General features: G+C 42.3%; 1 protein-coding gene and 1 long non-coding RNA gene across 2 annotated transcripts; both read right to left on the bottom strand.

Annotated features, from left to right (window-relative positions):
* Positions 1-18,348: 18,348 nt before the first annotated feature.
* Positions 18,349-20,859, bottom strand: LOC141147474 (uncharacterized). The gene is made up of 3 exons (XR_012245055.1): positions 20,768-20,859; positions 20,423-20,446; positions 18,349-18,648 (listed from the first exon to the last, which is right to left on the bottom strand). It is a non-coding gene; the product is annotated as an uncharacterized lncRNA (long non-coding RNA).
* A 19,708-nt stretch (positions 20,860-40,567) lies between these two features.
* On the bottom strand, positions 40,568-66,991 carry LOC141147432 (pancreatic secretory granule membrane major glycoprotein GP2-like). Its single transcript, XM_073634668.1, has 4 exons — positions 66,454-66,991; positions 56,443-56,535; positions 41,605-41,807; positions 40,568-40,711 (listed from the first exon to the last, which is right to left on the bottom strand). Exons 1-4 carry the CDS (start codon positions 66,857-66,859, stop codon positions 40,568-40,570), a joined length of 846 nt encoding a protein of 281 aa, XP_073490769.1. The 5' UTR covers positions 66,860-66,991.
* Between the last annotated feature and the right edge of the window lie 5,098 nt (positions 66,992-72,089).

Here is a 72,089-nt window from a genome sequence, read left to right as displayed (position 1 = left end):
ATGAGGGGCTCCCACCATCCCTGTGCTGTGCTCATTATGAGGGGCTCCCACCATCCCTGTGCTGTGCTCATTATGAGGGGCTCCCACCATCCCTGTGCTGTGCTCATTATGAGGGGCTCCCCCCATCCCTGTGCTGTGCTCATTATGAGGGGCTCCCACCATCCCTGTGCAGTGCTCATTATGAGGGGCTCCCACCATCCCTGTGCTGTGCTCATTATGAGGGGCTCCCACCATCCCTGTGCTGTGCTCATTATGAGGGGCTCCCCTCATCCCTGTGCTGTGCTCATTATGAGGGGCTCCCACCATCCCTGTGCTCATTATGAGGGGCTCCCACCATCCCTGTGCTGTGCTCATTATGAGGGGCTCCCACCATCCCTGTGCTGTGCTCATTATGAGGGGCTCCCACCATCCCTGTGCTGTGCTCATTATGAGGGGCTCCCACCATCCCTGTGCTCATTATGAGGGGCTCCCACCATCCCTGTGCTCATTATGAGGGGCTCCCACCATCCCTGTGCTGTGCTCATTATGAGGGGCTCCCACCATCCCTGTGCTCATTATGAGGGGCTCCCACCATCCCTGTGCTCATTATGAGGGGCTCCCACCATCCCTGTGCTGTGCTCATTATGAGGGGCTCCCACCATCCCTGTGCTCATTATGAGGGGCTCCCACCATCCCTGTGCTGTGCTGACTTCCTGGGTTAGGTTGGTTAACTTTTCGTAACAGTTACAAATGTTCGATCCTGGATCTGAAATTCGTAAACGAAATTTCAATTTTCGTACAATATTCGGAAGCATAGTTATTCGTATTTCGGATCCTCCCGAATGTACTATTTTACAGGAAATTCGTACGAATTTTCGATTCGTACGAAAACTAATCGCACATGTCTACTGCCTGCTAAAGCGCCTTAACCGCATGCCGACCAGCCGCCGCAGTTATACTGCGGCAACATGGCTCGGCTGCGCGAATCGCCGTCATGGTACGTCGGTACCATAGATGGCCACTAGGGGGGCACATGTGCACGTGCTCACCCACGGAGCCAATGCGAGTACCCGGCAGTCGCGATCACTGCCAGGGTCCCGCGATCGCTCGGGGCACACCGAGAACCGGGATCTGTGTGTGTAAACATACAGTTTCCGATTCTCTGAGGGGAATTATATTAATATAATATTGTTAATATTGTTATTAAAACTATTTTATTATTATTATTATTATTATTATTATTATTATTATTATTATTATTAATAAAATAAAATTCATTTTTACCAAACAATATCCCCCAAAATAAATCCATGTTTGTCTTAAAAATATTTTTCTATAGGTATGCAGTAGTTTAATATCTATTTTTATATTGTAATATATAATTGTATTATATAGTAAAAATATATTTCCTTGTTGTCCTCCCTCCTCTTTAGGGAAATTGTGCTGACGTGAGGATGGGCCAGGAACGGAAAATTACGGTGAGCATTGATAACAATTTTCCGTTATATTTAGATAATGTATAACGTTACGAAAACGTTACAATATTAAAAAAAAAAAAAAAAAAAAAAAAGAATTTAGGACAAACATGGATGTCTTTGGGGAATATTTTTTGGCAAAAATGAATTTCTTTTTATGCAACCCATATAAAATTAACAAAATGATTAAAAAAAATAATATTTTTTTTTTCTCCTTTGTTATAATACTGCTGCTGTATGATGAAGGAGCAAACAACCGTGAGTCCTGAATTGGTTAAACCCGTCAGTATAATGGAAATGAGTCAGAGATTGTATTACACGGGTTGCTCCGTGCTTTAGATGTCGGCATGGAAATGAAATCCATCACATTTATGCAAAGTCAATCATGAGACGGATCTCTGAAGGCTTTTTCCATAAACTTTAAACACATCGGTCTGTTTGCCCTCGCCGGGCTCATTCCACCGACGCTGTATGTGGTGTTATGGGACGGTGAATGGGGTGCTTTGAATCACTTGGCACTATGCAGAGCTCTCCAGGACACACAAAGCTGCTGCTGCTGTAAAAAAATAAAAATAAAAAAATAAAAGAATTTAAATAATAATAATAATTATTGAAAAAATAAATATTTACCAAATAAACTCTAAATTAGTTTAGTCATAAATGTCAATTAAAAAAAAAAAAAAGTTGCTATTATTTAATGTGTATCAGCTAAATCATGATACGGATACCTGTGCAGGGTTATTGGAGCGATATAATACCATTGAGATTGAAAAAGGTTCCTCCCTATGTAAAGGCATCCATCCTTTTTTTTTTTTTTTTTTATTATTATGATTATTATTATTATACAGGATTTATATGGTGCCAACAGGACACGGGAGCACGCCGGCATGGGTGTCCCGTAGGAGAGCACTTTCCCATCGGGCACTTGAGAAGAGGAGGAGCCAGGAGTGCCATGGGGGGACCCCAAATGAGGAGGATCGGGCCACTCTGTGCAAATCCAACTGCACAGCAGAGGTAAGCATAACATGTTTGTTTAAAAAAAAAAAGGAACCTTTACAACCCCTTTTAAGGTTTGTCTGAACTATAACCATAAACATTATACGCCTCCACAAGTCAATGACAGTCACAAATGTATATTGTTGTGATAACCTTTTTTTATACTTTCATTTCCTATGTACTTTCCCCTGAAATATTCAATAAAAACTATGTTGAAATAAAAACATTTGCTCAGGGATTGTTTCCAGGATTATTGGATATTTGTTTTTGGTAAGATTTTGGAATTCTTAAAAATATATAATATAAAAATATGAAAATATATATAATATAATATAAATAAAAATATAACAGTATAAAAACTGTCAATGTAGCCACCTTTTGTACAGGTTACAAATTATGCCGCGTACACACGAGCAGACTTTTCGGCCGGACTGGTCCGACGGTCTATCCGACAGACTTTCGGCAGAATTCCGATGAACTTTCCCAACAAACGGACTTGCCTACACACGATCACACTAAAGTCCAATGGATTCGTATGTGATGACGTACGACCGGACTAAAATAAGGAAGTTGATAGCCAGTAGCCAATAGCTGCCTTAGCGTCGGTTTTCGTCTGTCAGACTAGCATACAGACGAGCGGATTTTTCGACTGGACTCGAGTCCGTCGGAAAGATTTGAAACATGTTCCAAATCTAAAGTCCGTCAGATTTTCGACCGAAAAATTCCGCTGCAGGTCCAGTGAAGCCCACACGCGGTCGAATTGTCCGCCGGACTCGGTCTGTCGGACCAGTCCGGTCGAAAAGTCCGTTCGTGTGTACCCGGCATTAGATTTTTATCTTCTCAAGAGTGGGTGGGAATACTTTGAATTAGGAATTCCTCTGTTTCTGGATTTTCATTTATATCCAAAAATATTATAAGGTCTTTTTAAGTGTAATTACGTCGTTAGTGATTATGTTTAGGGATTTGAAGAAGGTTTTTTTTTTTTTTTTTTTTTTTTTTAAATTTATGGAGAAATATCTTTTAGTGTAGGTTTTCCTATACATTGATTTAAACCTGCAAATGTCCCAAACCTATATAGTTTAGCAGTAGAACAAAAGGGGATGGTCTTTCAAGAAGTTTGGTTTCCTCGAGATTTAAGTTGATGATTTTTCCTGTTCCTTCCTCTCTTTCCATGTTTTCTAGGGGTTTGTTTGAGAACTGCAGGCTTGGGAAGAGTCTGACTGTGTTCACGGTGTGGCTGGGAATCAATTGGTAAGTTTTTTTATGGGGGGCATGGTAAATGTTTTGGTACTTCTAAAAAAGAAATCACAGAAAGAGAAGATGTGGATGTTCTGTTGTTAGTATTGGTAGGTTTGAAGCATGTTGATTTTTTTTTTTTTTTGTTACCAGGTGGTCTTTTCTGGGTGCTTTTGGTTTTATACGGTATTGGAAGTGGGTATGTCTGACTGGGTCAAAGCATCTTGAATGATTTGGTTGCCTTTTACATCTGGAGCTGTTATTGTTACTGTTTGCATTGGTGATGATAATTGAGTTGTTGCAGTTGTAGGGGAGGTGTTGGTTGGATACATAGTTATGCCAATCCATCCATTTCATCCTGAAAATGTGTGAGTGCGTCTATTTTCCATATCCCTGTACATTGTGTTTGCCAGAAAACACATCTAAAAGTTTTTTTAATTTATCTACACTCTCTACTGACACCACCAACCGTTGAACAAAGTCCCACATCCTTACCACTCCGACAGTGGAGAACCCCTTACTTAGTTTAAGATTGAAGCTTCTAATCCAACTTTATTGTGTGGCCATGTATCTTCTTTAGAGACCTGAGATGTAAATGTTTCCTTCTAATGCTAGAGTGCCTATTTACAGATTTATTATATGTTGTAATCATATCTCCTCTTCAGCGTCTCTTATCCAGGTAGAATAAGTTTAATGTTTGTAGTCGTTCCTCAAAACTGAGGTCCTTCAGCCACCTTGTTAGTTTTGTTGCCCTTCTCTGGACTCTCTCCAGTTCCGGCACATCCTTCCTGAGGATTGGTGACCAAAACTGGACACCCTCTTGTTCTCACTGGCTCAGCCCTTCCTTCTCTGAGCTGGCCGCTCAGCTGCCGGCTAATTGCCAGCTCCCATCTCTCTACACAGTTACTCACCTGCTGATATCCTGCTCATCAGTCCTGCCTACTTAAGCCGTCCAGTCCAGAGTATCTCTGCCTTCGCCTTGTTCACATTACAAGAAACTATCTCCTGCATTCCTGTTTAAAGACTGGCTTTGCTGACATCCCTTCAGGCTACAGACCCTGCTTGCTGTTCCACTACATTGATCCCTGACTCCTGGCTTGGCTGACGATCCGTTCCGGTTACTGAACTTTGGCTATGTTTTGACTAAGTTTGTTCTTTTTACTTTTATTATCAAACAAGTGTGATTTAACTGTACTTCTGTCTTGGTTTGATTTCATGATTTCTGACACTTGTTGAGATGGTTCCCACCATGTGTCATATCCTGATCTCCTTGCAGTTTAAATATGTGGGGGTTAATGTCCAACTCCTTTTATTCAACTTTATACCTAGTGATCTGAATCCAATTATTGATGCCATCAATAGGAAGCCTATTGAAGGAGCAGTTGTTCCGAGCGCGTAGCCAATCTTTTGCCAGCCTCTCTCTTCAGTGGAAGCCCTCCCCCAGAAGTGATCAGGACCGACCCATGACGTCATGCACGCTCCACGCCGGCCCCAGCCCCTTCCTGACGGCCACAGGAGGAGCCCCTGACCGATTACCTTCTATCTGCAGCCCTGCATCTCTGCAGCACTATCTGGATCGGGACCTGAGGAACCCACCACGGACCACCATTAAACAGATGAGCCCTTTTTATCTATTTTTTCCTGTAAGTGTAATCATACGTTGTGTCATTAAAGGTACCCTTTAATACTGCACTCAGGTGGCACTTCCTTCTTCTACCCTTCTTTTGCTTACTACAGAGCCAGCACTCGGAGGACAGCAACCGCTTCTTTGACCAAGCCACTATACTTGCTTTAACCCCGAACTGCCAGATACTGGCTTAACCTTTGGACTGCCAGTTCTATTGCTATGGACTTAAATGCCTAGCCATTTTAAACATCCCAAGTATTGTATGCATTTTGCATTTGCGCTTACAGTTACGACTACCTCATTGATGCCTTTAGGGACCGGGCTCAGATGTGGCGGAACCTTCCTCCATTCATTATGGCCTAAATGAATTTGCTTAAAATGATTTTTCCACCTATATTTTTTTTTTCTTATTTTTGCTTCCAATGTCAGACATACAGTACATTACCAAGAGGGCTTTAAAAAATGTTGAATCTTTAATGCTCTTTTAGCTATAGGGGTGAGAATGCTGAGAATGCATTAAGGTAAAAAAAAAAAAATCTGCCTTTAAAACCACTTTAACCTTTAAACTTTAACAACTTTTTATGTTTAAAAATGTTTTTTTTTTTTTTTTAATATGAAATGTTAATAGGGAAAATAAGGATAGAGGTGAGTATTTGTGGTTATTCTTGACCTCCTAGACTGAAGAATGACTGGAGTTCAGCTCTCGTTACAACCTATAAAGGTTTATTGGTTTTCTTGACAAGCACATAAAAAAAGCTGCATGTATGGATTTATGGGAAGACTCTCCTATCCTCTCTGTTGGCGTCTCCTTGAAAGAGTTATGTTATTGGTAACTGTCAGTTGGATGTGTTATAACTGTCACTAAACACCCATTTTGCTGAGGCTTTCTTATATATTTAACAACAAGGAAATGTATCATATTGTAAACAGTTCACTAATCATTTGGAACAGCAAATCTCTCTCTCCTCCCCTGTCAGAACGGGGGGGGGGGGGGGGGGATCTGTTCGTTTACATTGACAGATCCCCATTCTCTCTCTCTATCTCTCTCTCTCTCTCTGGAGTGATCGCGGTTCCCCCTTCTATTCTATTTAACCACTTCAGCCCCGTAAGGATTTACCCCCCATTCCTAACCAGAGCACTTTTTGCGATTCGGCACTGCGTCGCTTTAACTGACAATTGCGCGGTCGTGTGTTGTTGCACCCAATCAAAATTGGCGTCCTTTTTTTCCTACAAATAGAGCTTCCTTTTGGTGGTATTTGATCACCTTTGCGGTTTTTATTTTTTGCGCTATAAACGGAAAAAGAGCGTCAATTTTGAAAAAAAAAACGTATTATTTTTTACTTTTTGCTATAATAAATATCCCCCATAAAAAAAATATAAAACATTTTTTTTCCTCAGTTTAGGCCGATACGTATTCTTCTACATATTTTTAGTAAAAAAAATTGCAATAAGCGTTTATTGATTGGTTTGCGCAAAAGTTGTAGCGTCTACAAAATAGGAGATAGTTTTATGGCATTTTTATTAATTTTTTTTTACTAGTAATGGCGGCGATCTGTGATTTTTATCATGACTGCGACATTATGTGACACATCGGACACTTTTAGTGTGATTTTGGGACCATTCACAATAATACAGCGATTGGTGCAATTAAAAAATGCATTGATTACTGTGTAAATGTTTTTAAATTCATTCATTTTTTGTTTTTCATTTTTGGTTTCCATTCACAGGAACTGATTGCGTTTAAAAAATTTTTTTCCCAAGGGAAAAAAATTTTTTTAGTTTTCACAGTTATATATTGTTGGGAGTTGTAGTATAACCCCACAACATTTATTCCTTTTTATTATGTTCTATTATGGGATGTTATGACCCATATGTGAAAGTTAAGATCTAATCTGGTCACATTCCATACTTAGATATGTGGCACATTTTACACTTTATAAATTTTTATTCACTTTTTCATTCACTCCATTATCTAACTTTTTATTTATCCTTTTATTATTTTATCAATTTAATCTTTGTTTATCATCCTATGTTAATAAATTTTCATATTCTTGAATTGTTATTATTTTTGGGCACGTTGGTGACCTTTCACGTACCCTTAGTTAGGGTGCGTTTTTTTGCTTGTTTCCTAAATGGTTAGGACATTTGCCCATACCCTTTATGAGGGTTTAACATGTTTTTGTTGATATTGTGAACATCTCAGCTAAGCACACGCTTTTAGGGATATTTTAGTTCTTTTTCCCATATTTAAGATGGCGTCCTCGCGCTCGCAACTCAGAACGAGGCTTGGATGTCTATTTAATGGTGGTGGCTCACTGCGCTGCTCGTCCCCATTGAGAACGTCCTTTTGATGACGAAACGCGTCTGGGTACGCACGCAGCGACGCTACCACGAGACCAGGAAGTAGGACGAGCTTCGCTTCCATGCTTGTATGCCGGCCGGCGATATTTACTGATGCGATATTAAGTGCTTTTAATATGTAAGTGCAATACTTTGTTTATTAAATTTTCTTTTAAAACGTACTTCACCATGGAGAGTTTATTATTCTATTCTGGGTGGTATACTGACGTTGTGGACTTCGTGTAATGAGGACTTATCAAGGTGCTTCTTGCCAGCTATATGTCAGCTCCCATCCTATTAAAAGCCTGTGTATCACCGTGAGTCGGTAAGCACAATCTACAGCCACGGTGGTGGGGTTTTTCACTTCCCTCCCCCCCTGTTTTTTTTGGTTGTTTATATGTGCACACCTGGGTGATTGGTATGTTCGTATGTCCATGTCCAGTATTTAATATACTACACTATGGCCAGTCTTCTTTTTTTCTTGTGTTTGCTTTTATCCTGTATCCATTGAGGGGATTTTGATCTAACCACGGACGGTGCTGATTGGTCTAACACCCCAGAGGCCCCGGCAAGGGTTTTTTTGTCATCCGTACATTTCTTTGGAGATCTGGTAAGAGCAATCATAGCTCATTTGGATCAGCATTTCACATTTATACTGAATACCTACCACGTGGGAAATTTGGACTTTATTCATTTTTGATTTGTGTATTTTGACAAATTTTTACTTTTTTGTTTTGTGTGATAGATCACAATATTTATCCACCTCAATACACATAACCTTTGTTTAGCGCAGTTTATATATATATTTTTTACTGTGTAAATGTGACTGGCAGTGAAGGGGTTAACCACTAGGTGGCGCTGTAGGGGTTAAGTGTGTCCTAAAGAGTGATTCTAACTGTGGGGGAGGGGCTGTGTGTGACACGACACTGATCATCGCTCCCGATTACAGGGAGCGGTGATCAGTGACAGTGTCATTAGGCAGAACGGGGAAATGCTTGTTTACATTAACATCTCCCTGTTCTTCCTCACCGTGAGAAACTTTTTATCATTTTGTTCCCACAAATAGAGCTTTCTTTTGGTGTTATTTGATCACGTCTGCGATTTTTATTTATTGCACAACAAATAAAAAAAGACAGAAAATTTGAAAAAAAAAAAAGTTTTTCTTTGTTTCTGTTAAAATTTTTTGTAAATAATCACATTTTATTCTTCAATGACGGGCACTGATATGGCTACACTGACGGGCACTGATAAGGCGGCACTGATGGGCACTGATGAGGTGGCACCAATGAGGTGGCACTGATGAGGTGGCACTGACAGGCACTGATGATGGGCACTGATAGGTGGCACTGATGGACACTGATAGGTGGCACTGATGGGCACTGATAGGTGGCACTGATGGGCACTGATAGGTGGCACTGATAGGTGGCACTGGTATGCGACATTGATGGGAACTCATACGCAGCACTGATGGGCACTCATACGCGGCACTGATGGGCACTTATAGGCGGCGCTGATGGGTACTTATGGGTGGCACTGATGGATACTTATGGGTGGCACTGATAGGTGACACAGATGGGCACTGATGGGCACTGATAGGTGGGCATGGATGGGAACTGATAGGTGGCACAGATGGACACTGATGGGTGGCACTGTTGACACTGATTGGTGGCACTGATCACATTGATGGGTGGCATTGCTGGGCATCACTGATTTAAAATGGTGAAAGTCAGTGCCCATTTGTGGGCACTGATTGGCACAGATTGGGCACATGTGGATGGCCATGGGGTACATACCTGGCCACCCATATGTTGCCCAGCTCCCTGGTGGTCCTGGCGGCTTCCCTGCTGGTGTAGTGTGGTCATCCGAGAGGGGGGCTGCGCTGATAAACAATCAGTGCAGACCCCCCCTGTCAGGAGAGCAGCCGATCGTCTCTCCTCTACTCAACGGCTCTTCATATTGACATTGTGATCAGCCGTGATTGGACACGGCTGATCACATGGTAAAGAGCCTCTGCCGGAAGCTCTTCATCAAGATCGGTGGAGCGGTGTGTCAGCCTGCACACCGCTCCACCGATTGCCGCGATGCATGCCCACGCGGGCACGTGGCGGCATGTTATCCTGCTGGACGTCATATGATGCCCAGTCAGTATAAATGAACCACCGCCCGGCCATCAATCTGCTATAGGCCGGGTGGGAAGTGGTTAAAGGGCAACATACAGGTACGTTAATCTGCCTGTATGTGCCCTTCTGTCGCAGTATATCTGCGTGAGCCGGTTGGGAAACGGTTAAAGCGGCCGATGTACAATGATGGCTATTCACGCCGGGGAGTACAACTGCGCCGGCTGGTACTTAAGTGGTTAAAGTGGTCATAAAGGGGTTTTTTTGCCTAAATGTATTCTCTGCATCAAGGTAAAAAATCTTTTTAATAGCTCAAGCCAGGGATCCCCAACATCCTAGCAAACACAGATGCATTCTAATTCATCTGCTGAGATTCCAGGCGGACAGCTGTCGCCAGCGTCCTAGCAACCAGTGATGCGTCCCCAGCAATCTACCAACTGGGAGAGTCCCGGGCAGCAACTGAATGTAAACAGAGAGCTGGCTGACATCATTTACCAAATATGGGTGTGGCCATCGTCGGTCAATGACATCGGCCAGCATCCCACCCCTTTGTTTTTCAAACAAGCTGCCTGGCCAGGGGATCTGTCACTTGCAGCTGGAAGTACATTGGGGGGGGGGGGGGGGGGCGGATGTGTCAGCTGGTCTGTTCTGGCAATTTTTTTTTAGGCGGTTCTACAACAAATTTTAAGACAAATTGCTATTTTCACCGATCATAACCATCCCTAGTCTTAAGTCTTTTTACCTTTCAGTAGATTTTTAATGTACAGTAGACATGTTCAATTAGTTTAATTCAAGAATTCGTGTTTTAGCGAATTTTGACAAATTCGTTAATTCGGAAATATCCGAATTAACGAAAACCCGTTTAACAAATTTTTACGAAGATTCGTAAATTAGAATATTCCAAAATTCGTTAATTTGTAAATTCGGCAATTCGTGAATTTGAAAATTCGGAAATTCGAAAATCTGAAATAATAACTAACTAATAATAATTATTAAATTATAGGTATTGGAATTTCCTTTCAAGTTTGGCTGTTAGTGAACGTAATGAATACGAATTTATATTTAACATTTAGTTACAAATGATCTGAAATGAAGAATGGCATATCTAAACGAATGTAACATAACTAATTAATAATAAAAAACACTAATAATAATAAAGCTTTTTATTATTATTATCATTATTATTATTATTTATTTGTTCCGTTCCATTTGTTTAGATGCGGCATTCGTTATTTCGGGCAATTCGTAACTTTGGATAAATTCATATTCGTTACGTTCTCTAACAGCCAAATTTGAAAGGAAATTCCAATACCTATCATTTAATAGTTAGTTATTAATAGTTAGTTAGTTATTCTTTGGAATTTTTGGATTTCCTTTCTTAATTTTGAATTTTCGAATTTACACATTTTTTAATTCACGAATTTTCGATTTTACGAATTGCGATCATAACGAATGACCCTAAAAATATAAAAATAAAAACAAATGAAACGTAAACAAAAATGAACACATTTTGCGGCAGCGCACATGCCTATTACACAGTTACAATAAAGGTTGTAAATGACAAAAAATTTGCCACTATTGGAATCATTTTATATTAGAATGGTAAAATTAAATTTCAACCCCCAAGCCCCCCCCCCCCCCCCCCCACCAGTGTGTTATTATTGTTAAGTGTTTTATTATGTGTAGCAGAACAATGTGACAACAAAGAGAAAATTAGAAGAAAAAAATGTAGAAGGAATTGTGGACACCTCAGTGAAAAGGGTTTTGATGGCGAGGGTCGAAATAAAGCCAAAATTCCATTGGGTTGGGTTAAAGGGGAACACAATTTAGAACTGACCTGTGAAATAACAAGGAAAATTCAAGGATTCTATATCTTGCCATTTTTTTTTTTTCTTCTGTATCATTTACATTGCTGGCTAATTTCTCATGATCCATGCAATGTTAATCTTGGTAGTAGATATGGAAATGGACGATGTCTTCCAGGATCATGCTATAGATTTTTTTGCAGCTTTATAAAGAACACAAAGGTTGGAATACGTTTGGGGAGGTTGGATTTAGGTTTATTTTGAAGAGATTATTATTTTTTCCAAGACCCTGTAGATGAAATTATGTATGTTAAATAAACTCTTTGGTTGCTTTTGTGGTATGCTTCGGGTCATTGTCCATCTGCACTGTGAAGCGCCGTCCAATGAGTTCTGAAGCATTTTGCTGAATATGAGCAGATAATATTGCCCGAAACACTTCAGAATTCATCCTGCTGCTTTTGTCAGCAGTCACATAATCAATAAATACAAGAGAACCAGTTCCATTGTCAGCCATACATGCCCATGCCATGACACTACCACCACCATGCTTCACTGATGAGGTGGTATGCTTTGGATCATGAGCAGTTCCTTTCCTTCTCCATACTCTTCTCTTCCCATCACTCTGGTACAAGTTGATCTTGGTCTCATCTGTCCAAAGGATGTTGTTCCAGAACTGTGAAGGCTTTTTTAGATGTTGTTTGGCAAACTCTAATCCGGCCTTCCTGTTTTTGAGGCTCACCAATGGTTTACATCTTGTGGTGAACCCTCTGTATTCACTCTGGTGAAGTCTTCTCTTGATTGTTGACTTTGACACACATACACCTACCTCCTAGAGAGCGTTCTTGATCTGACCAACTGTTGTGAAGGGTGTTTTCTTCACCAGGGATGGAATTCTTTGTTCATCCACCACAGTTGTTTTCCGTGGTCTTCCGGGTCTTTTGGATTGCTGAGCTCACCGGTACATTCTTTCTTTTTAAGGACGTTCCAAACAGTTGATTTAGCCACACCTAATGTTTTTGCTATCTCTCTGATGGGTTTGTTTTGTTTTTTCAGCCTAATGATGGCTTGCTTCACTGATAGTGACAGCTCTTTGGATCTCATATTGAGTTGATAGCAACAGATTCCAAATGCAAATATCACACTTGAAATGAACTCTGGACCTTTTATCTGCTCCTTGTAAATGGGATAATGAGGGAATAACACACACCTGACCATGAAACAGCTGAGCAGCCAATTGTCCCATTACTTTTGGTCCCTTAAAAAGTTGTAATTCCTACACCATTCACCTGATTTGGATGTAAATACCCTCAAATTAAAGCTGAAAGTCTGCAGTTAAAGCACATCTTGTTCGTTTCATTTCAAATCCATTGTGGTGGTGTATAGAGCCAAAAAGATTAGAATTGTGTCGATGTCCCAATATTTATGGACCTGACTGTATCTGATACCTTACTATTTCCCCATGTGCCAATAAAAGGAATGACTTAATGCGTGTGTAAATATTTACACATGATTTCATGGAGATTCATCTAGCATGGTGGCCAATGTAGAGTAGGTTTTTCCAGAAGTTGCTCTCAGAAAAGGAAATAACATTATATTTCTCTTTCAGGCGCTCACATATTCTGGACTCTCCTTATCCTGGCTCTGATCATCCTCATACAATCTTTGTAGCCACCACCCAGAACTGGATGTCACTGGATGGATTACTGGATGTCACCGGATGAAGTATTGGATGTCACCGGATGGACTACCCTAATCACTATGTGCGGTATTGATTCCCCCTACTGCCCAGCCCCCCCACCCCTGTTGGCCTTGCAGTGCTGCTGGCTTCCCTCCCCCCCCAGCTGCTGTGGGGGATGTTTATAGGATGGAGAGCAGGGGAAGGGACTAGTAATTTTTTTTTTCGAGCTTTGGGGTGCACACCCTAATGCAATAGGCTGCGCACACCTACGCAGGGCCAGTGCTTGACTATTTTGCGCCCTAGGCAAGACTAACACCTCCCCTGGCATTAGTCTTGCCTAGGGCGCTGGTTACTACAACAGGTCAAGAGCGGACTTACCAGGGCAGCAGAATTTCTCCTACATCTAGAGTCCTGATCATGCCCGCCTCTTCAGCTGTCCTTGTGCCTGCCTCCTTCACTTCCCCAGTGTCCCCTCCCCACTGTCCTCCTCCCCTCCCTAGCTGTACCCGCCTCCTCTACCTTCCCAGCTGTGCCTGTCTCCTCCACCTCTACAGCTGTGCCCACCTCCTCCACCTCTCCAGCTGTGCCCACCTCCTCCACCTCTCCAGCTGTGCCCACCTCCTCCAGCTCCCCAGCTGTGCCCACCTCTTCCACCTCCCCAGCATTGCCTGCCTCCTCCACCACCCCAGCTGTGCCCGCCTCATCCATCTCCCCAGCAATGCCTGCCTCATCTGCCTCCCCAGCTGTGCCGCCTCCTCCACCTCCCCAGCTGTGCCAACCTCCTCCACCTCCCCAGCTGTGCCTGCCTCATCCGCCACTACAGCCTGCCTCATCTTTCCCCAGCTGTGGCACCTCCTCTACCCCCCCCAGCTGTCACCCTCCTCACAGGCTGAGCTTCTGCTGACCTCCTCTTCAGCAGCTGTGAAGGACATCCTCCATGCCTGCTGCTTTCTCTTGAGAGTCAGTCAGCGCCTCAGCCCTGTGTAGGGTGGCATTCTTCAGCCCCTCGTGTTCCGCGGCCCAGGCTAGTGGGGAAGTCAGCGGCCGTGGCTACTCCCCCTAGGCAGCAGTGTGCTGGTTACCTACGAGTAGTGTCATGATCTACCCAGGGAGTGGAAGGAATAAAGGCCGGTGTTAGACACAGTGTGTAAAAGGAAAATGTGGTCAGCTTGAGAGAAGGAACTGTGAAGGTGAGAATAAAAAGTACAATTTAGAGCTAGTGGGATGTAATTGGTAATACAGAGTGTCTATTAAATGGTAATACTCAAATACTTCTCTCAAATTTCTGGATTGGGTAATGTCCGATTGAGAGGACGACTTAGATGGAGGGTCTTGGAGGTCAAGATGAGAATAAGTGACCAAGTTTGATTCTCCGCTAATTATTCAGAAGCCTTCTTCAGCATTAGATATTGGTTGTAAGGGGTGTCCCATAAAGCCTTATGTTCCTGATGTAAGGCTATAATAGGTTGTCAGGGTAACTGGCGTATCCTAGATATAACCCACAAGGATGATGTATCTCCCCTCAGGTTCTTTTGTTTTAGGTTTACAGGTAAACTCTAAAAGTGATAAGAAGCCCCCTTTGTTTTGAGGAAGCTGTTGTGGGAAAGTATCATGAGAAAATCTACTCTCTTGTGGGCAAATGATACCAACATGGATATCTTTAAAGAACCAAAATGCTTTGATGCCTTGATTTTCCATAATAAATCCTAGTACATTAGTGTAAGTGTCATTGGCATTGTGATGATCATTAACCACTTCAGCCCCCTTAATGACCAGGCCATTTTTTGCTATACGGCACTGCGTCGCTTTAACTAACAATTGCGCGGTCTTGCGACGTTGTACCCAAACAAAAACTTGTCCTTTTTTTCTCACAGAGCTTTCTTTTGGTGGTATTTGATCACCTCTGCAGTTTTTATTTTTTTACGCTATAAACAAAAAAAGAGCGTCAATTTTGAAAGAAAAACAATATTTTATACTTTTTGCTATAATAAATATCCCCCCCCCAAAAAAAAAAGTAAAAACAAATTTCGTCATCAGTTTAGGCCGATATGTATTCTTCTACATATTTTTGGTAAAAAAGAATCACAATAAGTGTATATTGATTGGTTTGCGCAAAAGTTATAGCGTCTACAAAATAGGGAATAGATTTATGGCATTTTTATGGCATTTTTATTTATTTTTTACAAGTAATGACGGCTATTTGTGATTTTTAGCAGGACTGTGACATTGCAGCGGACAGATCTGACACTTTTGACACATTTTTGGGACCAGAGACATTTATACAGCGTTCAGGGCTATAAAAATGCACTGATTACTGTATAAATGTCACTGTCAGGGAAGGGGTTAACACTAGGGGGGCGATCAAGGGGTTAAATGTGTTCCCTCACTGTGTGTTTCTAACTGTGGGGGGGATGGGACTGACTAGAGGAGGAGAAGGGGATGTCAGAACGGGGATCTGCGTGTTTACATACAAACACTTCCCCGTTCTGGCTCTCTCCGCTGCACGTGGCCTGCGGCCGTAATGTCTGCCGGCCACCAGTGATCGCGGGCACACACGTGCCTGCTATCGCCTTTAAAGAGGAAGTAAACCCTGATTGGTTTACTTCCTCTTTGTTTCCCTGCAAAGGTAAAGCATAATGGGCTACTGTGCATCGCATAGTAGCCCATTACGTGTCACTTACCTGACACAGGAGCCTGCGATGTCCCCGCTGTCCCTTCTCCTACGAAGTGTCCATCTTATTTCCGGGTATCGCGGCTCCGGCGCTGTGATTGGCCGGAACCGCGATAACGTCACTCCCGCGCATGTGAGCTGGTGCCGCCACTAACGGCATGATCGCCATTAGAGATGACACGCCTAGTGCTCCTGCGTGCCTGTCTTTTGGAAATATCTCCTAAACAATGTAGGTTTAGGAGATATTTCTTGCACCTACAGGTAAGCCTTAATCTAGGCTTACCTTTAGGTAAAAGTGGTCTGTAAGGGTTTACAACCACTTTAAAGTTGCCGACCTACATCTACGGCGATTTGCGGGAATGAGCCGACCTGCTGCAGTATAATGACGGCGGCTGGCCGACAAGTGGTTAAAGTGGTTGTATAGGTAAAAGGTTTTTGTAACCTAAATAATTTCTCTGCATTAGGGTAAAAAACTTTTTTAACAGTAGCTCCCTCCAGCTTTCATACTCACCTGAGCTCGAACTCGATCCAGTACCGTGTACGTCTGCTGCAGCTCCTCTTCCCAGGCTCTCACAGGCTTGGCTGAGTGCAGTGAGAAGCCATTGGATCCTTCTGCTGTCAGTCAAAACTTGTGAGCGGAGAACGAAGGGCGAGCCTGAGCCGGGCTGTGGGTCTGAAAGTAATTAGGGTTACGTTTTGAGGAGAAGGGTAGTAAAGAAACACAATAGGAGGTAGAGCTGGACTAGAAGATACTGATTTAAAAGCTCTTGGGTGGCAGAAGGCCTCGGCCATGCTGGCTTAAGAGAGTTTTACTGGGAAGAACAGAGCACTGTACAATTTGTAATAATATAGATGTGTTATATACTCAAAGCGGAATTTAGGACATGAACTATATATCCCCGAACACATATTTTATAGACTCTATTCTTCTGAGTTATGAGTTCTGAGGAAGGTGTCAGGGCCCACAGCTTATGCAGATAAAGAGATCTCAGAAAGAAGTTTCATTCCAAGGTAGCAATTTCTCCAGAAAAGACTTGGCAATCAAGCAAAGACAAATAGAAGACAAACATTCTTTACAGTTTTACACCAAATATTCAGGAAATGCTTTAATAAAAATAAAATTATTTTGTGAATTACTTTTGGTTTTTTAGCAAAGATCATAAAGAGGTGGGGTATGGATCGTAAAGAGGTGGGGCATGGATCGTAAAGAGGTGGGGTATGGATCGTAAAGAGGTGCGGTATGGATCGTAAAGAGGTGGGGTATGGATCGTAAAGAGGTGGGGTATGGATCGTAAAGAGGTGCGGTATGGATCGTAAAGAGGTGGGGTATGGATCGTAAAGAGGTGGGGTATGGATCGTAAAGAGGTGCGGTATGGATCGTAAAGAGGTGGGGTATGGATCGTAAAGAGGTGCGGTATGGATCGTAAAGAGGTGCGGTATGGATCGTAAAGAGGTGGGGTATGGATCGTAAAGAGGTGGGGTATGGATCGTAAAGAGGTGGGGTATGGATCATAAAGAGGTGGGGTATGGATCGTAAAGAGGTGGGGTATGGATCATAAAGAGGTGGGGTATGGATCGTAAAGAGGTGGGGTATGGATCGTAAAGAGGTGCGGTATGGATCGTAAAGAGGTGGGGTATGGATAGTAAAGAGGTGGGGTATGGATCGTAAAGAGGTGGGGTATGGATCATAAAGAGGTGGGGTATGGATCGTAAAGAGGTGGGGTATGGATCGTAAAGAGGTGGGGTATGGCTGTATAATGTTGGCGAAAGTTGGATGATGTGAGGACTGGTCACACTTTTTATAAGAGCAGTAAAGTCTTTTACGGGATTAACATAAGTGAAAGTGAATGCGTTACAGCTGAAAATACAGCTCTACCTCACCGCATCCTCAGCATTTTTACAGTGCCTTGAAAAAGTATTCACACCCTTTGAAGATTTTCACATTTTGTCATGTTACAACCAAAAATCAGATTGGATGGAGGGCGTCTGTGAACAGCAATTTTCAAGTCTTGCCACAGATTCTCAATGTGATTTAGGTCTGGACTGTGACTGGGCCATTCTAACACATGAATATGCTTTGATCTAAACCATTCCATTGTAGCTCTGGCTGTATGTTTCGGGTCGTTGTCCTGCTGGAAGGTGAACCTCCGCCCCGGTCTCAAGTCTTTTGTAGACTCTAACAGGTTTTCTTCTAAGATTGTCCTGTATTTGTCTCCATCCATCTTCCCATCATCTCTGACCAGCTTCCCTGTCCCTGCTGAAGAAAACCATCCCCACCACATGATGCTAGCAGTAAATCTGTTACAGGGCAGTCAATAAGTGGTCAATATGAAATATGGTCTGAAGGGTGGAATTAAATTACATTTTCTTTTTTGCCACCAAAAGAAAAAAATCAATAAATAAAAGAGAGATGAGTATATTTTACCTATGGTGAATAAAAACAGTATCTAATGAAACAATTTTCAGATCTAACAGAGTAATACATTTTATTTAATATAAATACGCAAATAGCATAGAAACAAAATCAAAATAAATCAAATCATACAAACTCGCTGAAAGGTTTCTAAAAAAAAAAAGTTCTGACTTTGCCTTTCTAAATAAACAAAAACAACATTGAAATTGGTTCTTTCGGTCTCATCCGGTGACCAATACTGGATGGTGACTACAAAGATTGCATCAGGATGGTCAGAGCCGGGATAAGGAGAGTCCAGAGTATGTGAGAGCCTGAAAAAGAAATACTTTCATGTTATTTTCCTTTTCTGAGACAACCTGCGGCAAAAAAATAATGAATTTTAACTAATACGAAAGAAATTATAGCGGATATAACAAATGAATTTGACATGATTCGGTAATTTGTTAAAGATCTAATGAAACAAAAGGCCAACTCAAAGTAAATCTTACAGTCCAATCAGCTGATTAATTTTGTGCTGGAGGTTGGATTACCGGCAAAGTGCATTCCTGAGAACTGAGTGAGAAGGGTTTTGTATTGTATTTGAGCAGAGGAGAAGAGATATTGTCATTGTGTGTTTTAATAGAGTCAATAAGCAAACGACTTTCCAAACTACGAATCATTATCACGAATATATATACATACATAAATATCACATTTCAACTAATACGAAAGAAATTATAGCGAATATATATATATATGTTAATATATAACAGAACGATCTGGGATTGGATACTCGGTATAAATGAAATATATAACCTGGAGAGTTTAAATTATAGTTGAGAAGAAGAAGATGGGGCAGACCTAAAGGACAAATTGGAAAGTTGGAAAGATTTTAAAAAGATGTGGAGGTACGTCGAAGTAATAAGTCAAGAATAGAAGGGGATACTGGTCGAAATGGGGGAAAATTATAGCTAATGTAATTGTCCCTGAAGCATGAGGCAGGGAGTGGGGGGGATGGGGCGGGGGGGTGGGTAATAAGAAAAATGTTATGTAATTATTTAAGACGTAATTTGATATGTGTTTTGTAATATTGTACGATGTCATTTTTATAAAATAAAATAAAGAATAAAAAAAACCAGAACAAAATTATATATTTTACGAATGACAATGAACCAAAACTAAATTAAATTTCCCATTGTGCACAAGTCTACTTATAATGAATATTATATTATATTATATTATATATGAATATTATGAATGTATATTATAATATTAGGAATATTATTATTATAATATAATATTATATAATATAATAATAATTTATTAAAATAAGTAATTATTTTATTATTATTATTATTATTATTATTATTATAATAATAATAATAATAACATTGTATTAGAACATATATTAAATACTGATATTTAATTATAAATTAAAATATTAAATTATATATTGAACACTTCACCATGATACATCATGAACACTATTATCACCACTTATCTCTGGATTTTCACCATTTATTGAAGGGTTAATAGTGTTTCTATGCTCTATATTTTTATTTTATTTTTTCATGGAAGTATGTGTGATCCGTACTCACAACATCTTGTTTGTTCCGCCATGTTTAGATATGTCTGACTCTGCAGAAATAGTTTCTTGTGAGAACATCCTAATATGTGTTGTCTACCAAAAGCATCACAAGACTGCGAGTCATATCCAAACCAACTTGAAACCAATCCCCCTATTGTTCAAACTGTACATAAACTGTGGAAATCCCCCGAATAAAGCTGAACATGCACTGACTCGATCCCATGTGGGATTTGTCTCTGTGTGTTCCCGAGGCTTCGTAGGGAGTTCCCCAGCCATCCGGTTCTGAAAGTCCCCATCACATGTATACTATACTCTACATCAGAATTTTGTAAGACATGGAGACAACTCCGGAGCACAATTAGTAAACATTTGTCACCCCATAACAGGAAGTGCCTGGACAAGGACCTTCATGGGAGGATCACCAGGGATTCAGTGCGATTAATGTAAATAACAAAGTGTTTGTCAGTTTCTCTCATCACTGCTTACAATAAGAAATTAAAGAAAATACAAAAACTTACTAGTGATGATGGAAGAGCTGGCTCCTGTAGAGAATAAAAACAGGATGACATATCAGTGATATATAGACTTTAGTATTTACTGATTACATCACATAATCAAAACTTTAGTAGCGTGAGAATCTTTACAGTAAACCATCGATTAGTTCAATCGTTCATGAAATGATCAACGAGCTCTATGACACTATACTGTATGACGGGTGTAAGGAGTGCTTTATAATTCAGAGAAGTGGAGTAAATGACTGTTCATTTCCAGACAAGTCCACCTCCATCATGTGGGGCTTACAGATACGCTAATAAAAATCATTAAGCATAAATATATATATATACATCCAATCACAAGATTACCTGATCCCACAATAGGTCCAAGTGACAGAGCACCATCATAACTCTGGGGGGCTCTAGTTCCATCGCTTCCACTGCCTGCTCTGGTACAGACCTAGAAACAAAGAAAATCATTAGGAAAATAGGGACATGTGACACGGGTTCACCGGTATAAGATGAAATCATCACAGTATTCACAAGGTAAGCTGATGAGCTGACTGATCGGAGGTCACATCTTATCACTCTCCTACTGTATTTAAAGAAAATGTGTTAAGGGAATGGAGCCCGATGCTTTTGTAAGAGTCCAGGGCTTACTACGCATGCACCAATGGCGCGTTGCCGCAAGAGGAAATCTGTGGCAACTGAGCGTGCGCCAAAGACCCCTCAGGGTGCCAACCCACACTTGTGTAGAAGACTTGATGGAGAAGGGCAGGAAAATGATCGTACAATTTTCTGATAGTATACAAGTATAGGTGCAAGGAACAGGAGATAGCAATAAGAACAACAAAAAGGGAAACTAAAATCCACCCTGTCTGCAAAAAATTATTATATATAAATGTATACATCCATAAATGTAAAAAGAAGTATCACATATGAAACATTATGTCACAGTCATAATGAGATAAAAAGATCCAGGGAGCCAAAGGATGGTAAGTCCACAAACAGGGCTGCCTTCATCAGAGGTGCCTCTCTCTTCTGTTTTTTCCTAGAATTTTCTGATAGTGTGTACACAACTTTCAACAGCCGATTCCAGCCTTCTGAATGGAAATTTACAGGGGACAAACTCCAAAATTGTTCTCGTACAGGAACAGAATGAACGATTTTCGTTTAATGTGTACCGTTTTTGTACGATTCTCATATGAGAAAGATCAGAAAAGAAAGACTGTGCATGATCAGAAACAATAAACAACAAAAAAAATAGCCCCCTCTATCCATGGCCGCCACCCCTATGCTCTATCCATGGGTGCTATTTTGACAGGACATCACTACCCCTTATTCTTGCGCCCGGCCCCTTTCAGGACACCGGGTGTGTGAATTACAGCGGTGGGGGTTCCATAGGCTCTAATAGGCTTCAAAATAAGGTCGGCTTGTGGCGCAGAGTATTGCGCCAGGAGCTTACCCAGGTGTTACAACATCAAATTAATATTCACTATTGAAACACTGATCAATCAAACACTCAATCAGGCCAATCAGAAGCAGGTCGGAGACGCGTTTTCCGATTGGCTGAAAAGAGTCCCAATTGGCCGCCGAGGAGGAGTAAGGAAACTGGAGCTGCTGTGATGCCCGTGGAGAGCAGGGGAAGGGAAAGTCACCTCCGCCAAGCAAGGGAAGCCATTGGTGAAGCCCGGGAGAAGAGCTGCCCACCATAGATGGGGTAAGTGCACCAGACCCACCCGACCAATTGGGGGGGTTGGGTACTGTTTGCTGCCACATCTGCTATTTCATCATGGACAGCAAGTTAGAATCAAATGTGACATTCTTCGTGAGATTTGGCAAATCTGCCACAGAGACATTTGTCATGATTCGGCAAGTTTTACGGTGACGCTGCAATGAGTCAAACGAGGTTTTTGAGTCCGAGGGGGCCCCAGGCTGCTGACCCAGGAGCAGAAAGAACACAGCGTCGAAGTCTGGCAAGAACTCCATCAGCATGCCGTGGGGACGAACTTGGCGCAAGTTCAAATCACACTTGAGGATTGCCTGGACTGTTTTGTATGAGACACCGACAATGGCAGCGATGTAGAGGATTGTTCTTCAAGGATCATTATGCACAAGTTGTCGAATAATTTTTACATTTTCAGGGGTTGAGCTGATTGAAGGTCTTTTTGATCTCTCATCATCATCATCATCATCATCATCCATTGATTTTCTCTGGCTCTTTCTCTAGCTGTTTGAGTGTGCCACTCAAAACAGCTTGAAGGACTCATTGCACCATCAACGTTAACTCGCCGAATCATATCAAACATCTCTGTTGCAGATTTGCCCCGTTTCATGCAGAATTTCACATTTGCTCTTTGGTCTAAATTGCTGTCCATAATAAAAAAGCAGATGTGGTAACGCAAGTGGTCAGAATAGCACCGGTTTCACAGCTTCGGATGTACACTGGACTATGTCGTTTGGCACACGGACTTATGAAGGTCGGAGCTCCCTGGGACTGTGCATGCAATCCTCAATGAAACAGCCCAGCTCGCATGCTGTGTATCATAAAGCAAATGATTCTGGATGGCTGCACTTCCAAAAGTCCTCTTTATTGAAGTTCATTTGAGAAGTAATATATATAAAACACAAAGCGCTGTGATGCTAAATAGCTGATAATTACACATAAAACCAAGTGAGGCTGCTATCAAAAGAGAGTGTTTTCAGAGTCACTTAAAAAGAATAAATAATGATATTTGAAGCGCTTCACAATGTGCATGAAAATGAATATATACGAATAAATATAAATAGTCAAATAAATCCAGCGGTGAGTAAAAATTCCTATAAAATCCAGCAATCAAAATAGTGTAAAATTATTAAAAATTAGTGACACCAAATGTGTAAAAAATTCACATAAAAAATCCACATAAAAATAAATATATAGGGATGTATTCAGAAGGTTCAATTATACAGGTGTAGAATCCTGATTGGTATAGAGCTTTTGATCACTAGCAAAGCTGTTTAAAAACACTTGCTTAATTAAGGTGCTCATTGATAGTACCAATGTGTTTTTTGCTTCTATTCACAACCAATGTGGGAATCATAAACAGGCAGATAAGAGAAAAAAACCAATCATTGTGCAATAGTTAGGATACCAAGGTACACAGGCAAACTTCAATCCACTCACGTGTGCCTTATAATGATAAGGCATATGCAGGTTTTACTATAGCAGTCAGCCGCCTTAGACAGGAGCAGATTCAGTGCAGTACACTGTGTGAAACTGCTGATCTGCACAGAGCTTCCTTGGCTCCTCCCACGCGTTACATCACAGTCACGTGACTTTTTCAAGGATAATACAAGCTCTGACGGACTCAGCTTTATAGCACAACAGCAGAGTGGTTGCCATGGTTACAGCATGAGTTTATCATCATTCTGCTTCCTGCATATACTTCAATCCTGTTAAAACCTACTTTTATTAGACATGTAATTCATATGAATATCGTTGGTTTATCAAAACCACGATTCCATGTGTAAAAAACGCAGTGTGTAAAAAGTAAAAAATATATATATTGATATCTCTAATCACGTTTACTTTTTCAACTCCCTCCAGTGGTCACAATTGGTATAACATCTCACAGAGGAAATAAATGGCAAAGCGTTGTCTCTAATGGTTTTGATAATTGACCAGTGCCCCATGATATCACAAAAATGGGGTATCCACATGCTCTGCTCATAAATGTATGGAAAACGAAGTAAACAAGATGACATGATATATATATATATATAAAATATACATATATAAAATTAAAATAAGATATGATATAAGAAATAGGGAAATAATATTAAAATGTAAAATTAAAATCTAAAAATTCCATGATAGAATATTGCAAACATGGATGATGACCAGTATTTATATGCTAGAACTGAACCAAATATTGCCACTCAGAAAAAACTAGTATTGGACAAATAATGAGAATATTGGACCAAAAAATAAATGAAAAAATAAAAAATAAAATATAAAAAATATAAAATTAAAATATATACCATAAAAATATATATATAAATCTGAAAAATCGCTAAAAATCAGAAATAAAACAATTCAGGTCGAATTCAATGTTCAAACCATGGGGTTCTAATGTACCCATCTGGAATATCCATTTGGATTCATTCTTGCTGAGTTCCCTCACTTTATGGGAACCCCTCCAATGAGCCTTATACTTTTGAATAGCCCAGAATTGGAGACCCCTAGGGTCTCTGTTATGATACCTATCAAAATGTTTTGAAACACTGTGTTTTGGATAGCCTTTTCTAATGTTCTGGATATGCTCTCTTATTCTCTTCCACATTGGTCGCTTCGTTCTGCCAATGTATTGGAGGGAGCAGGAGCACTGTAAAGCATATACCACCCCCTCAGTCCTGCAAGATATAAAATCCTTTATTTCAAATTCTTGTCCAGTATTTGTTGAAGAAAATTTCTGACATTTGTATCCATTTTGATTAGTATTTATGCAGGCATAACACCTTTTACAGGGATAGAATCCTTTACCCTGAAAAAAGGTTAAATCAGTTATTCTCTTGGGTGGGTTGGGTACATTTTTAGCTATGATGTCCCTTAGAGTTGGAGCTCGTCTATAAATGAATCTCGGTTTTTCTGGGAGTATATTTGCCAAAGTAGTGTCAGTTTTTAAAATAGACCAATGTCTTTTTATAATCCTCTCCATCCTCCTGTGTTGTATACTGAAGTCCATTATCAGAGGTATGTCATCTGTTTTGTCATTTACCTTGATTTTATCTTGGATCAGCGCTTCTCTTGAGGTTTGATTGACTTCTGTTATTTTTTCTTCTATAAAACATTTATTGTACCCTTTTTCTTCAAACCTCTTACCTATCCACTGAGCTTGTTTAAAATAGTCATTATTTTCTGAACAATTTCTCCGTAAGCGAATAAACTGGCCCTTCGGAATGTTGATTAACCATGGCTATTCGCTTACGGAGAAATTGTTCAGAAAATAATGACTATTTTAAACAAGCTCACAGGAGGATGGAGAGGATTATAAAAAGACATTGGTCTATTTTAAAAACTGACACTACTTTGGCAAATATACTCCCAGAAAAACCGAGATTCATTTATAGACGAGCTCCAACTCTAAGGGACATCATAGCTAAAAATGTACCCAACCCACCCAAGAGAATAACTGATTTAACCTTTTTTCAGGGTAAAGGATTCTATCCCTGTAAAAGGTGTTATGCCTGCATAAATACTAATCAAAATGGATACAAATGTCAGAAATTTTCTTCAACAAATACTGGACAAGAATTTGAAATAAAGGATTTTATATCTTGCAGGACTGAGGGGGTGGTATATGCTTTACAGTGCTCCTGCTCCCTCCAATACATTGGCAGAACGAAGCGACCAATGTGGAAGAGAATAAGAGAGCATATCCAGAACATTAGAAAAGGCTATCCAAAACACAGTGTTTCAAAACATTTTGATAGGTATCATAACAGAGACCCTAGGGGTCTCCAATTCTGGGCTATTCAAAAGTATAAGGCTCATTGGAGGGGTTCCCATAAAGTGAGGGAACTCAGCAAGAATGAATCCAAATGGATATTCCAGATGGGTACATTAGAACCCCATGGTTTGAACATTGAATTCGACCTGAATTGTTTTATTTCTGATTTTTAGCGATTTTTCAGATTTATATATATATTTTTATGGTATATATTTTAATTTTATATTTTTTATATTTTATTTTTTATTTTTTCATTTATTTTTTGGTCCAATATTCTCATTATTTGTCCAATACTAGTTTTTTCTGAGTGGCAATATTTGGTTCAGTTCTAGCATATAAATACTGGTCATCATCCATGTTTGCAATATTCTATCATGGAATTTTTAGATTTTAATTTTACATTTTAATATTATTTCCCTATTTCTTATATCATATCTTATTTTAATTTTATATATGTATATTTTATATATATATATATATCATGTCATCTTGTTTACTTCGTTTTCCATACATTTATGAGCAGAGCATGTGGATACCCCATTTTTGTGATATCATGGGGCACTGGTCAATTATCAAAACCATTAGAGACAACGCTTTGCCATTTATTTCCTCTGTGAGATGTTATACCAATTGTGACCACTGGAGGGAGTTGAAAAAGTAAACGTGATTAGAGATATCAATATATATATTTTTTACTTTTTACACACTGCGTTTTTTACACATGGAATCGTGGTTTTGATAAACCAACGATATTCATATGAATTACATGTCTAATAAAAGTAGGTTTTAACAGGATTGAAGTATATGCAGGAAGCAGAATGATGATAAACTCATGCTGTAACCATGGCAACCACTCTGCTGTTGTGCTATAAAGCTGAGTCCGTCAGAGCTTGTATTATCCTTGAAAAAGTCACGTGACTGTGATGTAACGCGTGGGAGGAGCCAAGGACGCTCTGTGCAGATCAGCAGTATCACACAGTGTACTGCACTGAATCTGCTCCTGTCTAAGGCGGCTGACTGCTATAGTAAAACCTGCATATGCCTTATCATTATAAGGCACACGTGAGTGGATTGAAGTTTGCCTGTGTACCTTGGTATCCTAACTATTGCACAATGATTGTTTTTTTTCTCTTATCTGCCTGTTTATGATTCCCACATTGGTTGTGAATAGAAGCAAAAAACACATTGGTACTATCAATGAGCACCTTAATTAAGCAAGTGTTTTTAAACAGCTTTGCTAGTGATCAAAAGCTCTATACCAATCAGGATTCTACACCTGTATAATTGAACCTTCTGAATACATCCCTATATATTTATTTTTATGTGGATTTTTTATGTGAATTTTTTACACATTTGGTGTCACTAATTTTTAATAATTTTACACTATTTTGATTGCTGGATTTTATAGGAATTTTTACTCACCGCTGGATTTATTTGACTATTTATATTTATTCTTATATATTCATTTTCATGCACATTGTGAAGCGCTTCAAATATCATTTGAGAAGTAGTTAACAGATAGAGGTAATGACTAAGTGCTAACATTTGCGTGAAGTGCCTCTACCTTCTTGTACCATGCTCCATCAGTTAATCACCTGTCACATGAGCTTCAATAAAGAGGACTTTTGGAAGTGCAACTGTCTGGAATCATTTTCTTTATGACTGTGTGTCAGTGGCGGCCCGCCCATAGGGGGCACACGGGAGCCGTCTCCCCTAGCCATGCGTCCGGCCCCTTGATCTACATATCAGTGGTGCCGAATCACGCATTCAAATGTGGTGGAGGGTGTTTTTGTAAGCACCTGATTAGAGCCAGAGGCTCTAATAGGCTTCAAAAAAGTTTGGCCTCAGAGCCCAGAGCATTGCGCTCGGAGTCCACCCAAGTTGTGTGACCATACCGAATAGATTTTCGCTATTTTCACACTAAAGTTCCTCCCTGCCGATGCGGAGGGATGTTGCAAAACCTGTGTCCTGATCCTATTGGATGCCTAGCGCTTTGGCAGAAGAGGAGATATGGCAGAAGAAGCTTGAGGAGCAGACACCGGAGCTCCTGCTGCCCGTACTCCAGGAGAGGACACCACAGCCCCACCACACAAGCGAGTAAGTGCCAGACTGCCCCGGGGGGTGCTGTCAGTGTGGGGGGGTGTTGTTTGCCGCCCCCCCAAAAGAAGAACTCACCAGCCGCCACTGCTGTGTGTGCAGCCTTGTTCTGCCATCTGTTGGCGTGTTACAAAACTAATCTCAAAACCCACCACCTCGTATAGTTGCAGAGTTGTTCAGTATGTGGAGAGTCGTAGAGTTCATGAGCCTTGTTTGCCCGACTCCTTACATTGTGTGAAAACATTCAGGAGATTCAATGATTAGCAAAGTGGTCATTTTTTTCTGATTCATATTAGACAATAAAAGCCATCATTCTGGGGAGGAGGCAATCATTTTGTGTGTATGCCTCATTGTTTCAGGAGTCCTGGTTATGGACTCCGGGACTAGACCAGCTTTCTGGTTATGGACTCCGAGACTAGACCAGCTTTCTGGTTATGGACTCCGGGACTAGACCAGCTTTCTGGTTATGGACTCCGAGACTAGACCAGCTTTCTGGTTATGGACTCCGGGACTAGACCAGCTTTCTGGTTATGGACTCCGGGACTAGACCAGCTTTCTGGTTATGGACTCCGGGACTAGACCAGCTTTCTGGTTATGGACTCCGGGACTAGACCAGCTTTCTGGTTATGGACTCCGGGACTAGACCAGCTTTCTGGTTATGGACTCCGGGACTAGACCAGCTTTCTGGTTATGGACTCCGGGACTAGACCAGCTTTCTGGTTATGGACTTCGGGACTAGACCAGCTTTCTGGTTATGGACTCCAGGACTAGACCAGCTTTCTGGTTATGGACTCCGGGACTAGACCAGCTTTCTGGTTATGGACTCCGGGACTAGACCAGCTTTCTGGTTATGGACTCCAGGACTAGACCAGCTTTCTGGTTATGGACTCCGGGACTAGACCAGCTTTCTGGTTATGGACTTCGGGACTAGACCAGCTTTCTGGTTATGGACTCCGGGACTAGACCAGCTTTCTGGTTATGGACTCCAGGACTAGACCAGCTTTCTGGTTATGGTCTCCGGGACTAGACCAGCTTTCTGGTTATGGACTCTGGGACTAGACCAGCCTACTTATCTGCTCTAACTTTCTTTATATAGCTGGAAACCAACTTACAGGTGCACAGGATCCAGCATCGGAGTCGCACAGGCTAACAGCACAGTGTAGAAACACGCGGTTGGAGTTTCCAACAAACTTGAACATCTGCACAGAAAACTGTCCTTTATCGGAGACACCGTTCTCTTGAACAGTTATGGTTCCATCTGCCTTGCTTTTACAGCTAAAAAAATGTAAGAGTGAGATAAAAGGACATGTTACAGATACTAATTTTATACACATTTTACTAAAAGACTTAATTCATAGAAGTGGGAGTAGAAGAACCGGTGCAACATGCATAATAAACAGAGGAAAAAACATACCCAATAAAAACCCTGTATATAGCAAAAATGGGGCATAAAACAATGGGATCAATAAAAAAAAATAGGTGACTAAACTGTAATGAGAGGGGAGGGGGGAATAAAAGTCCATAAGTCCAATGGGAAAAGTCGTAAAATAATGGCGGCAGCCGTCCTTAGAGAAAAGCCAGACTCTGCAAATCAAATAAAAGAACAAAACAGGAAGCGACATGTGCTATTCGTTTTGTTCCGAATTCGTTTTTTTAACAAATTTTGACAAATTCCCGAATACCCGTTTAGCAAACTTTTTCGAATAGTCGTAAATTCAAATATTTTAAAATTTCCAAATTTAAAAAAATCATAAATTCGGGAATTCGAAAAAAATTGGAAATTGGGAGATTAAAGAAAAATCTGAAATTAATAACCCTGAAAATGAACTATTAACTATTAAATACTAGGTATTGGAATTTCCGTTCAAATTTGGCTGTTAGTGAACGTAACGAATATGAATTTATCTGAAGTTACCAATTATTCAAAATTATGAATGCCAGATCTAAACGAATGGAACGTAACCAATTAATAATAATAATAATAATAATAATAATAATAATAATAATACATTAAAATAATAATAATAAAAACATTTTATTTTTACTAATTTGTTCTGTTCCATTTTTTTAAGATGGGGCATTCGTTATTTCGGATAATTCGCAACTTCGGATAAATTTGTATTTGTTACATTCACAGCCAAATTTGAAAGGAGATTCCAATATCTATAATTTAATAGTTTAATAGTTAGTAATAGTTAAGTTATTATTAGTTAGTTATTATTTTAGATTTTCAAATTTCCCATTTTTTTTTAATTTCCTTTTTTTCGAATTTACGATTTTTTGGAATTTCCAAATTTCTGATTTTTTTTAATTTACTAATTTCCGAATTTTTTTGAATTTGCAAATTTCTGATTTTTTTATAATTTACAAATTTACGTTTTTTTTTCGAATTTTCAAATTTTTTCGAATTTACAATTTTTCTCGTTTTTTTTTTTTTTCGAATTTACGATTTCTTCGAATTTCCAAATTTACGATTTTTTTTCCAATTTACGATTTTTTTTCCAATTTACGAATTGCGATCATAATGAATGAACCAAAAAACTAAAAAAACAAAACAAATGAAACTAAAAGAAATTTTTCGGCAGTGCACATGTCTAATGTTCAATTTATTCAAAGGGTTAAAAAAAATTAAATAATCCTTTGTATAAATTGTACATCTTAATATTGCACTCAGGTTGGCGCTTCCTGTTTTGTTCTTCATTTATTTAAAGAACTAAGAATGTACATCATGGTTTATAAATGTAAAGGGAAAGGCCAAGCAGATCGGGTACTTTAGCTTTGAATGGACACAGGTGGATTGAACCACCGAGCACCTTCTCCTGTCTCTGCACACCGGATGTAGAGATCATTAGAGGGATCTTCTTGTTTAGAAATGTACCTGTTTTGAATGAAGTAATATTTCGTGGAGTCATTTGCGTTATTCGATGGTGTGGCGTAGCAGTTCTTCATCACCAGAACAAGATTCGATGTGCCGCCCAGAAAGAAGACTCCGACATACAAGAATTCCTTTGTGGACAGGGAGACTTCTGATCCTGTGTATGGAGTTTTGTAGTTGCTATCTTTATACAAAGCCATGTAGACCTTGAACTGTCCCTTCCCTGAAACTGTGATCGATGTAAAGCTGCATTTCAAAGAGAAAAATAACAATAAAAAAAGAAGTAAATATACAATACTAGTCATTTAAATGACAGTTAAAAATTAAATTAGTAAAGAATGGTAAGAATAGAAACATTGAAATTAGAAGGGCTCAGTCATAGTTACAGACAATAAAGAGAGGCCCAGAGCCAGCCAAAAAGACATAGCGGAGGGCTGGGCATGACAGGGGTTAAACGGGCGTAGGAACGAGGAGGAGAAAGAGGAGCCCGGTGGGGGGGATGGAGATGGGGCGGAGCCTTGGAAGAGGGAAGTGACGTGGTACAAGGAGGGAGTCAGCCTCAGTTGAACGGGGCGAGCGGAGCAGCTTTCCACTCTCCCGCCCTACATGTTGTGGTAATTTTTTCCTGTTGGTGTTGGGGGGGGACTGGAGCATCCACGAAAAAAAGTGGTGCACTTGGCGGGGTGCAAGGTCTTTTTAGGTCATGTGGGCACCTAAAAGGTATTGTGTAGGAACTCGTCTGAGGTACGGCTCCCAGTTGGTACGGGTACCTGCTAGTTGTCTCTGAGTTGGGGGTTCGCGACTGGAGGCCTTAGAAGGGACTAGCACAGTGGTTCTCAACCCCTGTCCTCAGGACCCACTAACAGGCCAGGTTTGCAAGATAACTGAAATACATCACAGGTGATATCATTTGCTGATCAGTGATTGTAGTATTCTAGTCTGCATCTCCCCAAGGTAATACTTAAAATCTGGCCTGTTAGTGGGTCCTGAGGACAGGAGTTGAGAACCACTGGCCTAGCAGGTACGGTTCTGGCCATTGGGACCTTGGGCTCCATTATTGTCAATAAAGCTGATGTTATGTTTAAAAAGGTTATTGATATGTTAATAAGTGGATATTTATGTATATATTTGGTTAATAAAACGGCTGCTACAGCCAATTTACCCCAGTTATGTGTGGCATGGTCATTAGAGGTAAAGGGGTGTGGGTCATTGGCATAGCAGGTAACAAGCCATGGTTAATACCATAGTCAAGCAGTACACAGGTTCTCTACACAACTGTAGGATAGATGGCCGAGGCCTACATACAGATCATACAACACAAGACAGTATTGGCCCTTCCACAGTGAGATTTGGGGAAAAGATATACGTCATTTTCATTAAGACTGAGTGCAAAGCTCCAGAGGATTATTTCTGAGTGGAGAAGATTTGGCTTGTTGGGGTTTGATAGAATCAGGATCTGGAGCTTGAAGACCAGTGAGTCCAGTGGACTGGGTGGAGTCCATAAGTCTCAGGAGAAGTGTGAGAACCCAGGGTCAAACAAAAACAGCAGAAAGAGAACGCCTGGGTCAGTGTGATAGTAAAAACAAGTAACATTTCATTCAGATACACTTACATAAAGGTATCTTGCAAAGGTGCACACAGGGTGGTGGATGTGGATCACCGATTAAGCAGCCAGCCGTCACAAGGGATGAGAAGACCGCTGTAGGGATAAGCTCAGACCCACCATATGGAAGTATATAACCAGTGGTGGCCCGTCCATTAGGGGTGCCTGAGCACCGCCCCCTCTATCCCCGGCCACCACACCCATGCTCTAGTCATCGATGCTTCCGTCCCCTATTCATGCATCTGGCCCCTTTCAAGACGCCGGGCGCCTGAATTACAGCAGTGGGGGTGGTTTTTTAGAAGCACCTGATTAGAGCCAAAAGCTCTAATAGGCTTCAAAATAGGGTAGGCTAGTGGTGCAGAGCATTGCACCATGACCCCACCCAGGTGGTACAACAGCGAAAGAATATTTGCTCTTGCAACACTGATCCTCCTTCTGGGCAATCAGGAAGTGGATCTGATACCCATCACCCGATTGACTGAAAGGACAGGCGATCCTACTGGATGCCTAGGAGGAGGGGTGGAGATGCATGGTGGAAGCAAGGAGGTGGGAGGGAGAAGAGGACACAGGAGCCGTTACTCGATGCCCCCCTCTCCACCGCTCCTTAATGTCCGTCACTGCCCAATGCCTAGATGGGGTAAATGGACCGACCGGCAGACAGGGAGTGGGGGGGGCTTTGAGGTGCCGGGGGGAGGTTTTCCACCCCCCAAACAAAAAACCATGAGCCGCCACTGTATATACATGACAGTGTCTCCAGCTCTCACACCCGCTCTCATAGAGCTAGCAAGAGACCAAATCAGGATTAGGGGGTGGGGACCCAGGGTGCCTAGAGACCACATATTGAGAGGCCAGGGAGTGGACCCATGTAGAAGTGATGCTGAAGACAAGAGAAGCCTGGTGGCTAAGCATTTTCTCTTGACTCTTTCATTGTTAGAAAGCCCCGGTGTTGGAATGTTTGTTTGAACTTTGCTTTTCCTGTTCATAAAAGTGGGCCACAAAAGCATTCCCACACAGTGTCAGAAAGGGCTTGCCAGTACCCAAAATGGCAGCTAAAGAAGATGGCCTGTTACCTCAGCCCCCCGCACGTGCACATGTACGCACGTGGGCACATGTCAGCGCATGCGCTCACCCTGTGACAGCTTTTTCCTCCCAACAGGCTATTTCAACTCAGCCAGTACCTAGACTCAATGCTGTCTGCTCTACAGCGTTCCCATGTGTTCCTGTTGCCTTGTATCTGATACCCATTCCTGTTACCGGACCTGGCTTGCCTCTGACATTCCTGCTTTCTGCCTGTACCTGACCCGGCTTGTTTGACTCCGCATCTGCCTGCTCCCTCTGCTACCTCGCTACCAGCCTATCACCGACCCAGCCTGTTTCCTGACTACGCTTCAGCCTTCGCATCTGCTTCTGACGTGCCCACCAGTGTATGACCCGACCTGCCTGTACCTGCCTTCTCTTCTGCCTGGAGAGTCCTGCTGAACTGTCATCCCTCCTGCAGCAGCCTCAGCTCCATGATCTGTGATCCACCTGGCACTCATGCGACTGTGCACTCCTGAGCCTCCTGTCTGCTCTACCAGGGGGCCTCATGTCAGAGGTGTAAGAGAGGCCGTTCTCTGCATATCAGATTCTACTGTCAGGTACGTGACACAGCTGTTGATTTCTTTTTTTACCTACCTCATATCCCTTCCTGTCTGACAACAGGATTGTTTTTTTTACATTCATTACTGAATAAACTAGGACTAATCATGTTCAACTGTCTGCTGTGAGACTGTGTTTACTCCTCAACCCATTGAGCGCTGGTCCGTTTGTTTTTTTGTACTCTGTGGGCACGTAAGAGAGTCCAAGTTTGTGGCGGTGTGAGGAATCTATCTGCACGAGTGTGAGGGTGGCCCCCGCAGCCTCCACGGAGAAGGTTACAGGCCTGAGAGCACGCGAGGGAGAGAAGAGCTTCATCACCTCCTTGACGGCCAAAGAGGCGGGCAGCGGGCGCAGCATCCTCGATGCCTTCCGAAGCCTGGACTTCTCAAACCTCCTCTTTAGGGATGAGCCGAACACCCCCCTGTTCGGTTCGCACCAGAACATGCGAACAGGAAAAAAGTTCGTTCGAACATGCGAACACCGTTAAAGTCTATGGGACACGAACATGAATAATCAAAAGTGCTAATTTTAAAGGCTTATATGCAAGTTATTGTCATAAAAAGTGTTTGGGGACCTGGGTCCTGCCCCAGGGGACATGGATCAATGCAAAAAAAAGTTTTAAAAACGGCCGTTTTTTCAGGAGCAGTGATTTTAATAATGCTTAAAGTCAAACAATAAAAGTGTAATATCCCTTTAAATTTCGTACCTGGGGGGTGTCTATAGTATGCCTGTAAAGGGGCGCATGTTTCCTGTGTTTAGAACAGTCTGACAGCAAAATGACATTTTGAAGGAAAAAACTCATTTAAAACTACCCGCGGCTATTGCATTGCCGACAATACACATAGAAGTTCATTGATAAAAACGGCATGGGAATTCCCCAAAGGGGAACCCCGAACCAAAATTAAAAAAAAAAAATGACGTGGGAGTCCTCCTAAATTCCATACCAGGCCCTTCAGGTCTGGTATGGATATTAAGGGGAACCCCGGCCAAAATTAAAAAAAAAAAATGACGTGCGGTTCCCCCTAAATTCCATACCAGACCCTTCAGGTCTGGTATGGATTTTAAGGGGAACCCCGCGCCAAAAAAAAAAAAAAAAACGGCGTGGGGTCCCCCCAAAAATCCATACCAGACCCTTATCCGAGCACGCAACCTGGCAGGCCGCAGGAAAAGAGGGGGGGACGAGAGTGCGGCCCCCCCTCCCTCCTGAACCGTACCAGGCCACATGCCCTCAACATTGGGAGGGTGCTTTGGGGTAGCCCCCCAAAACACCTTGTCCCCATGTTGATGAGGACAAGAGCCTCATCCCCACAACCCTGGCCGGTGGTTGTGGGGGTCTGCGGGCGGGGGGCTTATCGGAATCTGGAAGCCCCCTTTAACAAGGTGACCCCCAGATCCCGGCCCCCCCCCTGTGTGAAATGGTAAGGGGGTACATAAGTACCCCTACCATTTCACGAAAAAAGTGTCAAAAATGTTAAAAATGACAAGAGACAGTTTTTGACAATTCCTTTATTTAAATGCTTCTTCTTTCTTCTATCTTCCTTCATCTTCTGGTTCTTCTGGCTCTTCTGGTTCTTCTGGTTCTTCCTCCGGCGTTCTCGTCCAGCATCTCCTCCGCGGAATCTTCTGTCTTCTTCTCCTCGGGCCGCTCCGCACCCATGGCATGGGGGGGAGGCTCCCGCTCTTCTCTTCTTCTCTTCTTCTCTTCTTCTCTTCTTCATTTTCTTCTCCGGGCCGCTCCGCAATCCATGCTGGCATAGAGGGAGGCTCCCGCTGTGTGACGGCGCTCCTCGTCTGACAGTTCTTAAATAACGGGGGGGGGGCGGGGCCACCCGGTGACCCCGCCCCCCTCTGACGCACGGTGACTTGACGGGACTTCCCTGTGGCATTCCCCGTGACGTCACAGGGAAGTCCCGTCAAGTCACCGTGCGTCAGAGGGGGGCGGGGTCACCGGGTGGCCCCGCCCCCCCGTTATTTAAGAACTGTCAGACGAGGAGCGCCGTCACACAGCGGGAGCCTCCCTCCATGCCAGCATGGATTGCGGAGCGGCCCGGAGAAGAAAATGAAGAAGAGAAGAAAAGAACAAAAGAAGAAGAGAAGAAGAGAAGAGCGGGAGCCTCCCCCCCATGCCATGGGTGCGGAGCGGCCCGAGGAGAAGAAGACAGAAGACGCCGCGGAGGAGATGCTGGACGAGAACGCCGGAGGAAGAACCAGAAGAGCCAGAAGAGCCAGAAGAACCAGAAGAACCAGAAGATGAAGGAAGATAGAAGAAGCATTTAAATAAAGGAATTGTCAAAAACTGTCTCTTGTCATTTTTAACATTTTTGACACTTTTTTCGTGAAATGGTAGGGGTACTTATGTACCCCCTTACCATTTCACACAGGGGGGGGGCCGGGATCTGGGGGTCACCTTGTTAAAGGGGGCTTCCAGATTCCGATAAGCCCCCCGCCCGCAGACCCCCACAACCACCGGCCAGGGTTGTGGGGATGAGGCCCTTGTCCTCATCAACATGGGGACAAGGTGTTTTGGGGGGCTACCCCAAAGCACCCTCCCAATGTTGAGGGCATGTGGCCTGGTACGGTTCAGGAGGGAGGGGGGGCCGCACTCTCATCCCCCCCTCTTTTCCTGCGGCCTGCCAGGTTGCGTGCTCGGATAAGGGTCTGGTATGGATTTTTGGGGGGACCCCACGCCGTTTTTTTTTTTTTTTTTGGCGCGGGGTTCCCCTTAAAATCCATACCAGACCTGAAGGGTCTGGTATGGAATTTAGGGGGAACCCCACGTCATTTTTTTTTTTAAATTTTGGCCGGGGTTCCCCTTAATATCCATACCAGACCTGAAGGGCCTGGTATGGAATTTAGGGGGACCCCCACGTCATTTTTTTTTTTTAATTTTGGTTCGGGGTTCCCCTTTGGGGAATTCCCATGCCGTTTTTATCAATGAACTTTTATGTGTATTGTCGGCAATGCAATAGCCGCGGGTAGTTTTAAATGAGTTTTTTCCTTCAAAATGTCATTTTGCTGTCAGACTGTTCTAAACACAGGAAACATGCGCCCCTTTACAGGCACACTATAGACACCCCCCAGGTACGAAATTTAAAGGGATATTACACTTTTATTGATTGACTTTAAGCATTATTAAAATCACTGCTCCTGAAAAAACGGCCGTTTTTAAAACTTTTTTTTGCATTGATCCATGTCCCCTGGGGCAGGACTCAGGTCCCCAAACACTTTTTATGACAATAACTTGCATATTAGCCTTTAAAATTAGCACTTTTGATTTCTCCCATAGACTTTTAAAGGGTGTTCCGCGGCATTCGAATTTGCCGCGAACACCCCAAATTGTTCGCTGTTCGGTGAACTTGCGAACAGCCAATGTTCGAGTCGAACATGAGTTCGACTCGAACTCGAAGCTCATCCCTACTCCTCTTCAACAGTGAGGCCTGGAGAACAGGCTGACTGGGGGCCCGGAAGACGAGGTGGGAGGTGCAGGCTGAAAACACTAGTGGTGCCGCTTGAGGTTCCTGTGTGTCCTAGTCTTGTGTATCACACTGAGGATGCCAGCTGGGGAAAGCCTGCATGTAGTTTAAAGGCAGGAAGTATATAGTGGAAGCAGCCTCAACCCGCCTTCGTACTGTCCACGCTCCATGACTAGGCCCCACAGCGAGGGTGTGGGCTATTTGGGCCACACTGAAGCTGCTTTTACAATGGTGACTTTTGGTTCCTGATGGTGTGCAGCACTCAGGGTTGTTTCCTCCCTTTCTACTGCAAACTCTGGAAAATGCTAACTATTGGTTACACTTGTTTGTTAATTTCTTCTAGCATGCTCTAGAATTGTTACATTGTAGAAGGATGTATATATGTTCTGTGTCCCTCAACTTCATCTAGTGGCCATAACGCTGTATTGTACTACTGTCCATAATAAAAGAACATTCATTCAGAAGATAAAATAGCCTAAGGAACAGTTGTCTTTGCCCATTTTACACAATGAATATACATGAAGATTTTATGGATGAATGGCTATAATATATACAATATTTGGAAATAGACCCTATACGTGTATTTTCTGCTGTGATGTATTAGTTCTAGTGTCTCCTCTTGCTTCCTGCCCTGGATAATCATCTATGAAAATCTTGGTTGGGTCGGTCAGATTTGATGGAGCGGTCTCCTAATTAGAATCCAGCCAGGAGCCAAATTACTAAGCAGGCCACCATTAGACATTTTCCATTATCCTTAGACTCACATTTTTATTTTTTTTTTTTGTACCTGAAGATAGGATCGGGAACCATATTCAGACTGGCTATCATATCCAACTTGTAGGAACACTGCAGGGTTGCACTCAGGGTTTTGTCGCCTGTGGTGGTTCCAAAGGTGTCCACATTAATAGTGATAACCGTCTTATAGGTGACATGGGTGTTGTTTGTTACCTTAATAGAAACAAATGAGAAAAAAAATAATAATTACAAAATGTTATTAGATGCATCTATTCCCTCCTCTCCCATCACACACACCAACTACCATACAAAGGCCACACAAATGCAATGGAACTTCAACTATGGGATAGAGCCATGGGAATTCTTTTCTAACTAGTTGCCGACCAGCCGCCGACATACTGGTACGTCGGTTTGTGCACTGGATTTTGAAGGCGTGTGCCCACCGTGCATCGCAGGTAGCTCGCCCGTGGGTCCGGCAGACTCGATGTCCACCGGCCACCTGCAATCGCAGGCAAGAGAGCCAGAGCAGGGATCTGTCAGTGTAAACAAACAAATTCCCGTTCTGACAGAGGAGGAGAGAGAGATATACTGTTCCTAGTGGTCAAGAACAGCGATCTCTCTCTCTTCCAGGCAGCCCACCCCCCATACAGTTGGAAACACCTCCCAGGGAACACAGTTAACCCCTTTGATCGCCCCCTAGTGTTCACCCCTTCCCTGCCAGTGTCATTTATACAGTAATCAGTGCATTTTTATAGCACTGATCACTGTATTGGTGTCACTGGTCACCAAAAAGTGTCACTTAGAGTCAGATCTGTCTGCCGCAATGTCGCAGTCCCACTAAAAATCGCAGATCACTGCCATTACCAGTAAAAACAATTAAAAGAACAAAAAGAGGTTAAATCTTTCCCCTATTTTGCAGACGCTATAACTTTTGAGCAAACCAATCAATATACGCTTGTTGCGTTTTTTTTTACCAAAAATATGTAGAAGAATACATATCCACCTAAACTGATGAATGCATTTGTTTTTTTATTTTTTTTGGATATGTATTATAGCAGAAAGTAAAAAATATTGTTTTTTTGTATTCAAAATTATCGCTCTGTTTCTAGCACAAAAAATAAAAAATGCAGAGGTGATCAAATACCACCAAAAGAAAGTTCTATTTGTGGGGAAAAATGGACATCAATTTTGTTTGGATACAACATTGCATGATCGCGCAATTGTCAGTTAAAGCGATGCAGTGCCATATCGCAAAAAATGGCCTGGTCAGGAATTTTTATTTTTAACAGTGGCACCACTGTTAATCTTAATGGTAAGTCATGGGGGAGGAGGATATGTTACAAGCTCAGTTTTAGAAAGATTGAGTTTGAGGAAGTGGCGTGATATCCATACTGATATGTGGCTCAGTGAATTTGTGATAGGTGAGGAGATGGAGGGGCTGAGTTGATGAGTAGAGGGACAGATCTGGTGGTGTCATCAGCATAGAAGTCATTTTTTCAAGCCATGGAATGTTATCAGCTGGACCAGGAAAGAGGTGTAGAGAGAGATTAGGAGGGGCCCAAGGACGGATGCCCTAGGGTACCCCAACAGAATGTGGAAGAGGAGCAGAGGAGTTGGGGTTGTACATGACACTGAAAGTGTGCTGAGATAGGTAGGAGGAGAACCTGGAAAGAGCCGTGGAGGCCAAGGGAGTAGGGTTTATTGAGGAGGAGCAGGTGGTTGACTGTGTCAAAGGCAGTGGAAAGGTCTAAGAGTATGAGTATGGCGTAATGGCCATTGGTTTTCTTTCAATAATTTTTATTTGCAATAACCAGATATGATTACAGAAAAAGGACATTGCATCAAAATTAACGTCATTGAAGCATGAACTGATAAATCAAACAAGAAGTTGGCAAGTGCATAGATCACAATACTAATAGCAAAGATACCGGTATCTGTCTTGGGTCCAACTTCATGGATAAAGGGATCATAGTAGCAAGAAGAAAGTACAATACCGGTTCTATTGATAAAAAATAGGTTATCCCCCCCCCCAACAGGAGCTATTACCGTAATTCCAGTGGGTTCATCACAAGAAACCCAGAGAAATGTCCCAAAACAAAAAACTTTCAGAAATAAAAAGGACAAATACCAAAGCAATGAGAACTTGGAGAAGTAGAGAGAAAAGGGAAAGACCTGAAGAAAGTATAAAGCAAAGAAAAATAATATATGGTTTAGAGACAGAACAGGCACCAGGGTTCCTCATGGTGGCCATTGGTTTTAGTAAGTAGGTCCTTGGTGAGTTTCAGTAGGGATGTTTCTGTGGAATATTGTGGGTGGAAGCCGGGCTGTAGGGAATCTGTAGAAAAGGTTGTTGTCGGTGAGGTAGCAACTCATACGGTTGTAGACAAGGCATTCAAGAACCTTGAAGGCAAATAGGAGCAGGGAGATGGGTCTCAAAGTGATTGTAAAGTCTTGTTTTTTTTTGTTTTTTTAAATAACAAACATGTTATACTTACCTCCTCTGTGCAGTTGGTTTTGCACAGAGCAGTCACGATCCTCCTCTTCTCGGGTCCCTCTTTGCTGCTCCCTCCCTCCCCTCCTATCGAGTGCCCCCTCAGCCAGCAGCTTTCTATGGGGGCACCCGAGCCAAGTCAGAGATCCGTGTATCCATTCAGACACGGAGCCCCGACCTGGCCCCACCCCCCTTTTACCCCTTAATGGCTGACTGACTTTAATTGACAGCCGCGGGAGCCAATGGCGCTACTTCTGTGCCTCAGCTGCATCAGAAGAAGTGTTCCGGTTGGCTTAGACAATCGTGGACATCACTGGATAGAAATAGGGCTCAGGTAAGTATTAGGGGCTGCTGGGGAGGATGCTACACACAGAAGGCTTTTTTATCTTAATGCATAGAATACACACTTTGCCTTTACAACTCCTTTAGGCTATTCAAACAGGTGGGGTTCAGTGAGGGTTTTTTAATCGTGGGGGTAACCAGTGCATGTTTGAGTGGAGAGGGAAAGGTGCCAGAGGAGAGGGAGAGGTTGAAGATGTGGGTTAGAGAGTTTAGGATTGAGCAGGAAGTGTGGTCGTAGTAATTGTGAGGGGACAGAGTCCAGGGGACAGGTGGTGAGGTGGGCCTCGGAAGGGAGTTTGGCAACTTCCTGAATGGTAACAGGGTTGAAAGAGGAAAGTATTGAGTGTGATGTTGGACTCGGTGTGTTGGTTGGAGGAGAAATATGGACACTGGATATCTCATCACAAATTGTGTCCATTTTGTTTTTAAAATGACTGGAAAATTATTAGAGAACACTTACCTGGACTCCACAACTTCCGATTTTTAGAGGAGCCTGGATTGTGAAGGTATTTGTGACGGGGTCATCCTGGAAGCCATAGCAGGCATTATCTGTCACATGACTCTTGTCGAAGTAAATGCTCAGATCATTAAACTGACATTTATGGAAGGCGGCTGTCATCTCAAACAATCCGCAGGTCTTCTCAGGAACAACCTGTGACAAAGCTTTCAATGGAACAAGAATATATGTTATTAGCTTTCAGGGGCCCCCATTACATATTCCAAAATGACAGCCAACATGAAGGGTTTCCAGGATAATGGAATTAAATAGAAAAGGGGGCTTTTGGGTAATGTAGGAGGAGCTGGAAAGACTAAAAACGGCTTTTGCAATGAGTTTGGATCCTTACATGATACACGTTAAGGCTTACAGTAGATGAGGTTTTAATGGTTGGATTTCCATTTACTTTAAGGCATTGTTCACATTAGTGTGATTTCAGATGAGACTTCAGTTGCACAGAATCGCATGACAATGGAAATCACATTATTTTCAATTGTGCATGTTCACACCAATGGAACTTAACATGACACAAATTGAAAAAGGTTCCTGTACTACTTTATTGTGATTCTAACATGATTTTGACCTCATAAAATATGCAAACCACATCCAAGTTGCATTACATATTTGCACTGAAAGTTGGATCAAAATCTGATCACAGCAGTGTGAACCGAGCCTAATGCCCCATACACATGATCGGAAATTCCGCCATCAAAAGTTCGATGTGAGATTTTGGTCTGAAATTGCAACCGTGTGTACGCTCCTTCAGACTTTTGCTGGCGGAATTTCCGCCAGCAAAAGATTGAGAGCAGGTTCTCTATTTTTCCGTCGGAAATTCTGATCATCTGTATGCAATTCCGACGTGCAAAAAAAAATGCATGCTCAGAATCGAGTACGAGACAGAAGTGCTCGGTCTGGTAAAACTAGCGTTCGTAATGGAGATACCGATCGGTACACTGTGAGCGGGGAGGGGGATGGATGGATGTCTGCAGCGCTGTGGGCTGTATGTGTAGTGCCCACAGCGCTCCACAGAGACATCCATCCATCCATCCATGCTCAGCCATTTCTCACTACTATGCAATGCTGTGCAATACTCTGCAATACCCCCACAATACTCTGCAATACCCCACAATACTCTGCAATACCCCCACAATACTCTGCAATACCCCCACAATACTCTGCAATACCCCCACAATACTCTGCAATACCCCCACAATACTCTGCAATACCCCCACAATACTCTGCAATACCCCCACAATACTCTGCAATGCTGTGCAATACTCTGCAATGCCCCCACAATACTCTGCAATGCTGTGCAATACTCTGCAATGCCCCCACAATACTCTGCAATGCTGTGCAATACTCTGCAATGCCCCCACAATACTCTGCAATGCTGTGCAATACTCTGCAATGCCCCCACAATACTCTGCAATACCCCCACAATACTCTGCAATGCTGTGCAATACTCTGCAATGCCCCCACAATACTCTGCAATGCCCCCGCCATACTCTGCAATGCCCCCCGCCATACCCCGCCATACTCCGCAATACCCCGCCATACTCTGCCATACCCCGCCATACCCCGCCATACCCCCGCCATACCCCCGCCATACTCCGCCATACCCCGCCATACTCCGCCATACCCCGCCATACTCCGCCATACCCCGCAATACCACGCCATACCCCGCCATACCCCGCCATACCTCCGCCATACTCTGCAATACCCCACCATACTCCGCCATACCCCGCCATACCCCCGCCATACTCCGCCATACTCCGCCATACTCCGCAATACCCCGCCATACCCCGCCATACTCCGCAATACCCCGCCATACTCTGCAATACCCCGCCATACTCCGCAATACCCCGCCATACCCTGCCATGCTGAGCCATGCTCAGCTGTACTCGGCCTCTGTATGTGGCCAGGCTGTGGAAGTCTCACACATGTGGTATCGCCGTACTCAGGAGGAGCAGGAGAATCTATTTTGGGGTGTCATTTTTGGTATGTACATGTTATGTGGTAGAAATATTGTATAAATGGACAACTTTGTGTTAAAAAAAAAAAAACGTTTTAACCACTTCCCGCCCGCCGGCCGTCATACAACGTCTTTGACTTTGTGCGGAGATATCTGAATGATGGGTGCAGCTACAGGCATCATTCAGATATCAGCTTTTTCAGCCGGCGATTCCCTACACCATGAGAATGATCATAGCGGCTGTTCCACTGCTTGATCGTTCTTACGGGAGGCGAGAGGGGACGCCCCCCCTTCCTGCCGCCTTGCGGTGCTTCTACTGACTCACCGCTACGATCGAAGCCAGGATCTTTTTTTTTTTTTTTTTTAAATTTCAGGCTTCCCAGCCTAGAGGTGAGATGTGGGGTCTTATTGACCCCCATATCTCACTGTAAAGAGGACCTGTCATGCCATATTCCTATTACAAGGATGTTTATATTCCTTGTAATAGGAATAAAAGTGGTCAAAATTTTTTTTTTTGGGAAAAAAGCATCAAACTAAAATAAATAAAGTAAAATGAATAAAAAAAAAAAAAAATTTTTAAAGCGCCCCTGTCCCTGTGCAGAAGCGAACGCATACGTAAGTCCCTCCCACATATGAAAACGGTGTTCAAACCACACATGTGAGGTATCGCTGCGATCGGTAGAGCGAGAGCAATAATTTTGGCCCTAGACCTCCTCTGTAACTCAAAACATGTAACCAGTAAAAAATTTTAAAGCGTCGCCTATGGGGATTTTTGAGTAGCAAAGTTTGGTGCCATTCCACAAGCGCGTGCAATTTTGAAAGGTGACATGTTGGGTATCTATTTACTCGGCGTAACTTCATCTTTCACATTATGCAAAAACATTGGGCTAACTTTACTGTTTTGGTTTTTGTAAAGCACAAAACAGTTTTTTTTCCAAAAAAACGCGTTAAAAAAATTGGTGCGCAAGCGCAAAGTTGCAACGACCGCCATTGTATTCTCTAGGGTCTTTGATAAAAAAACATATATAATGTTTTGGGGTTCTAAGTAATTTTCTAGCTAATAAATGATGATTTTTACATGTAGGAGAGAAATGTCAGAATTGGCCTGGGTGCTCCAGAACGCCTGAAGGTGCTCCCCTGCATGTTGGGCCTCTGTATGTGGCCACGCTGTGTAAAAGTCTCACACATGTGGTATCGCCGTACTCAGGAGTAATAGCAGAATGTGGTTGTAATTTGTTTGGGGTGTAATTTGTGGTATGCATATGCGGTCTGTGAGAAATACCCTGCTAATATGACAATTTTGTGGAAAAAAAAAAAAAGTAAAAAAAAAACCTTGATTTTGCAAAGAATTGTGGGAAAAAATGACAACTTCAAAAAACTCACCATGCATCTTTCTATTACTTCCTATTACTTTGGAATGTCTTCTTTCCAAAAAGGGGTCATTTGGGGGGTATTTGTACTTTTCTGGCATGTTAGGGTCTCAAGAAATGAGATAGGCCGTCAGTACTTCAGGTGTGATCAATTTTCAGATATTCGCACCATAGCTTTTGAACTCTATAACTTTCAAAAAGACCAAATAATATCCACCGATTTGGGTTATTTTTACCAAAGATATGTAGCGGTATAAATTTTGGCCAAAATATATGAAGAAAAATTACTAATTTGCAAAATATTATAACAGAAATGAAGAAAAATGTATTTTTTTACAGATTTTTCGGTCTTTTTTCTTTTACGGCGCAAAAAATAAAGAACCCAGCAGTGATTAAATACCACAAAAAGAAAGCTCTATTTGTGTGAAAAAAAGGACAAAAATTTCATAAAGATACAGTGTTGCATGACTGAGTAATTGTCATTCAAAATGTGAGAGCACCAAAAGCTGAAAATTGGTCTGGTTATTAAGGGGGTTTAAGTGCCCAGTTGTCAAGTGGTTAAATCAAGATCTCCTATTTTTTTGATTATTTTCAAATTATTTTCTAGTGATCTCCATAATTTTTTTTTGTGTGTCAAGTTACCACAACAACATTATCATCTTGTATTTTTTAACCTCAAGGAGGTTGGTGTCCCTTGTTAATTTGACCTTATATTTTTGAAATGTACCTGACTACTCACAAACAAACTGTCCTTTTTTCATAAAAACACATAGGCAAGTATTTTCTGAAAACAAAATTACCATTTATTCTGGGTCATAACAAAAGAAAGAGGGAAGGCAATGCTGGAGAAACTGCAGAAATTTGCGAAGCCTTTGGACCACAGGGCAGACATCAACTATTTGAAAAAGAAAATTGGTAGCCTGAGGAGTCCATACAATAGTGAGCACAATCTGGTCCTGGACTCCGAGAGATCAGGAACAGCAGCAGGTCACATACTGTATATGTCCCCAGGCTGTGGTAATACCACAGCCTGCATCTTTTGTCAGACCAGACTGAACCCAGGCCATCACTCTCTTGTCTTACTTGCATGCTTTCCTGCATGCTGTAGCTTTGTTCGTCGAGTTGTGGCAGGAGGTGGAGGAGGAGGAGGATGGACAAACTCAGAAAGGTGTGTATTTTCTGTCAGTTGGCCACTCAACCCCTTATTTAGGGTCTGGAAAATGATGTTCTCACAGATGAGGCGTTGGCCCTCCTCAATTTCCTGCATTTTCACTGCTACTATTCAGGCATAGCCCTCTTGAATGCTGGGGGGGGTCTCTCAGGGTCGCATGAGCATCCTGAATGAGGGCAAGTGCTGCCTCCTTCACGTTACTCCCCTTCCTGGGCCTTTTGGGTGGAAATTGGAGGGGAGGGACCTGGGATTGGGTCAGTCCACTGGGCCCGGCCACCTCCTGGCTGCCACTTCCCCCTGCCACCTCCTGGCTGCCACTTTCCCCCTGCCACCTCCTGGCTGCCATATTCCAGACCCTCATCCTGGCTGAGGCTGTCCTGTGTATAAAAAAAAGGGACATAGTTTTATTGTTTGCTTCATCAATCACACACAATTTTCAGCTCATGACTGTTGCAAATTGAATGTTAATAAATAGAAAAGACTATCATTCTGACACCAGCATTTTTCATTCTTGCCCCAAACCTTTTTGGCCACTACTGTCGATTGATATGTAAAACACATTTTTCTCAATCATTAATTTTTTATCCATAATAACATCTAGTTAACATAATTAATTTTAGGACAAGAAATATGTAGAAAAATACTATACCTGCCTCAAGCTGGGCTCCTCCACTTCTTCTTGGATGGAAGGCCCAGGCTGGTCCTCGGAAGCCTCAGCTGGGGGGGAAGGAAGTGTGGAATGTGATGACCTCACTTCAGTCTGGTCTTCCAGAAAATGCATTTTGTTGTAGTACCACAGACTGGGTACATACACATCTTCTGCTGCTGCTCCTGACCTCTGGGATGCCAGGACCTTATTACGCTCCTTCTTGTATGTGCTCCTCAAGCTACCAATTTTCCTGTCCAAAAAATCGCTGTCTGCATTAGGGACCTCCGTCTTCACAGATTCCAACAGTTTCTCCAGCATTGCCTTCCTAGCTGGTCTGTTATGATATAAAATTTGTTTGACTTGCCACAAACTGGGCAGCTCCCTCTACCTATCGATAAACTGGCTCATAAACTCAGGCTAAACTCTCATAATCTTATTACAATATAGGCCTCAATCTAGAAGCAGTATAGGCCACTGATGCCCCAAGTTAAAATGTTACCTTCATTCTCACAATCAGTACTTCCTCCACTCACAGATCATACGTCCGACGCACGCGCATTCCAATTTATATACACTGCGCATGCGTGAAACTCTGATGGGGATCCTGATGTAATGTTAATGTTTTAAAGAATAAATTCACCTTTATGAAAAAGAGAATACTGTAAATGCTCATATTTTTCAGGATTTTTTTTTCAGGAGCCTGTATGCTGTATCCATAATCACCCTTCATTAAACCACTTCCAGAACCACCAGGTCCCTTCCTTCCTTAGACTGTCAGTCCTACCAGGTTTCACCCTTCCTTAGATTACCTGCCAGTCCCGCAAGGTTGCTAGGTTCCTTTAGACTGACTTCCAACCCCACTAGGTTGCATCCTTCCTTATTTTAACTGCCAGTGATAACAGGCTCCAGTTTTCCTTAGATTGACTGCCAGTCCCACCAGGTACAACTCCTTCTTATCTTGTTCCCCAGTCCTACCAGGTTGGACTATTTTCTTAGCTTGACTACCAGCCCCACCAGGCACCTCTTTTGTATCTTTTTTTTTTTTTCATAAAAAGGTTTATTAAAGGCACTTACAAATTAACAATCAAAGCCTTGTTTTAAAAACAAAATTGTACACGTACACGTATTGTCATGTGAACAGTGATGAAGCAAATTTTTACCATGTTAACAATATCATATGATCCACTTATAACAGCAATATCCCTCACTAGGTTAGAGCATGTAGCATACGAGATCCAGATGAGGGTTTGTTCAATAATAGCCAACTGAGAATCTAAGAGTAAAGTAGCATACAAGACAACAAGCGCAGCTGGTCACTTAACTTTGATTGCTCATATAAATAAACTTACAGTAGAATAGAGTAGAAAAAAGTAGGGGTGAAAACAGAAGGGGGGGTTTAGGAAGAGTACCTGCAAGGTGATAAGGGCTTTCTCCCTGCTCATTGCTATTTGTGAGAGAAAACTTAGGGAAGGGCGAGAGGCACCTATGTTCAAGCGGGCTTTATCCGTTTATCAGTCGATCATACTCTGTTGAAACCTTAAAATGGAGCCAGGGGGACCATGTAGTATGGTATCTTTCAATAGTGTCAGATGATTGTGCTAGAGTGTCTTCCATTTGGCAAACCTCTGAGACTTTCTGCAGCCAGTCCCGTACAGAGGGAGCCTGTGTGCTTTTCCAGCATAGCGGTATCAAGGCCTTAATGGCGTTCAATAAATGCTTAGTTAAAGATTTTTTGTATCTTTTATATGGGAAATTGAAGATATGAAGCAGACAGCAAGCTGCGTCTAGCCTAATTCTCGTCTCCGTGATTTGCCGTATGGTGTCTCTCACTGTGGTCCAGAAAGTGTTAAGTGCCGGGCATTGCCACCAAATGTGTAGGAGAGTACCAATCTCCTCCCCACATCTCCAACATTTGTCTGATACCTCAGGGAACCAAGTTTTGAGTTTGTGTTCCATGGCATACCACTGTGTCAAGAGTTTGTAAGCCGTCTCTTGCGTTTTGGTGCTTATAGAGCACTTGTGTGAGACAGAACAGGCCGTGGACCATTGATTGTCCGTAATGTCCATTTGTAAAGCACTGGACCATTCCCTTCTAAATCTATCTTCGTGTGAAGTTTTAGAATATTGAAGCCAAGTATATATGGTCGAGGTCGCCTTACTAAAGTTGTCACCCTTATGACATGCCGTTTCTAGTTCAGTCAGTGTTCTTTGAAAGAAGGGTCCTTTAGCCGTATCTGTGAATTAGCTACGAATTTGGAGGTAGGCCCAGAAGGGTAGATTTGGGAGGTTATTGTCATCTTTCAGCTCAGTGTAGTTTTTAACTCTATTGTTACAAAAGCAAGCCCCTGCCGTGAACTGTTTCTTGGGATCTGGAGACTGAAAAGTCCTATTAACCATCCCTGGAACAAATCCAGGTTTGTTATGTAGTGGGGTTAACGGGCTTAATTGTGATGTTGGGTCAGACTTCTTGGTCACCGTCTGGAACACACTCATAGTGGCTCCTGTTAGTGGGTGGCTTTTCATTGATTGGTACTGGCAGTTCCAAGATATCCATGGGGAGAATTTCAAAGAATGGTGGTTCAATGACTTTTCTAAAATGACCCAGTCCTTGGAACCACTATGGCAGTGCCAGTCAATCACTCTCGTGAGGTGGGCGGCCCTATAGTAATTTTGGAAGTGTGGGAGTACCATGCCTCCAAGGTCTTTAGGCCTAGTTAAGAGGGCAAATTTGATTCTGGGTCTTTTGTGACCCCAAAGGAATCGTAGTAGTAGAGATTGTAGTTTTGTAAAGAAGTTCTGTGGGATTCTGATAGGGAGCGATCTTAGGAGGTACAGTAGTCGTGGAAGGATAGTCATTTTAACCACTTCCCTACCCGCCCATAGTCATATGACGTCCCCAGATGGGATCTCCCATCCTGGGTGGACGTCATATGACGTCCTGGGATTCCCGGGCGTCTAGGGGGCGCGCGCGCGCCGCCGGGAGCGCGCGCGCGCGCCCGCCGCGTTCCTCGGGACCCGGTGCGTGTGCCCGGCGGCCGCGATGTCCGCCGGGCACCCGCGATTGCCCGTTAACCGGGCTGGCATGTGGATCTGTGTGTGTAAACACACAGATCCACAGTCTGTCAGCTCTGAGGAGAGCGATCTGTGTTCCCAGAACGGAGGAACACAGATCGGTCTCCTCCCCTAGTGCGTCCCCTCCCCCTACAGTTAGTAATCACTCCCTAGGAAACACATTAACCCCTCCCCGCCCCCTAGTGGTTAACCCCTTCACTGCCTGTCACATTTACACAGTAATCAATGCAATTTTATAGCATTGATCGCTGTATAAATGTGATTGGTCCCAAAAATGTGTCAAAAGTGTCCGATGTGTCCGCCATAATGTCGCAGTCACCAAAAAAAATCGCGATCGCCGCTAAAAAAATAAAAAAATTTTTTTTTTTAAAAAATGCCATAAATCTATCCCATATTTTGTAGACGCTATAACTTTTGCGCAAACCAATCAATATACGCTTATTGCGATTTTTTTAAACAAAAATATGTAGAAGAATACGTATCGGCCAAAACTGAGGAAAAAATGTGTTTTTAAAAAAAAAAATTGGGATATTTATTATAGCAAAAAGTAAAAAATATTGTGTTTTTTTCAAAATTGTCGCTCTTCTTTTGTTTATAGCGCAAAAAATAAAAACTGCAGAGGCGATCAAATACCACCAAAAAAAAGCTCTATTTGTGGTGAAGAAAGGACGTCAATTTTTTTTGGGTACAACGTCGCACAACCGCGCAATTGACGTTTAAAGTGCGACAGCGCTGAAAACTAAAAATTGGCCTGGGAAGGAAGGGGGTGAAATTGCCCTGTATTGAACCGGTTAAGGATAGCGGCTCTTCCAAACCACAAAAAGTATTTGGAGTTCCAATTCCGTAAGTCAGTAGAGATGTTTTGTAACATTTGAGGGAAGTTTTGGTCATAGGTAGTCGTCAGTTTAGGGGTCAATTTAATCCCTAAATATTTAAGGGTCGTTGTGACCCAAGGAAATGGACAATTCTCTATTGTTCTATTTAGCGTGTCCTCCGTCAGCGTGACATTCATAGCCTCAGACTTATTATAGTTAATTTTGAGGTTAGAAATGTAACCAAAATGAGCAAATTCTTTGATTAAGTTTGTGATTGTAGCATGTGGTTTAGTTAGAAAGAACAAAAGCTCATCAGCGTATGCTGCTGTCTTGTATATTCTATTGGCCACCTCAAAGCCTGTAATAGATTGATTTTTGTTAACCCCTCTAATGAATGGCTCTAGGGATAAGATGAATAATAGTGGTGACAGGGGGCTGCCCTGCCTGGTCCCATTGGAGATTGTGACTTTGTTGGACAGGGTACCATTTATTTTCAGCCTTGCGGAGGGGTTTTGATAGAAGGCCGCTATCCAGGTCATCATATGTGGTCCCAGGCCCACATGACAACAGGTAGCCAACATGTAGTCCCAAGCGACCCTGTCGAAGGCCTTCTCCATGTCCATGGACAGGAGAAGGCCCCCGAAACCTCGGGCATGTGCCTCGTGTGTCAAAAGTAAAGCCTTTATGATGTTATCTCTTGCCTCTCTGCCCGGCATAAACCCAACCTGTTCCAGGCCTACCAAGGAGGAAAGAAGAGGTTGTAGTCTATTAGATATGATTTTTGCTAGGAGCTTGAGGTCTAGATTTAACAAAGAGATGGGTCTGTAATTTGAGCAGTCAGTAGTGTCTTTGTCAACTTTAGGTATTAGTGCTATATGCGCTGACAGAAAGTCAGGCGGCACCTGTCTGGGTGAAGAGAGAGAATTCAGAGCCCCCATTAGAGGAGTTGATAATATGTTGCTAAATGTTTTATAATAGGCGGATGTGTAGCCAACCGGTCCAGGGCTCTTTCCTGGCTTAAGACCCTTAATTGCTAACTGAATCTCTGCCAGAGATATCTGATCCTCTAAAAGAGACACCTCAGTTTCCGCCAGCTGGGGAAGTCCGCTTTTGTTTAGATAGTCCTGTATTCCCTGCCCTCTCTCATTTGGAATCATGGGGGGTTTGTGTTGGTGTGGCAGATTATAGAGAAAATGGGCTGCTATGGCCTCTGAGGTTACCGCTAACGTTCCATTCTGTGATCTAATGCCTGTAATGTTGTTGGTGGAATTAGTGTCTTTTAATGCCCTGGCCAATAGTCTACCCGTTTTGACTCCTAACTCGCAGTATACTTTTTTTTTTAAAAACAACGATCTCTTAGCCTGAGTCTCAAATATTTGTTGTAAGCCTTTCCGGGCTTGCAAAAGCTCTTAAGCAGACTGTGTTGCTAAAGAGTGTTTGTGGGTGGTTTCTAGCTGGCGTATTTTTTCGGTCAGTCTGTTAATTTCCTGTTCTCAAGTCTTTTTTCGCTGGACGCCCATTTTAATCAATTCCCCCCTTATCGTGCATTTATGTGCCTCCCATATCATCATAGGGTCCATGTCGGGGCTAGTGTTGATTTTAAAGTAATCGGAAATTGCTGTCCGGATGCGAGGGAGCAGTTCAGGATCCGTCAACAGGGAAGTATTTAATCTCCAAGTATTTGACCCTGTCCTAGGTGTGCAGAGATCTGCCTCCAGTGATATGGGCGCATGATCCGAGAGCGATTGGATCCCTATGTGGGCCCCTGTCACTATCTGCATATCCCTTTGGGATATGTATAGGTGATCGATGCGCGAATGTTGGTTATGTGGGATCGAATGGAATGTAAAGTCTCTGGACTCAGGGTGTAGGAACCGTCAGGTGTCAACTAACTGCAGGGAGTTTAAGAGTTGTTTAAATTTTTTTAAGTGCTCTGTATGCGATACAGGATTTCTGGTGGAGGAGTCAACTGTGGGGTCCAGTGGGATATTAAAATCCCCTCCCATAATTAGGACCGATGAGAAGCCCTTGAGTTCGCGTATGACCTTCTGGCAGAAAGTTACCTGGGCTGAATTGGGAAAATAAACATTTGCTAACGTCAATGTCCTGTCTCTATAACTTTCTTTAAGAAACACATATCGTCCCTCTGGGTCCACTAGCCTGTCTGTAAGCGTGAAGGGGGCTTCTTTGCTAATTAAGATGGATACCCCTTTAGTCTTTGCCACATCATTTGTTGCATGGTGGGCTGCAGTGAAGAATGTGTTTGTGAGTTTAGGGATTTGGTTTGTCCTGAAGTGAGTTTCTTGCAGAAAAACAAACTGTGGCCTACCTTTCTTCAACTCCCGAAGTAGGGACACACGCTTCTCTGGGATGTTCAATCCCCTAGTATTATGTGAGATCACCGGGGGTGTCTTCCCAAGTGACGAGTAGGCCATTGCTGGGATTCGGGAAAAAAGTGCTCCGTTTACACTCTGCAAGATAAATCTGAATTACTTGGTGGGTATTTCACTTCGCAATAGACCAGGCAGAGATATTGCAGGAGAGCACAGGTACAGAAAGAAAAAGAGAGGAGGAAGAAGATTGATGAAAGGAGGATTCAGGGATAGAGAGTGAATCCTATGTAACTGGAGGAACAATAAGATAAAGCGAACTTTAGAAAATATATCACAATTTCTAAAGTATAAATGTAGTGCACCTGGGTCTAGAAATCCCAGCCCAAGTACACTTTGTGGGTACGTGGGAGGTCGCCACCGGGGTGGTATAAACACTACTGGTTTTACTGTATTTTATGCCTAAACACAACCACAACAATGGTGAAAAAGTAGGACGTTAAGAAAAAAAAAATACAATCAAAAATCAAATGAGGAGAAAAAAGAACGACAGCCTAAAATTGTAGGCATGAAAAAAAAAAGGAATGACAACTTATTGTCAACTTGAGTCAACCCTATAAAGAGAATGGAGTAGTTATCCTGAAGAGCCTAAACCTTTCCCGCAAGTCCGTGAGGGATTTATGATGTTCCCACTGGAGGTGTCCGCCTGGACTGCGATTTCTGAGTGTCTACAAGTTACTATGCAGTTGTCACATGCATCAGGATATACTCATAATCCGGGTAAAATTCCTGTGTTCAAGTTCTAATGGTGAGAGAGGACCCAGCCAGAGCTGTGCCCCAACCCACTTGGGGTATAATCACAGTCAATGGATGCATGGTGTGAGGGTACCCAGCCTAGAATGCCCCTGCAGTTTAGAGTAAGGCTGTGTCAGTCACCTCAAAACCAACCTTGTATAAGATTCCAGGTTGGGCAGGTTAGAATTTCCCATAATTGGGTGGAAGCCATAAGGCTAAGGTCCTCCTGTGAAGTTAGTCTATTGGAACTAAATGTGACGTGGGACATCTCCCAGAAGTTGTGGGTACCGGGTTCAAAGTTCAGCAATGGATGTTAATGTGTTAGGTTTCAGGATTGTAAGTGTGGTATTTTACTCAACTGCCTGTGATCTGGACAGGGTAGGACGTTGGTTCGGAGTTCCCATGTGTTGACTGCTACCGCGGCCATGTTTCATCCGCTTCAGATGCTGTTTCTCTGGCGTGGAGGAGGGGGAGGCAGGGGGGCTTCTGGTGGGTGGTGGTAGCGCAAATTCCTGGTACCACTCCAGGAGTTCTATCAGTTCTATGCCCCGGCTGTCACAAAATTCCAGCAGGTCAGATGGTGAGCATAGAATATGTTGTTTCCCTGCAAGAGACACCACCAGACTGAATGGGAAACGCCACGTGTAGCATACGTCACATTACCTGAGTTTGTCCAGGAGGGGGCGCAGAGCTCTGCAGTTTCGTAAAGTCATTTGAGAAAGGTCTTGAAAGAGCATAATGCGCGCTCCATTAAAAACAATGTGATAGTTTCTGAGGGCCCTTCTCATGATATCCTCCTTGAGTGGGTAGCTCTGCAGGCAGCAAATAATGTCTCTAGGAGGTGCTGTGTCTGGGCCCCTGGCTCTGAGGGCTCGGTGGGCTTTCACAAATTCAATATCTGCATCTTTCTGTCTTTCTAGCAGGCTATTGAATACTCTTTGCAGTGCAGGGACAATTTGGTCAGGATCAACCGTCTCTGGTATTCCCCTCACCCGAATATTATTCCTCCTCCCCCTGTTATCTAAGTCCTCAAAATGACAGTTCATTTCTATGAATTGTGTGGCATGGGAATCTGCAACTTTCTCCAGTCTATGCAGGGCTTTGTCCCTGAGCTTGCCTGTGGCCTCCACTGTCACCATTTTTTCAGTAAGGACTAATAAGTTGGACTATAGGTCCGTAATGGTGGCTGAAAATGTGGACTTAATGTCAGCTGCAAATCCGGACATGTCCGCATATGTGAGGGGTTTATTAGAGCGATTAAGCCCCTACGTGGCTCCTCGGCCACTGACTGTGAATCCTCACTGAGTGTCGTTCGCAGAGCTCCTTTAGTGCGCATCATCCCGGCTGCTTTCCAAGCCACACCCCCATCCTCTTTTGTATCCTAGCACCCCTGGAAAAAGTGGCTCAGGTTGGGTTTTATAAAAAAGATGTAAATAAGGTTGTAGCGGGCTGCCACCTACTGGTATAAACTAGTGTACAGCTGCTGAAATCACTAAATATGTTCCCACATCCACAGTAGATCAATATGAAAAGTGTGATCGCGCTGCCTCAATAACAAAGTAAGGTATTGACTGAAACGTGACAATAGATACCGTAGCTAAAAATATAGACATTTCATATACAGTATATAAAGTCCCAGTGAATAATATATCTGTAAACATGCATATAAATAAATAGTGCAAAAAAAGTCCACTTAAATTCAACATTAATAATAAATCTTCTTATGAATTGTGCAATGGAGAAAGTCTATTCAATGAAGCGCATCACAGAAAAAACACCACTGTAGTTCGGTTCGACAATTTGCTCCTTTCACCAGGTGAAGTGCAAGATCCCCTTCATTATAGACCCCAGAAGGGTCAACTAAGCATGTAGGCAAATCTATCTGATGGATCAAACATTGGTGTTCAGGTTGCTTTAAGAGCAATAGGGTTCCCCGCTCCAAAATATCTCCACACAGCTCACAAGCAGGTCATACAAACAGAAAAGAACAGCCTCCAATAAAGCAGTTTTCCGATTTTTGGATTTTAAAATTTACAAATTTTAGATTTTCAGCATTTACGCGTTTCCGAATTTTGCAAATTTTTGAATTTACAAATTTTCAAATATTCAAATTTGCAAAAATTCAGAAACATTTGTAAAACGGGATTTGTTAAAAAAACAAATTAAGAACGAAACAAATTGCACATGTCTATTTGTTATTGAGGCAGCGCGATCGCACATTTTCATATTGATCTGGTTGGGTTTTGACTTGACTTTGGTACCTACAGGAGCTTCCCAAAACATTCTGCATCATTTTTAATCATGTACTGCCGTGTAATACAACCTTTTTTTAAGACTGGTTTAGAAATTCTGAATTTAAGAGGATTGAAAATATAGTAAAATTAGACATGTGTCATGTTTCAGAAGTTCTCTCATCTCAACCCCCCAGTGATGTCACAAACTGCCAAAATAAAAAATAAAACCTCAAATGAAATTTTTGTGAATTGGGTCCTTCCAACACTAAAATAAAATGATTTGTTTGGGGTTAAACTTTAAATGGTTTGTAGATAATATTTGCAATGCTAGATGACTTCATCTATAAACTAGTGAGAAAATCTGGAGTGACTCCTTCAGTTCTTGCACACATACCGGTAACGTTATATGGATCTTTGCAAAAACATCCAGATCGATTGTTCCTCAGCTGCCATTCCTCATCCGCTTTACACGTTTGTGTTGAAGGATCTAAAGAGAAAATAGGATACTTATGAGGACCAATCAAACTTCTGGGGGACTTTCATAAATCAGATAATGTAATGAAGACACACTGAGAAATGTGGAATGTTTATGGAGCTGTAAGAATCTATCTAGCTTTTAGAATTCCATATCAACATTGATTGCCTCTCGAACAGGTAACCTACTCAAACTCGCTCCAGCTACGGCCCTTCTAAGTATTAACTTAGACGCTTCCCACCACAATACAACACAATAGTGGCTAATAATACCCTCATAGCCGCAAGACTTACAATAACCAAATTGTGGAAATCAATCGAAGCCCCTAATCTTGCTGAAGTTATTACAAGACTATATATACAGTGCCTTAAAAAAGTATTCATACCCCTTAAAATTTTCCCACATTTTGTCATGTTACAACCTAAAATGTAAATTTATTTTATTGAGATTTTGTGTGATAGACCAACACAAAGTGGTACAAAATTGTGAAGTGGAAGAAAAATGCTAAATTATACAAATAAATATGTGAAAAGTGTGTGGGGGGGGGGCATTTGTATGGCGCCCCCCTGAGTCAATACTTTGTAGAACCCCCTTTCTCTGTAATTACAGCTGCAAGTCTTTTTGGGGATGTCTCTACCAGATTTGCACATCTAGAGAGGACATTTTTGCCCATTCTTCTTTGCAAAATATCTCAAGCTCTGTTAGATTGGATGGAGAGCATCTGTGAACAGCAATTTTCAAGTGTTACCACAGATTCTCAATGTGATTTAGGTCTGGACTGTGACTGGGCCATTCTAACACATGAATATGCTTTGATCTAAACCATTCCATTGTAGCTCTGGCTGTATGTTTCGGGTCATTGTCCTGCTGGAAGGTGAACCTCCCCCCAGTCTCAAGTCTTTTGCGGACTCTAACAGGTTTTCTTCTAAGATTGTCCTGTATTTGGCTCTATCCATCTTCCCATCAACTCTGACCAGCTTCCCTGTCCCTGCTGAAGAAAAGCATCCCCACCACATGATGCTGCCACCACCATGTTTCACAGTGGGGATGGTGTGTTCAGGGTGATGTGCGGTGTTAGTTTTCCCCCACACATAGCGTTTTGCATTTAGGCCAAGAAAAAAAAGCTTCTCGCAAACCGCAAACAGGACTTCTTATGACTTTCTTTCACCAATGTCTTTCTTCTTGTCACTCTTCCATAAAGGGCAGATTTGTGGAGAACACGACTAATAGTTGTCCTGTGGACAGATTCTCCCACCTGAGCTGTGGATCTCTGCAGCTCCCCCAGAGTTACCATGGACCTCTTGGCTCTTCTCTGATGAATGCTCTCCTTGCCCGGCCAGTCAGTTTAGGTGGACGGCCATGTCTTGGTAGGGTTGCAGTTGTGCCATACTCTTTCCATGTTCGGATGATGGATTGAAGAGAGCTCCGTGAGATGTTCAAATCTTGGGATATATTTTTTTTATAACCTAATCCTGCTTTATACTTCTCCACAACTATATCCCTGACCTGTCTGGTGTGTTCCTTGGCCTTCTTGATGCTGTTTGTTCACTAAGGTTCTCTAACAAACCTCTGAGGGCTTCACAGAACAGGTGTATTTATACTGAGATTAAATGACACACAGGTGGACTCTATTTACTAATTAGGTGACTTCTGAAGGCAATTGGTTCCACTAGATTTTAGTTAGGGGTATCAGAGTAAAGGGGGCTGAATACAAATGCCCCCCCACACTTTCCACATATTTATTTGTATCATTTATCATTTTCCTTCCACTTCACAATTATGTGCCACTTTGTGTTGGTCTATCACACAAAATCCCAATAAAATACATTTACATTTTTGGTTGTAACATGACAAAATGTGGGAAATTTCAAGGGGTATGAATACTTTTTCAAGGCACTATACAAGCACATTACAAATTAATGTTAGCCTGAAAAAACTATAACCTAAATCATTTCAAGAGACACTGGCTCAACTGGATTACCCACCCTAAAGCCTCTAAAACTACTGAAAGAATGTTATCAACACTCTTGGTTAATGATAAACTCTTTCCTCTCTATTAAGAATGTTAAAGTAAACCAATTGCTTCATGTATACAGGTTATTCCCTTCCTACGTATTAATGATATGAAACGTATTCTCCACTTCTATATGTCCTTTTTACAGTTAGACCCCATAAGGGTAAATAGTAGACATGTGCACTGCCAAAAAAATGTGTTTGTTTTCATTTTCATTTCATTGTTTTTTTCTGTTTTTTTTTTTACATTTTTCGGGTCACTCGTAAATTTGTAAATTCGTACATTTGTACATTCATAAATTCGGAAATTTGTAAGTTAGTAAATTCATAAATTCGTACATTCCTAAATTAGAAAATTTGTATATTCGTAAATTCGTAAATTCGTACATTCGTACATTCCTAAATTAGAAAATTCAGGAAATTTGGAAATTCTAAATAGTAGCTAACTATTAGATTAGGTATTGTAAATTCCTTTCAAATTTGGCTGTTAGTGAACGTAACGAATAAAAATTTATCTGAAGTTACGAATTATCCAAAATAACGAATGCCGCTTTTAAACAAATGGAATGGAAAAAATAATAATAATAAAAAGTTTTTTTTTATTATTATTGTTATGCATTATTATTAATTCATTCATTATTCATTAATTCATTACGTTCCATTAGTTTAGATACGGCATTCGTTATTTCGAATAATTCTTAACTTGAGATAAATTTGTATTCATTACGTTCACTAACAGCCAAATTTGAAAGGAAATTACAATACCTATAATTTAATAGTTAGTAATAGTTAAGTTATTTTTAGGTAATTATTAATTCAGATTTCTATATTTCCAAATTTTAAGAATTTACGAATGTACGAATTTAAGAATTTACGAATGTGCAAATGTACGAATTTACGAATGTGCGAATTTAAGAATTTCCAAATGTACAAATGTACGAATTTACGAATGTACGAATTTAAGAATTTACGAATGTTCAAATTTATGAATGTACGAATTTAAGAATTTACGAATGTGCAAATGTCCGAATTTACGAATGTACGAATGTACGAATTTAAGAATTTACAAATGTACAAATGTACGAATTTACGAATGTACGAATTTAAGAATTTACAAATGTACAAATGTACGAATTTACGAATGTACGAATTTAAGAATTTACAAATGTACAAATGTACGAATTTACGAATGTACGAATTTAAGAATTTACAAATGTACAAATGTACGAATTTACGAATGTACGAATTTAAGAATTTACAAATGTACAAATGTACGAATTTACGAATGTACGAATTTAAGAATTTACGAATGTTCAAATTTATGAATGTACGAATTTACAAATTTTCGAATAATCAAATTTACGAATATTCTGAAAAATTTGTTAAAAGGGTTTTTGGTAGTTTGGATATATCCGAATTAACGAATTTGTCGAAATTCGTTAAAGAATTTATTCGGAACGAAACGAATTGCACATGTCTAATAAATAGGGTAGTAATGGTCACAAGCTACCTCCACCAGGAATAATGACTACACACTGCAGGCTTCTATTGTTTATTTGTTATAATTATAACTCTGATTCAGATATTGTATGGATACCAATCCTGTCTTCTATAGGGAGAGAGCAAAATTTGTTTTTTGTATTCTATTCTGTAACCTTCATATATACCAAATAAAAATCTTTTGAAAGATAAAAAAAAAAAACAAAACAATGGAATGTATTGTAGAATGAGTGAATTGGTTTGGAAACCCGATGAATCTGCAAATTGGGAATTTTTTTTAACCTTATATGCAAGGAAGTCCATCAAGTCTACCTTTTACCTACTATCAAATCAAAAAATGATGAAACAGCCGTTCTCCTCCATTGGTCTCATTATCACGGATTATGGGAAGACTTTTTCAAACTTGATTGAAACAGTGATGACATCCTCATTAAAATTTAATTGAAATGAGCCTTTATTTTTGTCATGACGCACACCCAGGTGAGATTAATATACGAGAAGAAATAACGTTCCCCATCGATGTGTGTGGTTATGTTTGTCCAAAAAAAAAAAAAAATGCGATCACAATTTTTGTGCTGATAGGACAATAATAGCTTTGCTGGGAGCTCTCACTTTATTTCTTAACCACTTCAGCCCCGGAAGATTTGGCTGCTCAATGACCAGGCCATTTTTTGCGATTTGGCACTGCGTCCCTTTAACTGACAATTGCGCGGTCGTGCGACCCAAACACAATTTATGTCCTTTTTTCCCCCACAAATAGAGGTTTCTTTTGGTTGTATTCGATCACCTCTGCGGTTTTTATTTTTTGCGCTATAAACAAAAAAAAAGCAACTATTTTGAAAAAAAACACAATATTTTGTACATTTTGCTAAAATAAATATTTCAAAGTTTTTTTTAAAAAAGCAAATTTTTTCCTCAGTTTAGGCCGATACGTATTCTTCTACATATTTTTGGTAATGAAAATCGCAATAAGCGTATATTGATTGGTTTGCGCAAAAGTTATCGCGTCTACAAAATAGGGGATAGATTTATGGCATTTTTATTATTATTATTTTTTTCACACGTAATGGCGGTGATCTGCGATTTTTATTGGGACTGCAACATTATGGCGGATACATCGGACACTTTTGACACATTTTTGGGACCACTGACAATTATACAGCGATCAGTGCTATAAAAAAATGCAGTGATTACTGTGTAAGTGTCACTGGCAGGGAAGGGGTTAACACTAGGGGGCGATCAAGGGGTTAACTGTGCTCACTGACTGTGTATTCTAACTGCAGGGGGAGGGGACTGACTATAAGAGATGACAGATCGTGATTCCTAGCTACAAGGAACTCACAATCTGCCTCTCCTCTCCTCACAGAACAGGGATTTGTGTGTATACACACACACACACACACACGCGTCCCTGTTCTGCCTCTCATGCCTGTGATCGCGCGCGGCCGGCGGTCATCGTGACTGCCGACCACGAGCATCGGCACTCCCGCAATGCAGCAGGCATGTGCTCGCACGCGCCTGCTATCCCGCTTAAAGGAGCCGGCGTATAGCTACAACGGCTTGCGGGATCATGCTGACCTGCCGCAGTATAATGACGGCCGCTGGTTGGCAAGTGGTTAAAGAATACAGATTCACCAAAGTTTAAGGGGACTCCTCTAACCCTCAGGAGTCAATAAAAGGCCCATTTTATATTGAAAGAGACTTTGTCACAGTTTTTACTGTTAACCAAAAGCCAAGTCTGCAAAGAAAAGGTTGGTAGTTAGTGTCCCATGCACACCACTGATACCTGCTGTTGTCAGGAGTAGGGATGAGGTTTGGGTTCATTGCTTCTATGGTTTCTCAGAAAATCCTTGATATTTGTAAAGTTTGCAAACTGGGAACTTTTGGATGTAAAGTTCACAGGTCCGCTATCAGTTTTAACGTACTCTGTTTAAAGCAGGTTGTATCATGTTTAAAATCATGAGAAGCCTTGCTCCGAGTTACCTCTGTTCACGTTTCCACAAACGAGTTCTGGGCAGATCACTTAGATCGAGCAGAAGAGATCTCCACCACATCTCTGTGCCTAAGAAAACCCGACGTGGTGGTCGAGCTTTCTCCCACCAGGGTGCCGTGCTGTGGAATAGCCTCCCTGCCGAGCTCCAGGAGGCCCCTACCATCCTGGTCTTTCGCAGGAAATTGAAGACTTGGATCTTCACACAAGCCCTTCCTGCGTAGCCTTTCTGGTTGCATTTTTTATGCTGCTTTCCTGTTTCTGTTTCCCCCTAGTCCCTGGGTTTCTCCAGGGACTCCGCCAAGCGCGTCGGGACCCTTCGGGGTAAGACCGCGCTATATCAAGATACCTCTAAATTCAACTTTCAACTCATTATAACTGCATATATATTTTTTGCTCAGCTGAGTCGCATAAGCCAATCATTTGAAGGAATGCATAAACCAGCCCTCTTTCCGTAAATGGGTGGGCTTAGAGCAGCCATATTGGAGCCGTCCAGAAGAGCCAACAATTCTGTGTCAACAGATATTGTGGCTTTTTTTTACTGTATCTTCTATTTTTGCAGTTTTCATTTTGACATTGAGGCATGCCACTCATGGAAGTGCCCACCTTCCCATGCTTTCTGTTTGGCAATAGAATGTCTATTTGCCCTATAGATGGCCAGAATTGAAAAACTAGATTGACCCCCCCCCCAGACTCCAATGGGGTTTGCTGCAAAGTTCTTGAAGTTTGAACTTCTTTACACTAAATGGCAACATTTCTCCACACATATTCCTGATTTCACAATAATGTTAGCTAAGAGAAAACTCAAAAGTTTGCTAACACTTCCAGAGCTAAGAGGCCCTCTGTGGTGAAACGCAGAAAGTCAATGGGAATTCCAACAAAGCTAGAGCAGTGATTCTCAACTCCTGTCCTCAGGACCCACTAACAGGCCAGGTGCTATAAAAAATTTCCAATAAAAAAATGTAAAAAAAAAAAATGTCTTCATCAATTTAGGCAAATATGTATTCTTCTAGATGTTTGGGGGGTGACACTTGAGGAGTATCTGGAGAGCCAAGCTAGGGACCCAGCAGGGAAGCATGGATGACACTTGATGAAGATACTGAATGAGAAGGTTGGACGAGCGTAGGAGAGATCCAGTGGCAGTGGATCAGCAAGTCTAGTGAGAGAGACTGGGAGCTCAGTAGAGTGAAGATCTACAAGAAGTGATTGTAGAGGAAGTAAGGGAGTCCATTACAACTTATGTTAGAAACTTATAAGATTGTTGCCATAGAAGACATCATTCCTACACATACAGATGTGGTGTCTGGCTGGGTGCCTTCCCCTGCATGGCTGTCTACCTATAGAAGTCTCCGAGTCTGCTAATTACCAGTGAAACTACTTAAGGGTATCCTGGCCCTAAACCCTCTCTCCCACAGTTCTGTTCAATAGAAAATAAATCTCTTTGCATTCAAGAAGTGTCTGGCGACCATGAATTTATCTTGCACTACACCCACCATGCCTCGTAACCCACTCTACTCAGAAGTATGTCAGCTGTCCCTAACTCTGGAGGTAACTATTAGGCCTAAAGAGGCCCAGGACCTTGCTACATATTCATACCGAGTTATACAGTATAGATCTTTTCTAACTCTGTATGAATAAAATTGTATAAAGGGTGTTTTTCCCATTTTTTAATAGGGTATAAAGTTTGGGGTTCTGTATTCTAATTGGAGGAGGTGCCGGCCACCCGCAATTGTTCCCAAGCGAGGCAGAACGGTGATCAGCCTATGTAAACAAGTCAGGAACACGGATCTCTGTCTTCATAAAATCAGACCATCCCCCACACAGTTAGCAAGCACCCCCTAGGGACACACTTAACTCTTTGATCGCCCCCTGATGGTAACCCCTTCCCTGACAGTCTAATTAGTACAGTAACAGTGCATATTTTTAGCACTGATCACTGCAATAATGTCACTGGTTCCCAAAAAAGTGTCAAAAGTGTCAGTTAGGCTGGGTTCAGCTATAGCAGGGGATTGTGACCGGCTCCCTATGGAGCTCTCTATGGAGCTCTCTCTGGAGCCCTCTATGGAGCTCTCTACAGAGCTCTCTATGGAGCCCTCTATAGAGCCCTCTATGGAGCTCTCTATGGAGCCCTCTATCGAGCTCTCTATGGAGCCCTCTATGGAGCCCTCTATGGATCTCTCTATGGAGCCCTCTATCGAGCCCTCTATGGAGCTCTCTATGGAGCTCTCTATGGAGCCCTCTATGGAGCCCTCTATGGATCTCTCTATGGAGCTCTCTATGGAGCCCTTTATGGAGCTCTCTATGGAGCTCACTATGGAGCACTCTATGGAGCCCTCTATAGAGCTCTCTATGGAGCCCTCTATAGAGCTCTCTATGGAGCTCTCTATGGAGCTCTCTGTGGAGCTCACTATGGAGCCCTCTATGGAGCCCTCTATGGATCTCTCTATGGAGCTCTCTATGGAGTCCTTCATGGAGCTCTCTATGGAGCTCACTATGGAGCACTCTATGGAGCCCCCTATGGAGCTCTCTATGGAGATCACTATGGAGCCCTCTATGGAGCTCTCTATGGAGCTCTCTATGGAGATCACTATGGAGCCCTCTATGGAGCTCTCTATGGAGCTCTCTATGGAGCCTTCTATGGAGCCCTCTATGGAGCTCTCTATGGAGCTCACTACAAAGCCCTCTATGGAGCCCTCTATGGAGCTCTCTATGGAGCCAGTTCACATATCTCTGCAGCAGCTCCGGTGTGAATTGCACAGGAATGCTGTGCGTCTTTTGGTCCATTTTAGGTCAGACTTCAGCCTAAAATTGTGAGCCAATGTGTTCTCATATGTGAACCCAGGCTCAGTGTCTGATCTGCCCACTGCAATGTTGCATTCCCGCTAAAAAACGCTGATCGCCGCCATTACTAGTAAAAGAAAAAAAGTCCATAAAAATAGCCCATAGTTTGTAGATGCAATAACAAAGTGCAAACCAATTAATATACACTTATTGGGATTTTTTTTTACCAAAAACATGTAGCAGAATACATATTGGCCTAAGTTGATGAAGAAATTTAATTTTTTACATTTTTTTATTGGATGTTTTATAGCAGAAAGTAAAAAATATATTTTTTTATAGCACAAAAAATAAAAACCGCAGAGCTGATCAAATACCACCAAATCTGTATTTGTGGGAAAAAAGGACGTACGTTTTGTTTGGGTACAGCGCCGCACGACCGCGCAATTGTCAGTTAAAGTAACACAGTGCCGTATTGCAAAAAATGGCCTGGTCAGGAAGGGGGGTAAAACCATCCGGGGCTGAAGTGGTTAAAGCAAAGAAAGCTATTTTGGTTGTACTTCTCCTATGGATCCCAGGATTGCAGTTTATTCTGCACTCCTGTGACCCATTTTCAGCCAAAAGAGGGCTGAAGCCTGCTATCAGCTGACATCACTTCATCAGTCCAGACTCAGGAAAGATCCCAACTTTACAGTCAAGATCCACCCACACGCCTGGTCCAGCAGTTGCCTCTCAGGAAGCCGCTGGGAAACTGAGCCGCCCTCTCCCACCCCCTCCACAGCCCAGTGCTCCAGTGAGCATTGGAGGGGCAGAGCAGAGAATCAATGACTGACAGTAACAGCTCTCTGCTCAGAGCAGAAGGGAGAACTGAGTGATCGGCGGTGCTTGATTGCTCAGTTCTTGGGGAGGAGCTGGTGGGAGACAGCTGCAGCTGGGATTGGTGAGGTTAGTATTATTGTTTTTTTGGTTTTTTTTACTATTCCTATACTTCTTTTAAACCTTAAAGTGGAGTTCCATCCACTTTTAGAACTTTTTCTCTAAATGATTATTATACCATATAGATAAAGCATTGTAATATTTTTTTTTGTCTCCTTATCCAGATACTGCTGTTTTCCATCTAGTTTCTGGTTTCTGCCACCCGCGGATGTGTCCGTCATATCCGGCGGCACACTGTCTCCTGGGAGTTTTGTGTCATAATTCAGTGTGGATGGCAGCCGCTTGTGACCGCGATATTCCGAAACCGGAAGTGGCGCGATGACGACATGTTGCCATTACAACAGGGCCGGGCACTTCCGACGACCCCGCCCATTGCGATGGCAACGTCAGAAGTTGACGGCTCTGCGAGCCACACCCACACTGCGCATGCGCGAGGACGGGTGCGTGCATGCTGGTCGCTCAGCAGCACCGAAACCCAGAAGATAGTGCTGGTGGGCTTCACATGCCCAAAAGCAAAATGGAAAATACCAGGAGACAATAATAAAAGATATCTTTTGATTGCAAATCGGCAATCGAGCGGCGATAGGTCATAAAAACGTGAGTTATATATATGAGTTCTAATCTAAAGATATTAATCTTAAAAAAAAAATGTATACAGTTGGAACTTCGCTTTATTAGGTATAATGACTAGGAAAAGGAAATTCATGACTTACCTGTACAATAAGATGAGGAGTACCACAAGGAGCCTGGAGTTCCGATTAATTTGTACACATAGTATCCCTGTGGACACGCCTTAACCTGTATAGTTGATGTCCAGTAGCAGCAGTCTTCAGACCAATGGGCACAAGAAGTGCGATCTACAATGCCATCTCTGATCACTGGATGTGTTCCATTCATCCATGCTGGGGTGTCTGTATTACATCTATAGTTGGGTACACAGTATTCTGGTATACGAACACCTCCACTACCAACAAACTGATACCACCCATTCTTGTAAAAATCATATTTAAGGGTTACGTTTAGGGTGTTGTCTGTGCTTCTCCAGGGCTCATCGAGCACAGTGCGATTTACACAAGGATCAGAGCAGGAATAGGAGCCACGGGACTTGGTACAGTCCATTCCAAAGCCACAAACACCTCTCTGGCACTCATCAATTTCACAATGGAACCCGTTCCCGTAGTATCCATCAGGACACACACAGGTAGACCAATAAAAATAGTAAATGCACTTTGCTACAGGATGACATCGGTACAGACTAGGATTTTCACACTCATTGAAGGGAACACAGGAACCATGTGAATGGATGTAACCCCTTGGACAGAGGCAGATATAAGAGCCAATGGTGTTCTGACAAGTGCCAACAGAGCAGTTGTGTGTTCGGGAGTCGGTGCACTCATCAATGTCGGAACAGTTGAATCCATTTCCAAAGAAGCCGTCCTTGCAGGAACAGTGAAATCCGTCACATAGAGCATATGGATGACATTGTGAACAGTCTACTGCAGCTGTAGAAAACAAGTGAAGAAAAAAAAAATCAATAAACGGACTGGAACTAAAAACATCCATCCTAAAATCTTCTCCTGTCTCTACCGGCTTTCTTCTGGACTCATCAATGCCAAACCAAAGCTGTACATAGATCATTCTGAGCTGTCACTGCTGACTACACATTGTTGACTTTCTAAAGTTTGTGTGAAGAAGCCACCCCTGATGAAGTCACATGTGCTGTGACGCAACGCATCAGTAGTAGCTGGATGATGTCACTTTTGTGTCATGGCTGGGCTGGAAGTTCCATAGTGGAACACACTGCACTTTGCTACGCTTGTTTTATCCTACTAAATGTGAGTGTAAAATTATTTATCAATTTTTAATAAAGTCTAAAAACGAACATACAGTACAAAAAGAGTCTTTTTACCTATATATGATTACACCATGGGAGATATCTGGAGAAATGGGAGTGATATGAGAGACCCTAGCACCTAAGAAGAAGTGTGTTAACAAGCTTGTTTGATTTAGAAAGTGCCCACTTCACAATACAATGGTCAGTTTGCAGACTACCATCAGTGACAGATTGTTACAACTATGATGCATCTCAGAGCCACACAGGAAATCATTTTTGCCTGTGGCAATTAAGTTATAGAATTCTTCTATGGGAGGGCTGGAGGTGAAGATTTTTTTTTTTTTTTTAATAGATTTTATTGAAAGAAATTGCAATACAGGGTATCACATTAGTTGGTATACAACATTTTGAACATTTTACATATATAATTTTTGAACATTTTTCATATATATATTTACTTATATGTATATATATATATATATATATAAATACCAGTAGTCTATGCACATTTATATATAGGTGTAGAACCATAATAACCAGGGTGGGATATATGGTGTGACTTTTAGATGGACATATCCTGACGATATAACTGGATGGATCAACAGGGTGGGTCCTGCGGGAGCTACTGGTATCAAAAACAGAAAGAAAAAAAAAAAAAAAGGGGGGGGGGAGATGGATAGAATGGGGGGGGGGGAGTGGAAGCATACATCAGTCGGTTGAATGATTAAGTAGCTATAGAGTTACAGGAAGAAGAGAGAACGGGAGTGTCTTCCTCCTCAGGAGTGGTAATGGAAGTGTCATAGTAAGCGAATGAAGTGTTTTCGAAGTTTTGTAGTTCCTCTTGGGACAGAGTTGATTGCATGAAGGCCCACCATCTTGAGTAAAATCGTGTGTGGGGGAGTTCTTTTCTGAAGTCGGTATTGAGTTTGTCCCTGTGAAGCAAGGTTAGAAGTTCCCTTTTAAGTTGCGGGATCTGTGGGCAAAGAGAGGAGGTCCAGTTTGTAGAATTAGTCTTCTAGCTAGTAAGAGACTGATCAAGGCCCAGTCCTTATACGTATACGTAGGGTGGGTGATTGGGGACCACGGGAGCAGTTGGTCATCCCAGTATCCAAAGATGAGGAGTAGGGGGTCTTTAGGTATTTTTAACAGCGTTATTTTGAAGATGTAGGAGATGATTTGGTCCCAGAAAGTGGAGATGAAGGGGCATGACCAGAAACGGTGGGAAAGTGATGGCTTTGGCTGTCGACACATGGGGCAATTTGCTGCATCTTGGACAGTCTTGTCCGAGATGAAGGGTATGTAGGCGCGGTGCATAATCTTTAATTGAGTTTCTCTCCATACCTCATTGGGGGTCAGCTGAAGCGTTTTCTGGTACCCCTGAAGAACCTTTTCCACTATGTCTGAGTCAGGGAAATCCTTTCCCCAGTTTGCTACCGATGAGGAGGCAAGTGGGGGAGTAGTCCTTATCAAGAAAGGTTTATAGATATCCGAGATTTTATAGGAGTCCCTGTGGAGAAGTAAGTCTGTGATGGATGTCTGAAATCTCTTACTTTCCTCTCTGCATGAGTCTTTTATAAAGCTGACGCATTGTGCGTAGTGTAAAGTATGAGATGTGGGGAGAGAGAAAGTTTCTGCGATGACAGAGAAGTTATGAGGGCGTCCTGTTTCCAGATCACATAGGGTGGAAAAATGTGTGAGGCCTTTTTGTTGCCAAATAGCGAAGGGTTTGTATTCCAATCCCGGTGGGAAGCTGGGGTTTCCTTGAATCGGGAGATGTCTGGACATAAAGGGTGAAAGTTTCAGTGCTTTCCGTATTTCCCTCCAAGCTATGGCTGTGTCTCTAAGGAGAAGATTGTGTTGTATAGGTGGGGGAATTGATTTCCACCTGCAATGAAGTAATGCCACCAGGGAGTACGGTTGGGCCATTGAAGCTTCCATGGAGTAGTTAGAGCAGCGAGAAAGTTGCGATATCCAGTCTAGGCTTATCCTGAGTAGGCAAGAGAGGTTATATGTTCTGATATTTGGGAGACTAATCCCTCCTTCGCGTCTGGGAAGATACAGTTTAGCAAGGGCTATACGTGGTCTTTTGTTCCGCCAGAGAAATTTGGAGATGGCTTTGTTTAAGTTTTTGATATCTGCATGTTTAAGAAGTAATGGTATCGTTTGGAGAGGGTAAAGTAATCGAGCGAAACTGACCATTTTTATTAGGTGACATCTTCCCAGGAGCGAAAGGGGCAGATCCATCCAGTTATCCAATTCTTGAGAAATTCTTTTCAACAGTGGGGGATAGTTTAGATGGTATATAGAATGGGGCAGTCTTCCTATTTTAATGCCTAGATATGTTATGTGTGACTTGGCTACTGGAAAGTGTGAGTGTTGTGCCCAGCGAGGGACAGATAAAGTGCCTATGGGGAGAATTTCGCTTTTGCTGTAATTTATGCGGAGACCCGAGCAGAGTTTAAATTCATCAAAGATTGTTTTGATGGTGGACATGTCAGAGGAGGGGTTGGTTGAGAAAATTAGGATGTCATCGGCGAAGAGTGACGTGCGGAGTTCTTGGGATCCTATTTTGATGCAGTGTAATGGAGCCTCTAGAGTAAGGTATCTAGAGAGGGGTTCTAAGGCAATGTTAAAGAGGAGTGGGGATAGGGGGCAACCTTGTCTCGTGCCCTTGTAAAGGCGGAATTCCTCTGAGAGAAGGCCTGCCGCCACCAATCTGGCCGCGGGGGAGGCATACATGGCATGTACAAGGTGTTGGAAAGGGCCCGTAAAACCCATTTTTGATAGGGCCAGCGATAGCCATTCGAAGCTAACGTTATCGAAGGCTTTTTCCGCGTCCAGAGTGATGATGGCATTTGATTTTGGCTTGTTCCAGAGCCATCATTACCTTACGGATGTTCATAGTTGCTGTTCTCCCCTTCACAAAACCTGATTGGGCTGGGTGAATCAGAGAGGGAATGATGGTGGCAAGTCTGGAAGCTATTATTTTTGAGAGAATTTTAACGTCTAAATTTAGGAGTGAGATGGGTCGGTACGAACCCGGTTCTTGGGGGTCTTTGCCTTTTTTTGAAAGTAGTTTGACTATGGCCTGATTCCCAGTCGGTAAGTAGGGGCCACCAGTCGAGGTGAAGATTTAATTCCGGTTTATGATCAGGACTTTATGTTGTTTTTATGGTATGTTTGTATGTTATTTATTTTTTGGGGTAACACTAGAGAAAGTGGTGTATTTTTAGCATTTGGTAATTTGACTTTCTGTTATTTTAATCTGTGTTATTTAGTCTATGTTGTATGTTAATTGTATGGATGGTTTTATTTGTAGTGTAGTTTTAATTTGTTTTATTTGGTGCGGATGGGTGTTATTGGTAATTTTGTTGTGTTTTTGTATCTTGTTCTGTTCATTGTTGTGATCTTTGTGTTGTCTTTGTTGAGTGTGGTTGTGTCACGTAAATTTCCCAATTTCCTGTTTGGGATTAATAAAGTATTCTGTATTCTGTATAAGGATATAGTGTAGCTCAAACTTAGAGGTGAGTGGCCACCCACATAGTTGTTTGAAACACGTGGTGGATGTTATCCTCCATTGGATATCTTGGTTGTCACATGGGATCAGCTTTAAAGCAGAAGGAAAACATAGGATTTATGAACGTGTGTGCACTTACCGTATTTATCGGCGTATAACACACACTTTTTTCACCTGAAAATAGGGGGAAAATCGTGGGTGCATGTTATACGCCAACAGCGCACCTGGAGGGGGATGAGTGCTGCCGGAAATCACCGAGCCACCATCTCCTCTCCACTCGGCTCTCACGTCACACACACAGTCCCGCCACCGGCATTGGACCTGTGTTCTGTCTATCACAGGAGCTGGTCCAATGCTGATGGGGGTATGTGACTGAGAGCCGAGTAAACAGGAGATGACGGCTCTGTGATTTCCTGCGGGAGATGAGAGATGGTGAGCTGCATTGATGGGGGAGATGGGCACAGATCAGGCTGCAGATGGACGCATATCAGGCCGCAGATGGGTGCAGATCAGGCCTCAGATGGGCACAGATTAGGCCACAGATGGGCACAGATCAGGCCGCAGATGGGCGCAGATCAGTCCACAGATGGGCGCAGATCAGGCCGCAGATAGGCACAGATCAAGCTGCAGATGGGAGCAGATCAGGTCGCAGATGGGTGCAGATCAAGCTGCAGATGGGAGCAGATCAGGCTACAGATGGGCGCAGATAAGGCCGCAGATGGGCGCAGATCAGGCCGCAGATGGGCACAGATCAGGCCGCAGATGGGCGCAGATCAGTCCGCAGATGGGAGCAGATCAGGCTGCAGATGGGCGCAGATCAGGCTGCAGATGGGAGCAGATCAGGCAGCAGATGGGTGCAGATTAGGCTGCAGATGGGCGCAGATCAGGCTGCAGATGGGCGCAGATCAGGCTGCAGATGGGCGCAGATCAGGCTGCAGATGAGAGCAGATCAGGCAGCAGATGGGTGCAGATTAGGCTGCAGATGGGCGCAGATCAGG

The sequence above is a fragment of the Aquarana catesbeiana genome, linkage group LG06, assembly GCF_042186555.1.
Source record: "Aquarana catesbeiana isolate 2022-GZ linkage group LG06, ASM4218655v1, whole genome shotgun sequence".
Taxonomy (NCBI): Eukaryota; Metazoa; Chordata; class Amphibia; order Anura; family Ranidae; genus Aquarana; species Aquarana catesbeiana.
The sequence above is the reverse complement of the archived record's forward strand: the minus strand, read 5'-3'. Positions and strand labels throughout refer to the sequence as shown.

Excerpts from the sequence above, each read along its gene's own strand:
- LOC141147432 (XM_073634668.1), bottom strand. The coding sequence starts at position 66,859 with ATGGACTGTACCAAGTCCCGTGGCTCCTATTCCTGCTCTGATCCTTGT. Across the intron at positions 41,808-56,442 it reads AGATCCATATAACGTTACCG|CTTTGTCACAGGTTGTTCCT; the intron begins GTATGTGTGCAA and ends TTCCATTGAAAG. Across the intron at positions 40,712-41,604 it reads TCGGAAGTTGTGGAGTCCAG|GTTCTTGAATGCCTTGTCTA; the intron begins GTAAGTGTTCTC and ends TTTGCCTTCAAG.